The 72,089-nt window shown below is 35.2% G+C and overlaps 4 protein-coding genes across 4 annotated transcripts; 2 read left to right on the plus strand and 2 right to left on the minus strand.

Moving 5' to 3' along the window:
• Positions 1-6,536: 6,536 nt before the first annotated feature.
• On the plus strand, positions 6,537-8,961 carry LOC132602463 (3-ketoacyl-CoA synthase 6-like). The gene is made up of 3 exons (XM_060315304.1): positions 6,537-6,656; positions 7,255-7,460; positions 8,311-8,961. The coding sequence occupies exons 2-3, from the start codon at positions 7,376-7,378 to the stop codon at positions 8,592-8,594; spliced, it is 369 nt and encodes a 122-aa protein (XP_060171287.1). The 5' UTR covers positions 6,537-6,656; positions 7,255-7,375; the 3' UTR covers positions 8,595-8,961.
• Positions 8,962-21,828: 12,867 nt separating this feature from the next.
• On the plus strand, positions 21,829-26,414 carry LOC132601794 (LRR receptor-like serine/threonine-protein kinase RGI5). The gene is made up of 2 exons (XM_060314858.1): positions 21,829-24,673; positions 25,335-26,414. Exons 1-2 carry the CDS (start codon positions 21,829-21,831, stop codon positions 25,712-25,714), a joined length of 3,225 nt encoding a protein of 1,074 aa, XP_060170841.1. The 3' UTR covers positions 25,715-26,414.
• Positions 26,415-26,698: 284 nt separating this feature from the next.
• LOC132603907 (DEAD-box ATP-dependent RNA helicase 39) lies at positions 26,699-33,202 on the minus strand. The gene is made up of 9 exons (XM_060317206.1): positions 32,579-33,202; positions 31,797-31,892; positions 31,525-31,713; positions 31,298-31,438; positions 29,269-29,409; positions 28,656-28,798; positions 28,010-28,139; positions 27,873-27,921; positions 26,699-27,308 (listed from the first exon to the last, which is right to left on the minus strand). Exons 1-9 carry the CDS (start codon positions 33,104-33,106, stop codon positions 26,851-26,853), a joined length of 1,875 nt encoding a protein of 624 aa, XP_060173189.1. The 5' UTR covers positions 33,107-33,202; the 3' UTR covers positions 26,699-26,850.
• A 9,076-nt stretch (positions 33,203-42,278) lies between these two features.
• LOC132602464 (probable WRKY transcription factor 51) lies at positions 42,279-44,872 on the minus strand. The gene is made up of 3 exons (XM_060315306.1): positions 44,583-44,872; positions 44,082-44,234; positions 42,279-42,529 (listed from the first exon to the last, which is right to left on the minus strand). The coding sequence occupies exons 1-3, from the start codon at positions 44,870-44,872 to the stop codon at positions 42,355-42,357; spliced, it is 618 nt and encodes a 205-aa protein (XP_060171289.1). The 3' UTR covers positions 42,279-42,354.
• Positions 44,873-72,089: the final 27,217 nt, after the last annotated feature.

A 72,089-nucleotide genomic window follows, 5' to 3' on the forward strand; every position in this document is an offset into this window, starting at 1 on the left:
TATGACTAATTGCTAAGACTTAAGTTACTATAATTTAAAGCTAAGTTTCATTTAAGGTTTCACTTTAGATATTAATAGAGGATTTCCTCTTTCATAGAATACGGCATTTAGACATATGGAATTGGATAAGTGATTAGTTTACCACATCGTACTGATTTTAAAATTGGCCTTCCCAAATTCGTACTGGCCTGGCAGTTTAACATAAGTGTCCTATTAAAAACTATCCCCTACTTTAAACTATAACTTAACATTTTATAAAACTTTTTAAGTTTTATGGTAATTCTATTTAAATGCCATAAACTACCATTTCTAATAGTGATGAATTCTTTTCCCTAGTTATCAATTTAATATTAATCTTCCATAACTATACGCATTAATTTTCATACTACTGTATTACATATATTTTAAAAGTTCATACTACTGTATTACATATATTTTAAAATGCTAGTTCAACACCACATTTCAATTTTCATACTATTGTATTACATATATTTTAAAAGGCTAGTACAGCACCACATTTCACAACGCCAATTGGATTTATACATAGAGTTAATCATTGTTTTTTCCACTTTTAAATACTAATCCCCCCTCCTCATCTACAACTAATCAATTATTTTATACATCACCACTCATATTCCTACAAGTTCTATTTTAAATAGCATTCTTACATATTTATCTATAACTTTAGCCATACTTACAAATCTACTTTCTTTTTCTATAATACTATATTTACACCTAGCCTAATTAAATTTTAGTCCGGTCGGTTAACCATTGTTAATGGGTCTTAAAGGATGCCTAATACCTTCCCTTTAGACTAATTGAACCCTTACCTGGAATCTTAAGTTTCGCAGACCTTAAATAAAGTTAACTTTAAACATAACTTTAATAAACTTTAGGTGTCCTAATTCACCATAAATAATTAGGTGGTGACTCCTTAACAACAAACAAAACAGGAATCTCCAATACGTCATACTTCTAATTTTAACCTCCGGGTAAAAATGGGGTGTGACAGGGATCATTATATTGCTTCTTCTTAACTTCAACGACTAAGGAGGAAATAGCTTTATTCTGAACAATCACACCGCCATCCTCGGAGTCCAAAAGCGAACTCCAAGACTGGCTAAACGGTGAATTTCCTTGGTCATAACTCTCTTATCTGTATCAATGTGAGCTAAACTTCCCATGGAACGCCTACTAAGAGCATCGACCACTACATTCCCCTTCCATGGATGATAGAGAATATCCACATCATAGTCTTTAACAATTCAAGCCATCTTCTCTGTCTAAGATTCAACTCTCTTTACTTGAAAATATACTGCAAGCTTTTATAATCGGTGAGAATATCCACATGCACTCCATACAAGTAGTGACACCATATCTTAAGTGCAAAAACCACAACTGCCAATTCTAGATCATGATTCGGATAATTCTTTTCATGGGCCTTAAGTTGTCTAGATGCATGAGCCACAACTTTACCATGGTGCATTAAAATGCATCTGAGACTAATTCCCGAAGCATCACAATATAGTATGAACCCTTCGGTTCCTTCTGGTAGCATCAATACGGGAGCAGCAGTCAATCTCTTCTTCAACTCTTCGAAACTTTGTTCACATGCATCTGACCATTGAATTTGACCTTCTTCTGAGTCAACCTAGTCACCGGAGCTGAGATGGAGGAAAATCCCACAACAAAACGCATGTAATAGCCTGCCAAACCCAAAAAACTTTTGATATCTGATGCTGAGGTAGGTCTGGGCCAGTTCTTAATAGCGTTAATTTTCTGAAAATCTACTTTAACGCCTTCGCCTGAAATCACATGACCTAAGAATGCCACTGACTTTAGTCAAAACTCGCACTTTGAGAATTTTGCATAAAGCTTGCGATCCTTATGTGTCTGTAATACTATTCTGAGATGTTCTACATGGTCAGTCTCACTACGGGAATATACCAGAATATCATCAATAAATAAAATGATGAACAAATCGAGATACGGCTTGAAGACCCTGTTCATAAGATCCATGAAAGCTATTGGTGCGTTCGTTAATCCGAAGGGCATAAAAAGAAATTCAAAATGGCCATAACCGGTTCTGAAAGCGGTCTTCGAAATATCAACTTTCTTAACCTTTAACTGATGGTAGCCTGATTTGAGGTCAATCTTGGAATAACACTGAGCACCCTGAAGTTGATCGAATAATTCATCTATTCTGGGAAGTGGATACTTGTTCTTAATGGTGACCTTGTTCAACTGGCGAAAATCTATACACATGCACAAGGATCCGTCCTTCTTTCAGACAAACAAGACCGGTGCGCCCCAAGGTGAGACACTTGGCCTTATAAATCCCTTGTCAAAGAGATCTTTTAACTAAACTTTCAACTTTTTTAGCTCTGTTGGGGCCATTCTGTACGAGGAATAGATATCGGCTTAGTGCCGGGAAGTAGGTCAATCCCAAAGTCAATTTCCCTATCGGGAGGAACTCCGGATAGATCATCTGAAAAAGACTTCTGAAAACTCACTGACAACTGGTACTGACTGGAGAGTCGAAGGCTGGGCATCTGTATTCCTGACTCGAACTAATTGGTAAATATACCCCTTGGAAATCATCTTTCTGGTTCTAAGATAGGAAATAAATCTACCCCCAGGTACTGCTGAATTACCCTTCCATTCTATAAGTTCATCAGGAAAATCAAAGGTTACCATTTTGGTTCTACAACCCCCTGAGTCATCACAAGACTCTAATTAATCCATACTCATGATTACATCAAATTCAGCCATCTCTAATTCTACTAAGTCTGCTATGGTACTGCGGTGGTAGATTAACAGTGGACAACCCCTATAGATACCTCTAGCTATAACTGATTCCCCAACGGGTGTGGCTACTTCAAAAGGTTCATGCAACTGTTCGAGTTCTATCCTAAATTTCTTGGAAATATAAGGGGTTACATAAGATAGAGTGGATCCTAGGTCCATAAAAGCAAAAACATCAAAGATGAAGATTGTTAGCATACCTGTGATAACATCGCCACGAGTGTTTGTATCCTGACGCCCTGACAGTGCCTATAGACGGTTCTGACCACCAACAGTATTTCCAGACTTTGCTGCCTCATGCCCCTGCTGGGCTTGAGAATTTCGAGGAGCTACTGAATTGGCGGACTGAGCTACATTACCTCCGGTATTCTGTCTTGCTGACGGACAATCCCACATAAAGTGACCAGGCTGACCACAACCAAAATAACCATCCATGCCCGAACAACATACTCCTGAGTGCTTCTTACCATAAGTGTTACAAGTAGGGTGTTGGAAACCACGGTCGGTCACACTAGCTTGTGACGGTGAGCCTGCTGTTATGAAGTTTCGGCCTTTCTGATTAAACTTGAACCTCTGAGATGGAGCACTGGCTGTATAGGGAGCAGGTCTTGATGACCTATTCTTAAAGAATTGACAGTTTCCACCTCCTTGAGATCCTCTCTGATTGAAATTACCAGCAGACTTAGCTCTTTTGTTGAATTCTCTATCTTTCTGCTTCTGCAAGGCTTTTTCTTCCTTCAACCTAGTCTCATTACCTTGCACAAATGCCAGTATCTTAGAAATAGTCATCTTGTCGTTATGAGTGGTTGTATTGGCATCTATGTGCAATTTGGGTTTAAGCCCAAGTACAAACCTTCTAACAGCGGCCCTCATATCAGGAACCATGTGAGGAGCATGTCTGGATAATTACATGAACCTGAGATAGTAGTCTTGAACAGTCATGTCATTCCGCCTTAGATTCTTAAACTCAGTAGCCTTTGCTTCCCTGACTTCGATTGGCTTGAACTGCTCAATGAAAGCGTATGCAAATTCATCCCAAGTAGCAGGAAGTGCATCCTCCCCTGGGGACTGTTCCCATGTCTCATACCAAATATGGGCCACATTTTGCAGCTGGAAAGCACCAAATTCCGCTGCCTCTGTATCATTAGCATGCATCACACGAAATACTTTTTGAAGTCCATCAATAAAATTCGGCGGGTCTTCATCCGTAGAAACTCCATAGTCCTAGAACTGTTCGACCTACTACTAACACCAGGGTGAGGGGGCATTTCTTGTCACTGGGGCTGGTTAGCCAAAATCTGAGCGAGCAGCTGAATAGCTCCCTTAACATCTGCGTCCGAAGCATTGAGAGGTGTAGCTGTAGCATTAGCTAGGGCGGTCTTCTGAGCCTGAGTGTTCTCTTCTGTAGTTTCATCAGCGGTAGCCCTCTGGCTAGTAGTTGTATTCCTTTTGTTGTACTTTCTTTTCAGAGCCATTTCCGAAATACGTAATTCGCACGAGTTAGAAGAATTCCTAAAAGTACTGCACGAACTAGAGTATGAAAGAAGTGAAACAATTCCTAAATTTCTTGGTGTTCAACTGTTTATATGTGTGGGGCCCTCACACATATAAAGGGAATCCCACTAGACACGGCTTCATAGACTCTCTCAGACACTAGAACCTAGTGCTCTGATACCAATCTTTGTCACGCCCCGAACCATGGCCTAGGCGTAATACAGAACTCAGTGCCTAACTGCATGTGACCGAGCGAACCCATAGGCTAGCTGGATCATCATGTGATACCAAAACATACTAAAATAAGGAAATAAGACTAACACATGTTGATCTACTGAAAGTCTGGCTGAAATATATTAAATATGGAAATACTATTTAAGTCTAAAACATCAATGCCAACAAGGCTAACACATCAAGGTTTGCTAATATATGACTGACTAGACCATGTCTATGAAGCCTCTAAAGAATGCTAAAAAGATAACTGTCTAAAAATTGAAAAGACGGAAAGCAGGATAACACTCTGGAGGAACTGGGGCTCACCAGGTAGCTGATACGAGCGAGTCCTAACCAGCTGGATCGTCAACCTATAAGTCGTTGCCTGCATCTCGAGCAATAAAAAGGGACATCGGCACATTTGAATTGTACTGGTATGTAAAGCAAACTGAAAGAAGGAACTGTAAGTACTAAAACTGAAACTGAACTAAACAGAAAGGCAAGGATCTGAAGTACTTTCTGTTCTGAATGAAGAATCACCTGTATAACTGTAAATATAAACTGTGTCCTAGGGCTCAAATAAATGTGCGCAAAACTGTGGCCTCAGGCCCAAGAAATATGTATGCATAAACTGTGGCCTAGGGCCCAAAAATACAGATACAAGTGTTCAACATTAAACAATTTACAAGATTGAGACTAGGCTATAGCTTATAGCATGATAATTATTTCTGATTATGGAACTTAAGCCAATATCTTATTATACACTGACTGAGACTCATGCGATATCAATACATAAGTCTATAATGATTGCGTACTGAATTCATGATATTAAAAATGATCACCATGAACGAATTATGAAACTATAACCCTAGAAGATAGCATTTCTACAACTATTCAAGAAACTAGGGTTAAACTGTATTCTGAATCAAATTACTGATAAGCATATATAATGAGGCATAGGGAGAATGATGAGCATTCCCTAACATAGATAGTTAGCCTCACATACCTGTATATGCTCCAAAATTTGCAAGAAGGGTCTGAACTTTGAGAAGAATCCCAAAAGCCTAAGTCTTGAACCCTTATATGGGTTTTCCTGAAAACCCTTAGTTAAGAACAATGAATTCTTGCTTAATGTTCATAGATATATGTTAGAATCCATTTGGAATAGGTTAGGATTGCTTACCTTAGTGTTTTTGGTGATGGAGAATGAGAGCGGGTCGTTCTAGGGTTCAGGAACTTGAAAATAAGAAAATAAAGCCGAGTCTGCGTATTTGTACTGTTCACTGCAGCGGACGAGGAACGGGCGCCAAGTACGTCGCGTACTTTGAAGTGCAGGCCGCACCTTGTGGCCCATACCTGGAGTGTCAAATTTCAGTGAGTAGCTAATTTCCCTGGTGAAGTACGGGCACCATGTACGTCCCGTCCTTCCAAGTGCGTCCCGCACTTGGATCCCGTACTTTGAAGTATGGCCCGCACTTGACTTGCAAATTCCAATTTCTAGCTCCAACACTTTTGTCTAATTTTCTAAGTATAGAATCATCGTCAAATCTTAAGTTAAAGGTCTGAGGTGTTACAACAACGTGATCAAAATAGTCCACAAACTCAACATGCTCTCTAATCCGTATTTGAACTTCCTTTTTAACTTTACTTCCTTTAATTAAGTTAATTACAACGATCAAACAACCTCAAGAACATGTAATAGAGATGAAACCTTACCTTAATCACACAAGAAAAAGCTTCGAATCAAATTACTTCAATAGGATAAAACCTCCAACTTCAACACCAAAGAGATATTTGAACTCTACTAACTCTAGTGAGTTTTCTAGCACTTGAATCTCTTGATTCTTACTTCTTAATCCTTGATTTTACTTGGGGTTCATCACATGTGTTGGAGAAGTTTCTAGAGGTGTTTGGAGCCTGAGGAAATAAGGGAAAATGAGATAAAAATGAGGGGGTACGAAATATAACATAAAAAAAATCTGGCACCGACTTAAATTTACAGTCCACTTTTACAAACCGTAAAAGTTAGCAATGATCCTAAACTTTTGGAAGGTGCAAAAATGGAACTTGTTCATTCACTTAGAACTCACCATGGTGCCGATGATAGCGCGTATAAGCTGCATTTCAGGAGGAAGATGATAAAGGTATTTATGTTGTAGATACACATTTAATGTTTTAGTTAAGTACGTTAAATGCGTTACCTAAGAAATGAATCTATATATATGACGTGCAAGATAAATATTTTATCTATTTCTAGGGCCATGCATTGTTGGATAGGTTCAATAAGTTACTCCTATTATTATGGAATGAGGTTCAAACCATATTTACAAAATCAGGTCGCTTTTAGAGTAATGTAATTATATATTGGTCTTTATGATAAGCCTAACTGATCAATTAACATGTGCGACAATAAAATTTTTGAAACTTTTGTTCTTAGATATGTTACTATATTATTTAGGTGGTTATAAAACTTCTCATTATATAATAGGAGGTGTAAGTTAATTATTTCAAAATATATAAGTATAAATCATTATTCTTAGAACATGCTAAAAAGGAATATATATTTAACACAAAAACTAGAACGAAGGAACTATGTGATAAGTCTTATCTAAAATAATTTTGCAATTACCTTTTGACACTTATAATTCCCCAATATATACATTTTCCATTTGACATAATGAATTAACATAGTCTTATTGTTTTACTAAATTACTAGTACCATAAAATATCTTCCTCTTACAGGTATTACTGGTGTGTCACTTACCAAGGATCTGATAAGAGTGGCAGGGCTGAACCCATCAAAATACTCGCACCACGTGTCCTTGCAATAACCCAACTCACAAATTACGCGTACTCAATAGTCATGTCTACAATATTATCCCAAGGCAAATTCAAGCCAGTGGTTCCTGATTATACAACAGCATTCGAACACTTATGTATACACACAGGTAAGGGTGTCAAAGTGGGTGGATAGTGTTGAATTTGTTTAAATTTAATTTGTCTACAAATTTTGGGTTGAAATAGATTTTGCTGAAACGGTCATAATCTTGGGTTGAAATAGTTTTAGTTTCATTGTTTGCTTTTTTATAGTTTGTTTAAGTATCTAATAATACTTTTTATTTATTTATTATGACTATACATTGCATATCAAACAAAAGAAAATTTTAATAATAACTAAATAAGATTTTTCATTGGTCAATTTGTGTAAAATTTATCAGCCCAATTTTTAGATGGATTGGATTGGCCTAGTTAAAATGAGTTAAACTAATAAATGAAGGGATATTTTTCATATTAGCACTATTTATGCCCTGAATAACAAACTACGCCATTGAGTTTTCAAAATATAGCTATGGTTTTTAAACATATCATACAAACACACACACAAACTAACGGTCCTACATACATAAAGTCATACATGCATGCATGCATGCATACATACGTACATAAAAAAATATACGTATATACATATGTATTATAAAATAATTTTTTGTAATAATTTAAAACTATTGCTAAAATGGGTAATTAGTGGGTTTAAATCGTTATATGACGTAATTTTTTTAAAGGGGTATATGGGGAAAAAAATTGAATGAGTTGAGCGTGTTTTATATTGAGAAACCATAAAATAAAATAAGAGCCGTCAAATGCATATTTAATACATATATAAAATGTACCTTTTTGATACATAATAATATATATTTTTGTATATTTAATTAGCAAATATAATTATTTTTATTCGACCGATCAAATGTGTAACTTGCTCTTATATTTTTATGGGCCAATTTTACTACTCTTGCACAGGTGGCAAGGCAGTAATAGAGCAAGTTGGTCGAGTTTTAAAATTGAACGATGAAGTGACAAAGCCAGCAAGAATGACTTTGAACAGATTTGGTAACACGTCTAGTAACTTAGTGTTTTATGAGTTGGCTTATTTTGAAGCAAAAAAAAGAGTGAAAAAAGGAGACAGGATGTGGATGATTGCGTTTGGGAGTTTGGTGTGGAAGTGGATTCAAGATTCAACTGATCAAGATTCTGATAACCCTTGGAATGACTGCATAGATAATTATCCATTGAAGGCTTGGTGAATTTAATACTTTGGCCAATTAAGAAAATTGTGGTGCAGAAAAAGAGAACTTCCCATATATGCATTATTATTAATTAGTAGCTTATAGCAAAGGAATAGCAAAAGAATTTTCTTGGGGCACCATATATATGTGCATGCATGTATATTGATCATTTGAAGATACTGAAGAGCTCATTTGTTTCCCAAAGAAAAAGGGAAATAAAATAATATAATAAATTCTCATTACTGTTTCTTTAATTTTCTCAATATTTATATATCTATATTTACTGATTGGTGTTAGTAGGACATGTTTAATTTTTATTACACCAATATAATGTAAATCTTCCAGTACTATTAGTTGATCATTTGAAAACTAAGGTGTAACTGGCGCACGGTAGCGTGTGGTGTCATTTGAAGAAGTGAGTAATTGAATGAATTACTATAATGACTAGTGTTGTTTTTTACTACTTGTTTTAAATATTTATACCCAATATTTTCATTTTTCTTATTATCTTTGTGTACATGTGTGTGTGACGTGTGTGTAGGTGTGTGTGTATCTTTGTGTGGGTGTGTATAAAAGAATTGACTAAGCAGTATATCCCGTGATGCCACTTGGAGAATACAATGATATACACGCCCCTAGTAACATGTAATTGTATATTAATAACATAAAAAGGAATAGTATTATACTATCAGCGCAATTTTGTATGACAATTTGTAACTTTATTTTTCAGGTTATCGTATCATTTTTGCTTCGAAGAGTTAAATGGTACTCTGGATCAACTTAATGAGTGTACAACAACAACAACATACCCAGTGAAATTTCACAATATGAGGTTTGGGGAGGGTAAAGTGTACGCAGACCATATCCCTATCTCGGAAGACAGGGAGGCTGTTTCCGAAAGACCCTCGGCTCAAGAGAAATCACAACGAGAAAGGTTAGATAAGCACAAGCAGGTCAAAGCAGAATGCAAATGAAACTAAAGAAAGCGAATAAGTCAGAATAAAGCAGTCTGAAAAAAAAGGGAATGGTAGCTACCACAGATAAATAAGATAATAGAAGTACAAGAAACCACATATAGTAGCAAGAAACAAAGGGCAATAGACTATAGATCGAAACAACGACTACCTACTAGCCCTTCTACCCTAATCTGAGTCCTCCAAAACCTCCTATCTAGGGTCATGTCCTCGGTAAGCTGAACCTGCACCATGTCCTGTCTCAGCACCTCTCCCCAATACTTTTTCGGTCTACCCCGACCTCTTCTGAAACCATCCATAGCTAACCTCTCACACCTCCGCATTGGAGCGTCTCTGCCTCTCCTCCTTACATGCCCAAACCATCTCAGCCTCGCTTCCCTCATCTTGTCCTCCACTGATGCTACTCCAACCTTATCCCAGATATATTCATTCCTAATCCTATCTCGCCTGGTGTGCCCACACATCCATCGCAGCATTCTCATTTCCGCAACTTTCATCTTTTGGACATGAGAGCTCTTGACTGCCCAACACTCTGCCCTGTACAACAAGGTCGGTCTCACAACCACTTTGTAGAACCTGCCTTTAAGTTTTAGTGGCACCTTCTTATCACACAGCACTCCTGAAGCAAGCCTCTATTTCATCCACCCTGCGCCAATACGATGTGAGACATCATCATCAATATCCCCATTTTCTTGTATAATAGACCCGAGATATTTGAAACTTCTTTTCTTTGGGATGACCTGGGTACCAAGCCTCACTTCCACGCCAGACTCATGTGTCACGTCACTGAACTTGCATTCCATGTACTCTGTCTTGGTCCTACTCAACTTGAACCCTTTAGACTCCAGAGTTTGTCTCCAGACCTCCAGCTTAGCGTTCACTCCGATGCGTGTCTCGTCGATCAAGACTATGTCATCCGCAAATAACATACACCATGGCACCTCACCTTGAATTCGCCGCGTCAGAAAATCCATCACTAGAGCAAATAAAAATGGGCTAAGAGCTGATCCTTGGTGCAACCCCATCTCCACTGGGAAGTACTCCGAGTCTCCTCCCACTGTCTTTACGCTGGTCTTGGCTCCCTCATACATGTCCTTGATCGCCCTAGTGTACGCTACATGTACACCTTTGGCCTCCAACCATCTCCATAAAACCTCTCTTAGCACTTTGTCGTAAGCCTTTTCTAGGTCGATGAAAACCATGTGCAGGTCCTTCTTCCTCTCCCTATACTGCTCCACCAGTCTCCTCACAAGATGGATGGCTTCTGTAGTCGAGTGCCCCGGCATGAATCCGAACTGGTTCTCTGAAATGGGCACGCCTCTTCTCACCCTCATCTCCACCACCCCTTCCCACACCTTCATAGTGTGGCTTTTCAGTTTGATCCCTCTATAGTTGTTACAACTTTGAATATCACCTTTGTTTTTATACAAAGGGACCATCATACTCCACCTCCATTCCTCAGGCATCTTCGCCGTCTTAAAAATAACATTAAACAATCCAGTCAACCACTCCAAACCTGCCCTGCCCGCACTCTTTCAAAACTCCCCAGGGATCTCGTCAGGACCGGTAACTCTTCCCCTGCGCATCCTGCGAACAGCACCCTTAACCTCCTCCACCTTTATACTCCTACAATACCTAAAGTCGCGGCGCCTCTCAGAGTACTCCAAATCTCCCAACATAATGTCTCTCTCACCTTCCTCGTTCAAGAGTTTATGAAAGTATGACTGCCATCTCCGTCTAATGAGAGCTTTCTCTACCAATACTTTGCCATCCTCGTCCTTGACGCACTTTACTTGATCCAAGTCCCGTTCCTTTCTCTCCCTCACCTTGGCTAGCCTGAACAACTTCTTATCCCCACCTTTGTCCTCTAGTTCTGCATATAGACGTTCGAAAGCTGTCGTTTTTGCCGCCGAAACTGCCAACTTTGCTTCCTTTCTCGAAATCTTATATGTTTCCCTATTCGTTCGCTTCTCCTCCTCATCTTTGTTGTCTACCAACCTCACGTACGCCACTTTCTTTGCTTCCACCTTTCCCTGGACTTCTCCATTCCACCACCAGTCCCCACGTCGCCTACCACGGCGACCTCTCGAGACTCCCAGGACATCTCTAGCTGTTTCCCTAATGCAGCTCGCCGTCTTATCCCACATACTGATCGCGTCCCCCCTACTCTCCCAAGCCCCCATAGCCATCAACTTCTCCCCCATCTCCTGGGCACTCGACAAAGTCAAACTCCCCCACCTGATCCTTGGCAGGTCATCCGCGACCCTCTTCCTCTTCTTCCTCGTAATCCCCAAATCCATCACCAAAAGCTTATGTTGGGTCGTAAGGTTCCCACCCGGAATGACCTTACAGTCTTTACAAAGACCTTTATCCTCTTTTCTAAGGAGCAAAAAGTCTATCTGCGTCGCAGCCGTCGAACTACGAAAGGTTACCAAGTGCTGCTCCCTCTTCGGGAAACGCGAGTTGGCTACTACCAATCCAAAGGCTTTAGCGAAATTCAGAAGTGAGACTCCTCCTCCATTCCTGACTCCGAGGCCGAAACCTCCACGCTCATCATTATAACCCCCCGAGGTTGAGTCGATGTGTCCATTGAAATATCCCCCTATGAATAACTTCTCGGTGGGCGGTATACCTCCCACCACTTCATCCAAATCCTCCCAGAAGCGCCTCTTCTCCTCCTCGTCCAAGCCCGTTTGTGGCGCGCAAGCACTAATAATGTTCAAGTTAAACCCTTTCACAACTAACTTAACCGCCATCATCCGGTCATTTACCCTCCTAACCTTTATGGCCTGGTCCCTTAGCTCACTATCTACTAAAATACCTACCCCATTCCTATACATTGACTTACCCGAGAACCATAACTTATACCCGTCCACATCCTTAGCTTTAGATCCTACCCATTTGGTCTCCTGGATGCAAGCTATATTAATTTTCCTCTCCTTAAGAATCTTAACTAGCTCTATAGACTTCCCCGTCAAAGTCCCAATGTTCCAGGACCCTACTCTCAACCTAGTCGCTCCCTGATCCCACTTACCCCCTCTAACCCTAGCCCCCGTCCCCGACCGAGAACATAACCCTAGTCTACCATCACTCACTATAGCCACTAAGGGGAATAAAAGCAAATCAAAGATCTATCTAAAACAAACAAGAATCAATATTAAAGCACAGTTATCAAGAGACTATATGCAAGTCAGGTTACTATGACAAGAAAGATAGCACTATAAGCTAAAGGAATAAAGGCAAGAATTTAAAGTCAAGAGTCAAGAATGTGTAGCAGGCAAGATTTAACAAGGTTAAAAGACACATGAATTAATATGAGCCACCAGAGGTACCAACACCAGGTGAAAACAATTTCAAAACAAAAAACAAAAAAACCCGTTCCACGCCGGAGCACTGTTCACCGCCGGAAACCCACTGGCGGAACGAGAAGACAAGAGGCAAAAAAAACAAAGAAAAGAAAGGAAAAGAGAAGAGAAGAGAAGAGAGAAGGAGAGAGAGAAAAAAAGAAAGGGTACTGTTCACGCCGGAAAAATATACCCGCCGGCGATGGTTCGCTGCCAGGAAGGAGGGGGTGGGGTGGGGTGGGGTGTTGTTACCGTTGAGAGATGGAAGAGAGAGAGATGGATATTGGACACTTCAATCAACTTAATGAGTGTATAAATATTATATACACAAAAACTTAACTCATAGATAATAACTATAAGTTAATGACCATTTAAGTTAATAATTTGCTACAATCAGCCACTATAAAAAAAAATGTTTTCTTACATCTCGTCAGACCTCAAGTATATTAATTAATTCCTTGAAAAAATACCATTTGTTTAATTTTATGTGACATTTTTTTTATTAATATGTTCTAAAAAAATTATATCTGGCTATTAGTACCATTACTTAATTGAGAATTAGTCATAATGATAGAAAATAAACCAAAACAAATCTCAGCCCTTAAAATTCTCAATAACAAATATCAGTAATCTAAGCCTCCATTGACATCTATTGGAGCAAGTCTTAATGGAGCAGAGCCCCTCCCTCGTGAATGAATGAGATTTTCTTTTTGAAAATGGATTTTTCATCATTTATTAGTCAAATCAAATGCTAGTACATCGGTAATGAGAGACGATAAAGAGGAAAATGGTAACTCTTTAAGAAGAGTTTTACAATCAAAGACTAAAGCAACAAAATAAGAGTAATTCACTAAAATTCCTTCCAGAGCTTGCTTCAAGAGTAGAGCAGATATTCTTCATTTATCATCCATATGATGAAGTAGGATAATTTCAACTAAGTGTAGATATTCTTCATTTATCATCAGTATGATAAAGTAGGATAATTTCACTTCATTTATCATCAGTATGATAAAGTAGGATAATTTCAACTAAGTGTAGATATTCTTCATTTATCATCAGTTACATAAATATATTACGTTCTGTTCTCGAATGCTAGAGTAGTTGTCACTCTGTTTTTGCAAAAATAATTGTATGTTCTATTTTCTTATCAGTTTGATTTAAAAGAAATGTATTTTTGTTTTATTTGAAAAAAAAAATCAATTTTAAATTTCTCATTTAGCTGTTAATGGCATGCTTTTTTAGTAACAAAAATGTCATGGCCGATCAGGTTTTTGAAAAAATTGTTCTTTCTTAAATTTCGTCTTGAATCAAATATAATCATTTCAATCGAAACGGACGTTTATAGCACTTAATGTGGTCGAGAATTCAATCTTGGAACTATGACATTTCCACACTTTGGAGGCATTTACACTTTTGTCCCTGTTTTGTGTTGGTCCTTAATTTTTACCCTTCAATGCAAACGATTTTTGTATTGGACATAAGTTTATATTTTCGGATCATAATATTTCAAAAATTATGTCTCTCGTCCTTAAAAACTTATGTGTAATTACGCATCAGTTCGATTTTTAACGGTAGAAATTAAAGGAGAAATTTACACGGTTAGTCCTATTTGAATGGCACAATTAAAGACCAGCCCATTTGAAGAGCAAACCGTGCAATCACAACCACTGTGTGGGCATTTCGATCCACTTGGTATGGATAAGAGATCTCCAAAGATCATTTCAGAAGCCCAATAGTTGAACTGAACCATGAGGTCCAAAACCAAAAGAAGAAGAGTTAAACTTACATAGCTGTTCATCTAACCTCTTAAATTAAAAATAGCCGGAGAATTATGTAAAGTATGTATAGTTCATGTATAATATGTGTAATATAAGTATATAATCTATGTATATCGGCTAAGAAAATTAAATAGCAAGTTCTGCCGCCTATTGCCGTAAAAATTCCAACAAAAAGAATTAATTAGGGAGAAAATCACTTTTATGGATGCTATTTAAAATAGGGAAAATAATCCTCTATGACTATTTAGGAAAAATAATTACCTGAAATAGCTCGTGTTTGTAAAACTAATCGAAATGACCCAATTTGTACCCTCATTTCAAAAGCCTATTGTATATTTGTACCCTCACTACAATTGAAAAAATGTAGTATATTGTTGTATACAATTGGATTTTTTTGGATATAAACACCTATTATACATTATTATACACTCTATACATTATTATACACTTTTTTTATACAAGGTTGATTCATTGTCTACTCCAGATGTATAAAGTTGTATTTTGTTGTATATTCTGAAAAAGTGGCTACGCAGGGTGTAATTTAAAAATATGGCTATGTAAATGTAATTTTATATGCTAGATTGTACATTATTGAAATTTCCTCTTTAAAATAATGTAAAGTAATTAAAATATAGATCCGATTTTCCTCCTTCTCCTCCCTCTTCTCTCTAGTTCTTTGGTGCTTCTTCTCCTCTGTCCTTAAATTCAAACTCAGTATTTTAAACTGTGTCCTGAAGTTCAATTTTTAGTATCTTGAAGTTGGTTTTTTCAATTTTAAATTCAAAAGACAATCCTGAAGTTCTGTTTTAATATCATTAAAAAGTGCTAGAGTTCTCTAATTGTGTCTTTGTGTGTGTAGAGTTAAATCCATAAGAGTTTAAAAATACATAAAGACTTAATTAAGAATATCACTTTAGTTTCACTCCATGCCAACATGACAACAAATAGCTCAATAGCTATATCTTGCAAAAGATCATCATATTTTCTTGGCTCGATGCACATTCCCAGGAAAAGATGCCTCCAACCTTTTGTGAGTTACCATTTATCGTGTCCTAATTGATTTTTTAATTATGAAGAAAGAAATTGAAGATAAAAAAAATATAAAGAATAAAATAATATATAATCTAGGGAAAATTTCAGAAATATACAAGTTGGTCATTTACATTGCAAAAAAATAGCCCAAAACTTACATTACGTAAAATAGCTTCAAAATATACAAACATATACAGATATTTATATCAACTTATACCAACATATACAAATATATATATATATATATATATATATATATATATATATATATATATATATATATATATATATACAAAGGCAGAGAGAGAGCGCGAGAGAGAGTGAGAGAGAGAAAAGTTTAGGTTATTTTTTGTAAGAATTAAAAAATGGGTCAATTTTGATAGTATTGTTGCCCAATGAACATACAGTGTAATTTTCTCCATAATCTATGGTTATTTGATGTCTCAAGTGCGCTAACCAAAAAGAGTATTTTTTATAATTATCAGAAAAATATTTTATTGCGGTTTATGGCTATATTATTTTTGTCTTCGCGTACTGTTATATCAAGTATCATTTTAGTCAATTCAATTCGATCCACAATAAGTGCTTGCTTTACGATATCAAGAAGATATATTTTTTAATTTTTTTATCATTCCTCCGATATAGGATTTATATAATTTTCTAGTAAGTTTGAGGAAAGTTAAATGATCATCTAGATATAACCGGTAATTTAGTTACACAATCCCGTGACTAATTCTATTAGACGATTTTCTTAACGAAACCTTAAGTAACGACACTTATATTAGAACAGAACTCAAAAGTACCCCTCGATTCCTTTGACTTGTCATGTTTCTCTTTTACACGGTCCTTAAGGGAATATTCTATATTAATTAAAAAAGATAAATTGCCCTTATCTATTTATTTTATCTTAATTTGTTACTACTCTTGCTTTCACTAGGGCTGCATATCGGTCGGTTCGGTTCGGGTTTCAAAGTTATCGGTTCAACCTATCGGTTATCGGTTTGTAGACATGTTAAACCATTAAAGAACCGTTAAGATATCGGTTAATGGGTTATCGGTTAATCGGTTGTTGTTTGTTATCGGTTCGGTTATCGGGTTAACCGTTAAGATTTCAAGAACAAGGAACCCATCTTCAAAACTGAGCAAAAAATATTTCAACAACGAAGAACTTTTTTTGCTAGGAAGTGATTTCCCTAATTTCTCAACCCCAACAAACACCCCAAAATAGAGAAATACAAAAACACATAAACAAGAGTGAGAATTAAAAGCAATGTAGAAGAAGTAAAAAATAGTTTAGTAAGTTTACATTTTCAAGTCTTCATGGAGAGTTCTATAATGGGCTTTAGATGGACAAGTACGTTTGATTCAAATAACTCAAGACACAATCAGTCCAAATTGAAGCGTAATACAGTGGTTTCCCGATTTATCACTTCAACATCAAGCTCAAATTAGGGAAATAAGTTGCAAAAGACTTTTACCTGAAAGAAACAGATCTGAATCCAGTAAGGAATTGGCTTGTTTTGCCTTTGCTTCTTCGCTAATTTCTTCTTTATCATAAATGTCTTATGAGAAGGCATTTTCACAATTGGAGATCTCCTTTAGGCGATGAGCTCAGTTGTTGATTGAAACCCTAAGAATTAAGGCTAGGTTGAATTTTGTCGGGACTGGTTTTTTTTTTGGGGCTGTTCCTTTTGCTTTATGCTGTTTGCTTTTGCAGACCATTCATGTTTTCTATTGTCTTGTTTATTCTGTACTAGTGTATTACTATTAATAAAATATCCTCCACTAAGGTTTACTTAGTGGTTTCCAAAAACAAAAAAAACAAAAAAAAAAGGTTATCGGGTTATCGGTTCACCCGTTAACAAAAATGGCCAAACCGTGACCCGACCCAATAAGCCAATAACCACAGGGCACCACCCGATACCCGAATCAGTAATTCATTAACCCGAACCATTAACCCAATAACCCAATAATTAGTTCAGGTTATTGGTTTAACCGTTAATATGCACAGCCCTAGCTTTCACCACATTAATCTCTCTCAACATTCATTAGAATAAGCCTAAAAAGTGAAAAAATAATTTATTATATCTTGGTTGTTGTCTTGTTCGGGCGTAGTGGTCCCCCTTCGTCATAAGGGCATACTTTCTCACCACCTAATGATGATCAAATCACGATTATGGGGTTGCCCCGTTCTAATTCCATATGCAAGATAGAATGTTTTGGGCATTCTAATTTCTTCAAAGTAACTGCGATAGAGCCGTGGAGGCACGACCCGACCAATTAAGACCAGGACCTACAGCTGGCAGAAGGGACGAGACGACCGGTATGGCAGGCATTAAAGTTTGGGGAAATTTCATTAATGTACAATCTAACATACAAAATTACATTTGCGTAGCCATATTTTTAAATTACACCCGCATAGCCACTTTTTCACGGTATACAACATTATAAAACAATATACAACTTTATACACCTGCAGTAGACAATGTATCAACCTTATATAAAAGTGTATAATAATGTATAAGAGGTGTTTGTACACACTTTTACAATGGTATACAAGATTATACAAATTTATACAAGAGATGTAAAACACTTTTACACTGTATAGAAACTTATACAAGAGGTGCTTATACATATGAGGGGTTTATACATAATGTATAGAGGTGTTTTTACACACTTTTACATTGTTATACAGAATTGTATAAAAATTGATTTTGATCCCCTACGAATACACCCAAGACCATCTCGAAAAATAGCTAAGAAACATGTCATGGATACACCACAGTCATCTTGCTCCGTTAAAAAAAATCATAAAAATAGAGCATCTCCAGAACCCTGCTGATTCTTCCACCAAGCTAGACCAAAAAAACACCACAGAAGGCTCTCACCTCCGCAACAGCATAGAACATGATTTTAGCTAATTATGCACAACCTACAAATGACGGGAATGGGTTGCTTTTGAATGAACCAGAAATGGATATGTCCAGCTTTGACTTTCCCGCAATGGACAATGAGATGGGCATCTGAATACAAGGCGATCGTCGCCGACGATGATAATGACTAAGTCGGGTGAAAAATTAAAAATGGGCTAAAACGAGTAATTAACTTCCCAAGTTATCATAGGGTGTAAAGATTCCTTAGGGGTCGTTTGGTAGGAGGGATAGGATGGAATTGGATTATTAGTCCCATGGGATTGAAATTATCTCATGTTTGGTTGGTGGGATAGCTTCTTTGTTATCCCATCCAATCCCATTTATATGGGATAAAAGGTGAGATTAGTAATCCCTTTTAAAGTTTATCCCTATTCTTCTAAAGGTAATGTTCCTGAAAAATAGTGTTTAAATAAAGTTAGGTAAATTTCGAATCAACAATTGAATCTGTAAAATTCCAAGTGTGGTTGAACATGAGTGTGATACAGATAAACCCTAATCGTTACTTGTGCCCTAATTTATTCTAAGCAATTACTCCCCTTGCTCTCTCATGTGACAACATTTTCCTTTATTCCTTCTCCCAAAATAGTCCCACTACTTCTTCCTCGATAACCAAATCACACTTGATTTATGTTTACCGCAGCTCAGTGACTATAGTCAATAGCATAGGCAGTAGAAACAAAAGAAAGTTACCATCATATTTTTAACTTTACCCAATAAGACAAGAAGTAAAAATGAGGGATATTTTCTCTTAATAAAAAAATATAAGAAGCTAGCTGCTTTAGAGCCTGTTTGGATGGGCTTATGCCTATAAGCTGTTTGCAGCTTATAAGCTAAAAAAAATAAGTTGGGGTAGTCTAACTTATTTTTTTTTAGCTTATAAGCTGTTTTCAGCTTATAAGCTGCTTTAGATAAGCTAAGTCAAATGGACCCAATTATTTTTGTGAGCTTATTTTAAGCACAAAATGACTTTAAGCTGGCCAGCCAAACACTCAAAAAAGCTGAAAACAGCTTATAAGCAACTTATAAGCCAATCCAAACGGGCTCTTAATTAGGTTTCCCCTAAAAGTACGCCCTTCCTTAAACATACTCTCTCCGTTCACTTTTACTTGTCCATTATTTTCTTTATGAATTTTTATTTTTACTTATCAATTTTCACATATCAAGGTAAGATAAAAATAAAAAAAAACTGTTTTACCTTTAGCATTTATTACTCATTTCAAATTATTTTCCCAACTCCAATACGATTATACACCATTTAATAGAGGTATTGTCATAAAATAGCTTAATCATTGTTTTTTAAACAATGTGAAAAGTCAAAACGTGACAAGTAAAAGTGAACGGAGGGAGTACTGCGGTAATTTAAATGAATATTGACGTAGAGGATCAAATAAATCCGTAAAAAGAAAAATGTATTCAATGAGGCTTTAAGGGAAAATTATATCATAATTGGTTGCTTAAATACAATGCTCTCTCTTTTTATCTTTCACAATCTCCTAAGCTGCCTCCTTGTTGTGTCACTCCACTCTTTCTCCCTTTCCCTAGGGATTCTATTTCTGGAATAAATAAAATAAATATTAATTTAGAATCCATTTCGTGAAAACAATACATATATTAACCTTTTAAATATATACAGAACTTCTTGAAAATAAAGCAAAATAAATACTACAGTACTAACTTTGGGATAAGAAGCTGTAAACAAGCTATAGGACCTCAACAAATCCAAATTCGGTCCGTTATACAAGTCGAATTATGATAATAAGCTAAAAACTCAAATTTACCTAATAGGCTTAACCAAAAATTTTAGGTCGATGTGATTCAAATCTAAAAAACAACAATAACATACCCAGTTTAATTTCACAAGTGAGTTCTGGGCCAAATCAAATCTAATAAAGGATTTACATAATTATAGCAATACGTTTGATGATTAACATTTTGTACATGAAATGTAATATGTACAAATATATATCTTGACGATAAGGGTGTAATTAACTGACATGTTTGAAAACATTCTGAACAACTGTTTGTTCTCTTCCAGCAAGGAAAAGATCAAATCATTTTATTTTGCATGCATAAGTTAAGTATAATGTCTTAACACCACGTAAACATTGGCAGTTTCTTGCTAGGATGTAAGAGAACTAAACATTTCCATTTAAAGGGAGTTCTCAGAAAATTCTGCACAACTGTCAGTTCTCAAAGGAGAGAGACTATAATATTCATATGGTAAATTATTTAATCCCTGTATGAGGGTAATTTTGGGGGCAACGTTATACTAACTATTCTCTTCGTTTCATTTTATAAGACTATATTTAATTAGGTACCAAGTTTAAAAAGCAAATAGAACTTATATAATATACTTAGAGGATTGAGCTATATACATCGTCGGTGTGAGTAATTTTTATACAACCAGGTGAGTTTTACCTAGTATATCAGGTAACTTATCGCGTAACTTATCTTATTTATACGATTATAAATCTATTGCGTTTGACTAAGTATGATGTTTAAAAAGCGAATAGGCCTCCAAAGAATATTTACATGTAAACCTCTTTAAAATGTGGGATTCATAATCTTGAGAATAGAATATGTTACCTTATACAATTGATATAAATGACTTTGATTGTGTAAAAATTGCTATAGATGGCATAAGTAATTTAAACTCTTTACAGATAGCTGTGGCGCCCTAATCACCCTGTTCAATGAAAACTACATAAAGAAAACTGATATTTAAATGCAGCTACATTTCCTATTTAGTTTCTCAAAATGAGCTTCAATATTAAAGTAAAGAAGATAGCTCAAAAATCAAAATGATAGGCTATTTTGTTTAATTTTGTGCCACCATGTTCAGCACCAACACTAGTTCTAGTAGTGCCGCCCTATAGGGAGGAGGTATTCACTATTTCCGGCAAGAAAGTTTACGTAACTACTTTCTGTTGCAATATCAAGTCAGTGTTCCATAAAGATTACACAATAACTTTTTACTTCACATGCATGATATATATTTTCAAACTAGAGGTAGTGTGAATTTTAAGCATTCCTATAACTAAACTAGCACCTTTTTACATGCATGTTGTCTCCTATAGAGTAGACTAATTTCACTTCCACAATTTTGACTTTAACATTTTTGTGTGTGCCACTACCTCTGCAAAGTCCCATTTCTTGATTTTCACTGTTAGTTCATTTCAAAGGCTCAAAAAATGGAGAAGATGACAACAAGCCAGCATTTTGTCACCTATTTTTTCATTATTTTCTTCTTCTTTGTAGTATTAGTGAACTCTTTGTCCTCTGATGGACAAGCTTTGCTCTCTCTTCTCAAAGCAGCTGATAACCCTTATGCAAAATCATCATCATTTGTACTTTCTTCTTGGAATGCTTCAAGTTCAACTCCATGTTCTTGGCAAGGCATTTCTTGTTCTCCTCTACAAAGGGTTATTTCAGTTTCTCTTCCAAATACATTCCTCAATCTCTCTTATTTACCCTTTGAACTTTCTTCACTTTCATCCCTTCAGCTTCTCAATCTTTCTTCTACAAATACATCTGGTTCAATCCCTTCATCTTTTGGTTCATTTACACATCTTAGGCTTCTTGATCTTTCTTCCAACTCTCTTACAGGACCTATTCCTTCAGAACTTGGTAAACTCACCTCACTTCAGTTCCTTTTCTTGAATTCAAACAGATTGACTGGTAAAATCCCACAAGAATTAGCCAATCTTTCTTCACTAGAAATCCTCTGTCTCCAAGATAATCTCCTTAATGGGTCGATTCCTAAACAGTTATCCTCCTTGGTGTCACTTCAACAATTCAGGATCGGTGGAAATCCACAGTTATCTGGTGAAATACCTGCAGAATTAGGCCTACTTACAAATTTAACCATGTTTGGTGTCGCGGCCACTGGACTTTCCGGGGTTATTCCACACACATTTGGTAATCTAGTTAATCTTCAAACTCTGGCAGTTTATGATACTGAAGTTTTTGGTTCAATACCGCGAGAACTTGGGATGTGTTCAGAGCTGAGGAACTTGTATTTACACATGAATAAGCTTACTGGTCCAATCCCTCCACAGTTGGGAAAGTTACAAAAGCTTACTACTTTGCTTTTATGGGGAAATTCCCTTACTGGCCCTGTCCCGGCTGAGCTTTCGAATTGCTCATCCCTTGTGGTTCTTGATGTCTCTGCAAACGACTTGTCTGGTGAAATTCCGGGTGAGATAGGAAACCTAGAGGTACTTGAACAGCTTCACTTATCTGATAATGCACTTACTGGTGCTATTCCAATGCAGTTGAGTAATTGTAGCAGCTTAACAGCTCTTCAGTTGGATAAGAACCAATTATCAGGCACTATTCCCGAGGAAGTCGGTAAGTTGAAGTACTTACAGAGTTTTTTACTCTGGGGAAATTCGGTTTCAGGTACCATCCCAGCTGCTTTTGGAAACTGTACTGAACTGTATTCACTTGACCTCTCAAGGAACAATCTTACTGGTTCAATACCTGAAGAGATATTCAGTTTGAATAAGCTGAGTAGGTTGTTGCTTCTTGGAAATTCGTTAACAGGAAAATTGTCTCCGAGTGTGGGGAAATGTCAGTCTCTGGTAAGGTTGAGGCTTGGCGAAAACCAGTTTTCTGGACCAATACCGAAGGAGATAGGACAGCTGCAGAATCTTGTGTTTCTTGATTTATACATGAACAATTTCTCTGGTGAATTGCCTTCTGAAATTGATGACATTACGGTTCTTGAGCTGTTGGATGTGCATAACAATTACCTTACCGGGGAAATACCATCATCATTGGGAGAGCTCCTGAATTTAGAGCAGCTTGATCTCAGCGAAAACAGCTTCACCGGTGAGATTCCATGGAGTTTTGGTAATCTTAGTTACTTGAACAAACTTATTGTCAGCAATAATCTGCTTACTGGTCCAATACCAAAGTCATTTAGCAGCTTGCAGAAGTTAACTCTACTTGATTTGAGCTCTAACAGTTTATCTGGTGGAATTTCACCTGAGATTGGTTACATGACAGGCTTAACAATCAGTTTAGATTTGAGCTCAAACTGTTTCACAGGTGAACTCCCTGAGACGTTATCTGGATTGACACAGCTGCAATCTCTTGATATTTCTCATAATATGCTGAGCGGAAGGATCACAATTCTAAGCTTCTTGACCAGTCTCACTACTCTAAATGTATCGTATAATAATTTCTCGGGGCCTATTCCCGTAACACCCTCTTTTAGAACTCTAACATCAAACTCTTTTCTTGACAATTTACTCCTGTGTGAATCAATTGATGGTTCAACTTGTTCTTCACATATAACTAGACGGACCGGATTGAAGTCTGTAAAAGCCATAGTTTTGGTTGCAGTAATTGTGACTTTTGTAGCCATAGCAGTCGTGGCAACGTGGTGTATTTTGACAAGGAAGCATAGATATGAATTTGAGAAATCCCCAGGCATGTCAGCGTCTGCAATAGGGGCGGAAGATTTTTCTTATCCATGGACTTTCATCCCCTTCCAGAAACTCAGTTGCACCGTTGACAACATCTTGGAATGCCTGAAAGACGAAAACATTATTGGCAAAGGCTGTTCGGGAGTTGTTTATAGAGCAGAAATGCCAAATGGCGAGTTGATTGCAGTGAAGAAGCTCTGGAAAACAAAGAAAGAAGACGAACCAGTAGATTCTTTTGCTGCTGAGATTCAAATTCTCGGTCACATAAGGCATCGGAACATAGTGAAGCTCATTGGATATTGTTCAAACAAGAGTGTTAAGCTTCTTCTGTACAACTACATTTCAAACGGTAATCTTAACCAGCTCTTGCAAAGTAATAGGAACTTGGATTGGGAAATCAGGTACAAGATTGCTGTTGGATCAGCACAAGGACTTGCTTATCTTCACCATGACTGTGTGCCAGCAATTCTTCATAGAGATGTCAACTGCAACAACATACTCCTCGACTCCAAATTCGAGGCTTATTTAGCAGATTTTGGACTTGCAAAGCTAATGAATTCTCCAAATTATCACCAAGCTATGTCCAGAGTAGCAGGCTCTTATGGCTATATAGCTCCAGGCAAGTATCTTTCAACTTTTATTTCATCTTAACTTAAATGTTCTGCTGCCTTTAAAGGTCAATCTTTTTCATTTCTTTAATACATATGATGCTTTCTGTTGAATTGTGTGATCACCTCATCTAAAAGCTTAAGTTGTTAGAGAGGATACACTTCTCTTTACTTAATTATATCTTCAAAAAATGTGGCTCTGATTCTTGCCTAGCACGTGGAAACTCTTTATGATCATGGGTGGTGTTGAGACCATGTCGAATTGTGTGACCATCTCAATTAAAAGTTTAAGCTGTTAGAGATGGGAAACATGTATTTACTAAATTATATCAACAGTTTTGATATATAGGTCAAAACGAGAGTCACGATGTCATTTTGACCAAGCACATAGAAATTCATATGGGCAAACACTAAGACTTGAAACACCGACATCTGTCTATTTTTGATACCATGTTGAATTGTGTGACCATCTCATTCAAAAGTTAAAATTGTTATAGAGGTGTACTTTTATTTATTTAATTATATCTTTAGCAGTTTTCAGATATAGGTCAAAATGAGAGTCACAATGTCATAGCTCATAGTCAAATTTTGAAGTATAAGCTAAACAAGTCATCCCTTCATATATTTTGACACAAATTTTTATCTCATTGGTTGCAGAATATGGATACACAGTGAACATAACAGAAAAGAGCGATGTCTATAGTTATGGAGTGGTGCTGCTGGAAATATTGAGTGGACGTAGCGCGATTGAACCTCAGATTGGTGATGGACTACACATTGTCGAGTGGGTAAAGAAGAAGATGGGAAGCTTTGAACCAGCTGTTACAATTCTTGATTCCAAGCTACGGGGTTTACCGGATCAAATGGTGCAAGAAATGCTACAAACACTTGGAATAGCTATGTTCTGTGTGAATTCATCACCTACTGAAAGGCCAACTATGAAGGAAGTGGTGGCACTTTTAATGGAAGTGAAGAGCCCACCTGAAGAATCTGGAAAAACTTCTCAGCCTTTAATAAATCAGTCAACTCATAGTTGATTCTATTTTTGCTTATCTTTTTTTTTTTTTTTTTCTCCTCTTTTATTTTAGAGTTGTAGGCATTTATCTTCTTTGTTTCTAGGTAGAAAAAGGGTAAGCTAGTTTCCTGGGATAGGACATTGTTGGGATTCTTGTACAGTTTCAGAGATTGGATGTAGCTTAGTTGCCTCTTCATTTCTTCACTAATTTCTTATGCTGCAACATTTGCTTATGAATGATTACACTTGTTATTAAATAGTCTACGATTGGCAAGTGGAAATGAAAAGTTAGAACTTTATCCTAGAAAAAAACAGAGAAACTCAGGAACTAACTACCACACCATGCTCATGGAAATGGACTAATCAGTTAGGATGTCAGCAAAGCTGGCGCAATTCTTAGTTACATAAGATTTTCAATTAATGTCCCTTTCTTTCAAATGCTATAATTATTGAGTTGTAATTGTATAGAAAAGAAGTGGAGGATGAAAGATACAGCCTTACGGGTAGATTTTTACTGTGTGGAGGCAGCAATGTGACATAGAAGCTTCATTATTGCGCGAAGTGGCCTTCTCTTGGTGGAAAAGGAGCTCCAACAGATCGAGGTCAAAGTCCCGCCATATGTTGAAACTTATGATTCGAAGATCAAGTCAGAGACCACTACACATCTCGCAGAGTGGCTTGTCGGAGAAAAACTTATGATTCAAAGATCAAGTCAGAGACATCTTTCTATCTTTTTTTTTTTTTTTTTTTTTTTTTGGGGGGGGGGGGGGGGGGGGGGAGGGGTTTGGGGCTGTGGGGGGCGGTGTGGAGGAAGGGAATTACATGAAAAATAAGGCTTTATTAAGCTGTTCTTCTTTTCCACGAGGTCTTAGGTTGCAACAAGAAATTGTGCAGAAAGTGGCAAGAGCCACCTTGGCTCACCCATCCTTTTGGCAGAGATTTCTGGGTCTGATAACAGAGGGCGACTCCAATTTTAGACACGCTCTAAACAGTAACATGATTGGCATGGTGACAGAAAGAGATCAACAATGACATGTCATGAAGAATGGCTCTTGGCATTGCACAATTTGATGACAGAAAAATAAAAATAACTTACCGAAAATTTTACAAGAAAGAAAGGAAACAAAATTTAGTATACATGATCGAGCCCTAAGCGTGTTAAGCAGCCTTAACCCTTCCATTTTTACTCGATACTGAACTCCTGCCCCTGAATCCGACAACATTTAGTTTCGACGTGGATCTACTAGAGCTTCGGCTATCTACTTGTCTCTTCCCAGTGGAACTGCCGGTCTTCTTGGACACCTTAATAGCTATCTTAGGTTTTGATTTAGCTGGTCCTTTGCCAAACTTGGCTCCTGGAGATTTTTTTGGATCGATAGTCTTTCTGGTAACACTCGAGGATTTGCCTGTGGCAGCTTTAGTAGCTTTGCCTTTTGAATTTGAAACTTTCACTAACTTTTCGCGCTTGTCCTTCTGTTCAGTTATGCGAGACCTGGCATTGTCTCTTTTGATACCGTCTACTGAGAGAGACTCCAAGCTCTCATTCTTCTTTATGGCTTCCTCGATGCAATTGGCCAAAAGCAAGTCCCTTTTGGCAACCAAACTTGTTACTTTCCCTACCACATGCAAAAAGGTTGAGTTTAGCAGGCTTTAGATAGCGTGAACTGAAATAAATGCAAACCGAAAAAAATGGATAATCAGAATTTCAAACGTTCATATGTGAAATGGGAAGCGCATGCATCTTTCGAAAACCAAGCAAGCAAAGAAACATTATCAAAATCACCGAGGGGGAGCTGTATAATTTCCTCAAGATGAAAATAATATGGACAAATCAGGACTCATTTCTGGATTTTCTTAACTTTTGAAGCATCCGGAAAATTTCTGTTAGCATAATACGATTGAGTCCATTTTGTGGAAAGCCATGTTTTTGTGCAGGTTATTCACTTTTTTATACAACTCGCATACCAGGATTTTCCCAAATTATATTCGATGAATAATTACCTCGTCAAAAAGATATTCTCAGCTAAATGAAAACAGCTATGTAAGATTATTAAAGCTGCAAATCTAGTTTATGAAACAAGACAACGTGCTCTGCATTCATAGCACCAGAAAAAAATTGTCTAGTGAAGGACTAAATTCAACTAGGAAAACTCTTTTTATCATGATTCATGCAAACCAACCTTTGGCACCCATACGAGCAGTCCTTCCAGTGCGATGAAGATAATCAACCTAAAATAGTCAAAGGAAAAGGATAAGGATTTATACATAAAAAGAACTGGTGTTAGCTTGTATTGGCAATGCCGAAGCTGGTGCTTACAGAATTCTTGGGGAAATCAAACATGATAACATGATCAACATCCAAGTCCAGTCCTCTAGCAGCCAAGTCTGTGCAGACTAAAGTGGGACAATCTCCTTCGTCGCTCTTAAACTTTGCAAGGTTTTCAACTCTGCAGAAGAAAAGTGTTACCAATGAAGGGCAAAAGCGTAGCATCTAAAACTTATTACAGAGTTATGGACATTTCTATCTATCTTGACTTTCTAACATCTTGGAACTTTTCACCTAAGAAATAAATAGTTCATGATCTTTGACTCCAGCAAGTTTTCCCCTTAGTAGAAAAGTTTTGAGTAGCAAATTGAGCTTAGTTTTGGTTATTTCCCTCTTTTTTTGGAGGAAAAAGCCACAAACAGTGGCAAAAGAGAGCACAACGGAATAGTGTAAAAATAAAGAATTAACAAAAAAAAAATCATTTTGATCAAAAAAATAAATAATAATAAAGAGTTTACAAACAAGATATGTTATTCTTATGTTGATCAAGAGGAGGAATGTCTGATAACCAATCAAGCTAAATTCAGAAATTCATATCTTCCCCCTATAAATGAAGAGTAGGGAAAGAGAGTCAATGTAATAGAACAGGCAATGTGTTGCCTGTTGCAGGAATGTTATTAAACTTCTATCTTCTTACCTTTGCTCTGCTGGAACTTCCCCATGGTAGTTAACAGTAGAAATTTGGGTTTCATTAAGAAAGTGATCCACAGCACGACTGGAATTCAACGTGTTACAGAATACCATCACTCTATTTCCCTTTGCTAAACTTGGCTCAAGAACCTGGAAATTACATAACGTATCTGATTTATATATTGTGAACTACAATAAGCACAATAATATGCAAAATTTAGTTTGTTCTTTTGTGAACAACTTGTATAGTGCCACCCCATGGCAAGAATTCACACTGGCATATGCAACTATGACTGCTGAGTGTTGAGTGCTATACGTATGCCACTAAAGCCAATAGACGACAACAAGAGCAGTGCAATTAGTTCTTAAAATCTTAATTATTTATACTTCCGCAGATTGACCAAAATTTTTAAATTAACCCCGTAGAACTTTAACAATCACAGCAGAGTTTCTTCATTAAATGTGTGACACAGTCTGTCAACTAGATTTATACTTGGGTTTCATTTAGATTTATATTTTTCTGTTGCTTCTCCCAAAAATACAGACATCACATCAAACTGTACATACACACTCGTAAACATGCCTGCATGACAGAAACAAGTACAAAAACAGTGTGACACCTGAAGCAACGCCTCCATCTTGTTCTCAGAACCTGACAGCTTGATGAAGTCATGACGAGCATTAGCAATTTTCTTATGTAATGAAGACGTACGTAAATGCTCAATCCCTTGAAATTCCTCGTCAACCAGCTTTTGAACTGCCTGCAAGGCATAAAAATATCAACTGAACCCCCTCCAAGTAGACAATGTGCAAATTGAATATTTGAAAATGCGTAAGATTGAGATAAATCACATGCAAATAACGCTACATCACCAGAATAATTTTGATGACAAGCCACTCACCTAGAAACCTTAGTACTCCCTCCGGTTCACAATAAGCGTCCACTTAGCTTTTTTATTTGGGTTCAAAATAAGTGTCCACTTACATAATCAAGAAGCAATTAATCATTTCTTTCCAAATTTACCCCTATTATATTACAACAACATACCCAGTGTAATCCCACAAGTGGGGTCTGGGGAGGGTAGAGTGTACGCAGACCTTACCCAAAGATTGTTTCCAATAAGAAACTCTATTAAGTAGGTAGATTTTAATTAAAGGGTAATTTAGTCAAAATACCTTTTTTCCCTAGGAATTAGTATTTTCTTAAGAGGTGTCCTAGAGGTTAAGTGGACACTTATTTTGAACCGGAAGGAGTAGTTAATACAGGATCTTAATCAATTAGAGTGACATAATACAATGACAGCACTGCTTTTAGCTATACGAGCTGAAATTCTCCTTGTCTTGCTCTTGCACATGAAATAATAATTCAAACAAAACTTTTCATCCTAGTCATAACTGTTTTATTGCTCTTGCAGAGCATATAAATATCCTTCACAAATCCAGATTATCCAGTGATAGAAGGATAATTATATATCAATTTTGAACATGCATTCGTAGTTGAAATTTATGGGACAAAGCTCTATCCATTGTTTTGACAAAGCTCTATCCATTGTTTTCCCCATCTATCCTTCCCTTTGTTATCTTTAACTTCTTGAAATTTTTTAACAGAGTTCATTAATACACTCAGAAGGTGCACGTACATTAATCTCTTGGCAAATCTAAAAGGTCTAAAGATGCCACCACGTTCCACTTTTGTCAATCAGATTAAACAAATATCACCATTGGTCTTGTCAAAAAAAAAAAAAAAAAGACTCATTAGCAATTATTAGGCCCATTAGTTTATGTAGCAAACACTTCTAATTTTTTCTCTTTTTCTTTTAGGGGTTTGCTGGATGGCCCTTTGCTACCACAGCTGCATCATGTATGGTGGAAACCCAACCTCCCATGGAGCATATACTGCAGCAATCGACAACTACAAAAACAAGTTCTCTTTTCTCGCTCTTTTTTTTTTTTTTTTTTGAACAGTTAACATTTCTATTATGAACAAAGAAATACACCAATAGTGTACTTCAGTAGTAATTACAAGTAGTAGTCACAAAAGCAAAACCTACCACCTATTCCTTCATAAGCTACCTAAAATCTTAGCTATGTCCTCTGCCTCCTGAGGGAGTTCATGAATACACAAAAAATAGAAAAACACTAGACAGTTCATTAGTAACTTCTGGAAAGTGATACTTTTATTTTCAAAACATCTCTGATACTTTTATTTTCAAAACATCTCTGATTCCTCTCCTTCCACATTGTCCACCAGATGCAGGCCGGGAAAAGTTTTTATTTTATAAATAAGACAAAATTAAAGACTCCCCTTTTCTTTTTTCCCTTTGATAGTTCATGAGTAATAAAAACTACCTCTTCGCACCCAAGGGTGTGGCTTAGTGGTCAATGATGAGGGTTGAGAACCATGAGATCTCAGGTTAAAATCTCAGCAGAGGCAAAAACACTAGGTGATTTTCTCCCTCTGTCCAAGCCTTAGTAGACAGAGTTCTCCAGGTGGGATGTAGCAGAGGTTGTTTCCGATCAAGGGCTAAACTTCAACCAAAGCTATCAAGATACATTTTTGAAGACAAAAGCATGGGAGACATTTCGGCGAAAGCAACCATCAGTTTAAAGTAAAAAATTATTTAGTCTTTCACAACCCACTTGACATACCTTTGTCATTGTTGCCGTCACCAACACAGTTTGAAATCCTTCATCACCAGTCTTCGAAGCACGGTTTTTCAATGGTGCAAGAAATTTTCGTATATCGGGACCAAAACCACGATCAAACATGGTATCAGCCTCATCCAAGACCTATCCAGAGATTGTCACAGTTAGATACATGGGAAAAGAAAGAAAGAAAAAAAAAAGTACCCTATAGGGAAAACAAAAACAATTACCAAGTATCTGATGTCACCATAAACCATGTTTCCCTCTTCAATATGTTGTAGAAGCCTCCCTGGAGTCCCCACAATCATGTCAATTGGGCTTGCCAAAGAATCTTCTTGAGGTCTCAAACGGCCGCCACCACTAACCATGGTAGATCTGAATCGAGCATGATGACTGATAGATTTTGCCACACGAAAAACCTGCAGTGTCGATTGCATTCTGTTAGCCAGATGAGTCCTCTCAGTTTTAAGTAAACTCTTCGTTTCATTAATAGAAAACAAACCTGCTCACAGAGCTCCCTAGTAGGGCACAACACAACAGCTCGGGGGCGCCTAGGCTTCATGAGCATACCATCCAATTCCTCGTCTCGTCTCAACAACTGAAATATCAAACATCATATGTCAAATCAAGCTAAAAAGAAATGCAAAACTATGAATAAGAGTTAACCTACTAATCAGCTCTAATATGACGTTACACGAAGACATGAGCGTTTATATAATGGTTCACTAGTACCTCAACCAATGAAGTTTATGCTACTTAAAACCGTTAAATTCTTCAAACCTACAAAGGCACGATATTTCATAGCTACAAAAAAATTGTCAGGTTGAATACTTCATTTTTATGCAACGCCAAGAGAAGTAGGATTAGAAGTTGGATTGAATTCCTAAGGTGAGCATTATTTTGTGACAAATCTTTTTAAGCTAAAGCGACAGTTAAAATGGGACAAAGGGAGTAGTACTCAATAACTAACAACACATACAAGCCATTATCCATGATCAAACAACCAATGTGAGTGCAAACAAGTAGTAAACCCAATTCCTCAAAACTCTTGGTTTTCCCTTAAAGTTGTAATCTTTTACTAAATGGGGTTGCTAATTACCTAGGATTATTCTTGGTTTTCCCTTAAAGTTGTAATCTTTTTACCCTTTTAAGCTAACGCGACAGTTAAAATGGAACGGAGGGAGTATTACTCAATAACTAACAACAAATACAAGCCATAATCCATGATCAAACAACCAATGTAAGCTCAAACAGTAATTAAAACTGACAAAACCAAAACTTCACCTGAACAATAGGCAACATGTAAGCAAGAGTCTTCCCGGAACCCGTATGTGAACCCAAAACCACACTTTTCCCTTCAATGACAGCAGGTATACCAATACTCTGAATCTCAGTTGGTTCAGTAATACCCATTTCACCTAATGCCCCCATAACCTCTTCACTCAAACCCAACTCCTCAAAACTCGACGCCACCACCTTTTTCTTACCCTTTTTAGTAACCCCATCATCATCAACCACAACCTTAAATGCTTGTTTCTTGGGTTCTAAAGTGGGGTTTGGGGATTCTTTAAGATGTCTAACTCTAAGTCTTTCTAAAAGAATTGAATGTTTAAGGGGTTGAAGTGCTTCTTCAGTTGTTGTAGAACAAAGGGGTCTAAACCCTAGATAAACCCTACTATGGGGTTTAGGAAGGAGTGGATAAAGAGGTTTTTTGGTTAAGAGGAAATGCGAAGAGAAGAGAGAGAAACGAAGTGAAGAACAAGTGGATGAAGTGAGAGAGAGGTTTAGCAGAGCTCTTCCTGTTCCTCCCATTTTGGGATTCTTGTTTGATGATTGAAATGGAGTGCAATGGGGAAAGCCTCAGTTCTGATAATGGAACCTAAAAGAAATCTAAAAATAGAAAGCAACAGGAAAATGTTTTTTCCTTGTAATACAAGGCTAAATATCTCTTTTTTTTAATTTTTTTTTATTGTTATGTAGATAGGGAAGGGGAAACGCGAGAGGGGAAGGAACCAACCAACTGAGCTATTAAATCTCTTCCGAGGCTAAATATCTCTGTTTTTGGTTAAAGGAAAAAATATTGTTGAGAAAATGAAAAATATGGTCCATGTGGGTTCAAAATAATCCCTTAAGTATCAATTGAACAGTTTAGGTCCCTTATTTTTGTCAAAAATGGTGTCCAATAAATATTTATCAAATATTGATTGTTAAATTTAATTGAAATTGGGAGAAATAAGCAAACCTAAAGCAGCAAAAAATTTCGTCAAAATTCAAGAAACTGCAACATAAAACTACACAAATACAAAAAACAATAGACGAATAATAGTAGAAATCGCATATCAAAAAATTACACCAGACTCTTGAAATCGACAAAAATGTTATCCGTATATATATTGTACATTGTTCAATGATGTAATCATTGCTATAGGCTGATTCTACTGATTACGGATGACTTTCCCAACATCAAAACAAAGAGAGGGCCGTACATAGCCGAAAAGGTAACACTCTTTCACTATATTTTCTGGTAACTGTGAAGTCTAACACGAAAGCAATTGAAAATAAGTCAACCTTCTTTTAATAATGATCACGCAAATGTGTATTACTACCAGGGTGTGGTGGGATGGATGAAATCTTTGGTAGAGAGAGCGCGAGCTCTAGGCTTTACGCAGTACGAATCTGAATTAGTTGAGCCACTAAGTTCCGAATATCATATGTTTATATCAATAAAGAAAACATTAATGTGTATTACCTTTCAACCCGCTTTTAATAATGACCACGCGAATGTGATTCGACTTGTTTTTATTATTCATTTTACTCTTAACTCTGTGAAGCTTTTCTATTTGCAATGGGCTTTTCCTACTCTTCTACCGGTGATGATTGTGTCTTTTGGGTGAAGTTGTCGTCAATCTTTGCGATAACTGCTCAAACCATGTCTATGCCGGTCGTTGTAGGAAATATCACGCTTTCTGGTATATGACGTTTCGTACATGATAAATAGTTCTATGAATCATTGGTGGATCTAAGCAGATTTTCCATCAGATGATTACTACGACTACATCGTCGTTGTTACACACATTTGACCAACTCGTATGGTTCAACAGCTCCGCCAAAACTCTATTATTGAAGCAAAGCATAGTGCGCTGTAGACGCTGAACGAGAAACGTCTAGTCTTTCCTTCGAACTGGATATAGGCTGGAAGAGTGCCGTTCATTCTTAACAAGTTCTGCAGGCCATTAAGAGGAAAAATAAAGACCCCATCACCACTTTTAGGCTTCCTCCCTAGGGGATGTACTTCTTCTGGTTTGAAATAGAGGTCACCCTTTTTGGATTGAACGTAGCCATTTGGCCATAGTTAGTTTAAACCTTGCACCCTTCGCCAGAAAGAACGGATCAAGAAATGGCGGTTCAATCACTGTGGCTCCTACAGCAAATAAACCAGCAATGAAGAACAATGGCAGTTAGAATTACAACTCATATAACACAAGGAGAAACAAAACCTTTTTTGCGTTCATATAAACTCTAACCACCCATGGGGGAATAATCGCAAAATCACATTCTTTATCTGAGCAACCTGCCATTGCGAGTACTGAATTTGGCTGAGATTCACACCTCCAATAGCTGAATACAAAAAGATGAGAGCTTCTTCTAAAACAACATTGAAGAAATGTGGAGAACATATTCGATCTTAATGCAGTGGGTACACAAGAATGCCTATGACCTAACACTGATGATACGGTTACACAAATATTAGGGAACAATATGGATTATGACACACTTTATCCAGTCGCTTTATCCAACTTAGCATGCACGACCACCTCTCTGCTCTGTCTCTGAAACTGCCGCTGGAATGCCGTGGAAGTATCTGAAAACAACAGCAAAAAAGAGTGTGTTTTTAGTCTTCTAGCACCCAAGATGCACTATGTTAATGCAGAGAGAAGGGTAGGATAGGAATTAAATAACCGTAACTAGAAGAGAGAGGTGTTAATGACAGGAAGGCAAACTAGGTTAATTTCATTGGCAGAACAAGACTCAAGTGGTTGAGGTAATCGAAATAACTCCATCCACCTTGATTTGGCAGTCCTCTTGGTCCTCTTTAGCATCATGGTTGAACACCCAAACACTCACTTCCTTAGAATCATCTCGAGCTTCTTCCACACATTAGTTTGTAAAAGACAACATGAATAGAATAGCAGGAAAATACAACCATCATTTCCCGTCCTGTTTCTTTTTACAGGAATTTCTTGCTGCAATTTTCTCCATATTTATTGAAGCTTTCTTATAATACCAATATTCCATATTGTTAACCATCGAACCTAGTTAATTGAAATTAAGGTCCAAAACTCAGCCTTAGAAACTATATATTCTATCGCTTTGTCGTCCAAGATCCAAGCATGACAGCAAGCTGTCAAAGTTTACTCAGCTGCATTATACCAGGGTAGATACTAGATATATTGATATCAGCTTGTAATGGGTATTTGTAGCACACCGAATGTTGTTTCAGATGTAGGATCACTTGGTCTAATATCAAGTCGTGTAGCTTATTTTTATATTCGCCATTTTGATCCGCGCTTAGGGCATCTTAAATGGTACCAAACTTGTCTAAGATGCATGTTAAGGGATCTTTTACTGGGTTGGGAAGTTGTAGGATTTGAAAAAGAAATAGATATAGGATGCAAATATACTCGCGAAGCAATTAAAACCAAGAAATGAGACCTGAAATAGCGTAAGATCATTACACGTGCCAATGCAGTGGAAGTAAAACTAAGGGAAGGAGGGATAAAAGGATCTAAAACCTAAATTAGATCCTTGCATTAATCCCAGCAAGATAGATTCAAGTTTGGTGCACAGATAGCAACAAATAACAATCATGAGTTCATTTGGTTTCGTAACGTCACCTCCTTAACAAAGCTCTTTAACCTCCTATACTATTTATGGGTTACATCTATTTAAATTCCATAAACATCTAGAATTTTTCATCAACTGTGCCATAAAATTTGCCAAACCATTAGCCAGTAAGTTCAAAGAAGTGGAAATTCCTATACACGGCACACAGAAGAAGACCCACTTGTGCATCAAACAACTCAGTGTTGTACACTGAATGTCTTAATAGGATCTACCTTCAGATACATTGGATCACTAGAAAGCACCTTGTAATATAGCCAAAAATATTCCAAGCACATCAGAATCTTACCTGTTTTTACATGCTAACAGCATGTTTATGCAGAAAATATTGACTAGATCCAGCACTGCGCTTATTCTGAAGGTCTAAAGCCCAAATTATCACCAACTCTGAATAAATAGAAATGTCATATCCATCTTATATTCAGGGGGATCCTAGAAGCAATGCGCTTCCATTTCTACGCTCGTTCCATCATAATTCAGCAACATTTGTGCGGAAATATACTAAATCAGCCAGAGAGAGCAGGAAAATGAGCAACAGCGACAATGGTTCATATATACTAGAGTCACTAGGCAATATTTTTAGGAAAGGCTAAGGAAGTTGTGGTACAGTTTATTCAGCTGTCTGACATGAATAAAATTCCAATCAGCATAAGCGCCAGTTCAACCTCCTGTGCTTCAGCCTGACAAAGAGTAGAACCAGATTAGTCTTCACTGACACAAGACTAATCCACACAGGTTCTTTTTTATAACCGACAAAACCCCGAAGGCTTCCGCACGGTTTGAAACTCAATGGATAATAGGTCTATCCATTTACCCTTCTCCACTTAAATACCAGGTTTTTAGCTACGGCAAGGTTCGAACCCGTGATGTGCGCCTAACCCACAAATCACAAGTTCTGATCTTACCAATAGACCCAAGCCCTGGGGGCGGGCTAATCCACACAAGTTTCAAAACAATATAACCTTGAGTTGAAATACTAAGATGATGTGTTATGTCATGCCCATGTATTATCCCTGAGACCATGCTTATGCTCTCTCTTATTTATGTCCTTCCATGATTTTACGTTATAACTACACAACAACCGTGATTTAGCAGAAAAGACACTGTGCAGACATTTACACTGCAAACCTTCCTCATTGCAATATACAGGTAATTCTCTATTTTGTATCTATCCTCCAATATAAGAGCCAAAGGAAATGCTGAACAATAATAAACCAATTAGAAGGACATCAACATCCAATGTCATTAAGAAAAGAAGTAGCATGAATAAGACAATGAAAAGAAGCTTCAGGCTGCAGAATGGTCAATATATTAAGAGAAATAGAAGTCATCATTAAACTTGACAGCAATACCTCCTTATCCATAGTTTAAGAGGCATTTTTCGCCTATTGTAAAAAAGACAGTTCCATCGCATTAAATTGAGATCTTCTTACTGCTCATATCTAAGAATCATTATGTTTAACATCTTTGGCTACTCATTCCCAGAATTGGCTCATCTTATAGCCTTTGATTACCAAAGAAGTCTTAAAGTACCCAACAACTACCAGATAAAAGTTCTAACTACATATGAATTATATCGCACAGAAGCGAATGACAACATCATGCTTTGTCTATAATCATGCAAAGTGACAATATAAACTCACATATCCTGCTCGTGCTCATTGGCCAAAGCAGTTTTTGCAATAGACAAAAAGGCAGCATCAACATTTATATCCTATATATACTCCAAAATTACATTTTCCGTCGTACCAAACACACCCTATATATACTCCAAAATTACAAATGAAATAATGGGAAAACAAAAGAAATTTACTCAAATTTTCCCTAATATTAGAAATACAGTAATAAACAGAAAAAAGCAAAGTTCTGATTGCCCTTTTTTTTTTTTTTGGGTTATTTGCTTTCGTTTTTTTTTTTTTTGTAATTTCAAATGTTGGAACGAAGAGGAAGGGGTTGGCTAAAGAGGCGCCAATCTAGATAGCTTTTATAGTTACCGTGATTTGTTGGATTACGAAACAAGAATCTATATATAATATAAAGCTAGGAATAAACAATCCTACGTGGTACTTCTCTATGACCAAGGATTCTATTTATCTTTTTTCTCCTTTTTTTGACTTTTTATATCATTTTTAATTATTTTATCTGAATTTAAAAAGTCATCTTCAAAATTCACACCCCTTCACCTTCATAACTCCTACTCTTAATTAGTATTAATAATTAATTTCATAATTCCTAATTTAATATACAAGTTGTGACACCTAATTAAAATCACACCAACATGGTATTCTCATTTTTTGACAATTTTTTATTCATTTCTCTACAAAATTTATATATATATATATATATATATCTATATCTAAATCTATATCTATATTCTATATATAATATAAAGCTAAGCCAAAGAAGAGTGATGTGGCACCTCTCTTTGGCCAAGGATCCTATTTATCTTTTTTCTCCTTTTTTTTAGCCTTTTTCATTTTTTTATTTATGAGTTATGTTTAAAAAAAAAAATTACTCCTTTAATTCTCTTAATCATATCTTAATTCTGTTAAATGTGCTACATTTAACTCTCTTAATAACATTTATCATGCAGACGGTTAGATGCTGCTAAATGACTTCAGTATTGTATTTTAATTTTATTTTTCTTACCTTTCTCATTTTCTTGACTTTTTAATTGATTTGTTTTCTCTTCCTTTAAAATTGATTGCTTATTTATTGTTGTTTGAAACGGTTGAGGTGGCAATGAGGAGTTGTAACTCTTGAGGGCAACTAATTGTAGCATTCAACGAGGAAACAAATGGTTATTTTTAGCCAAAATAAAATTTCTCTTAACCCACTCTATAAATTGGAATTCACATACACACACACACAAAAAAAGACCAGTTCATATCATTGAAACGACAAATTAGAAAAGAATAATCGACACCAATGTTTGGTGATAGCGGAGACTGCAAAATTTTCCTTCTTCCTCAACGTTGGTACTTTTATTTTTACGTTTAATTATGGATAGGTTGTGGTACTACTATATCGGATTTTTCATTTACCAATTGCAAGCTATGTTCCTACCCTATAGATTATTTTTCTTGCTCTAAAAAATAAGTTAAGTTTATCATTTTCTCGAATTACTTTGTTGTATTGTATTATTTGTTATTTTTTAAATTTTGGGTCTATTGATTTATTGCAGAGTTGAATGACAACAAAATATAACTTTTGTGGCAAGTTTATAAGGATTGCTGGTTATTCTTTAGTGTGTGTCTTGCCTGACGTTATTTTTTCAGAACATGCACTATTTCGGAGGTTCAAGTTTGGACGTTATTTGTGACGAACATGAAAGACATGCTCTACCACAATGTTCATAGAGAACAAATTGGATGATTTCACTAGGTCAGAAGGATGCATATTATGGTAGGATGAATCGTTCGGAGAGACATGTGAATATATATTGTTTATGAATTCGCCAACATATCACTTGGTCCTATCACTAACCGATCAAAGGAACTTATGTATACATGTGATTCGTTCTCTTTAGAGAAGAATTTAGAATATATTGCTTTTGGAATATATGAGAAAATAACTTGCAATGTTTTAGTTCCTGTATCATGAATATCTATACATTAATTAATTTATATAGTATTATTTTTGTGCTAATATTCGTTAAATGTTTCATTTTCCTTTTACTAAATGTGATCTTCCTATTCTTTTTTCTTAGTGATACAAAAAAAAGATGTTAGATATACACACAGTGAGGCTGAAAATAATAAGTTAATGAGGTAATTTTTTACTTTTAGATAATTTGAAGAATCTTGACATCCAGAAGGAAGAAAAAAAAAAGAGAGAAAAAGAAATAGAGTCCAAAAGTAATAATGATTTTCATCACCCAATAAACTCATTTTTTCTCCACTAAAAGAAAATAATGAATTTGATTAAAAATTTTAGTTTCAATTATCATTAAACTTATGTACACAAATATGCATTTAAAAATAGGAGTTTGGATTGTTGCTTCACTCTCTCAAAGTATTCTATTTCCTGCTTTATCATTCTTTCTCCAACCTATTAAAAAAATTCTTTATTTCCTTTTACACTTTAGTATTGAAACACGATTTGTTTTGATCTAGATAAGGATCAATTATTTCTCTAAACATTCGCTTCTATGTCACATTACAAGGACTAAAATTATTTACAAACATGTTATGTCTATTTTTTCTTTCTTATTAGTATTTTAATTTGTTTATTTCAAATACAAAGTATGTATCCTTAAAGAACAAGACTTCACCGTGCAAGTTTAAAAATTTTGTGTTGCAAGGGCAAGAGATGGTGTTCCTAATGATGTTCTTTTGCCAATCCAAAAGTTTGTATTTCATTTATGTAAATTTTCTTCTTCTCAATAGACAAATAAATTATAATTTGAATGTCTTTATTCGAATAAATTTTAAAATGAAATTTATGTAAATAAATTAAATTGTTGTTTAATGTTAAATTTTTAAAATCTTTGATAATCTCTCTTACCGAAATAACACTTAAATAAGCCTCATTAGAAATATACAATTCATTATATTCACATGAAAGTATATGTTCTAATTAAATTAAATTTCTGAATTAACCCAAATGCACTTTATTTATACTCCTAAGTCTTTTTCTCTCATAAAAAGATATATATATATATATATATTACATCAATTCGTTTTAAGACTGCTAATGGTTTTTCACAAATTTGTTTTTGCATTTAACGACCGCGCGAAGCGCGGATAAGTATACTAGTATAATTAATGTAATCCCTCCGTCATCATTTCATGCTCATTAAAAAAATAAATATATAATGTATAATTTATTAAATATCCCTATTTATTAAATGTTTTTCGATAATTTAGCACTATTAAGAAAAAACAATTCTTTAATATAAGGGTATAGTTGGAAACACATAGTACTATTTTTTGTCTTGAATTTCTAAAGCGATACTAATTTTGGGATAATTTTTGTAAAAAATTATCTTATCCTTTTTCCCCTCTTTTTAGCAAGAAAACAAATAATTAAAGTGACAATAATTGTAGAATTTGTTTATCTAATTTAATTTTAGGTCTATCCTGTTCATTCCTTTCATTTGATTTTGGTCTATCTCATTACTCATATATTTCAGTCACAATGATGTCACATCTAAAAATCGGTGTATCCTAAGATTACGCAGGATATCAAGTGATAGTCTCTCATTTTATTTTTTTGCATGTTATTTAAACTTTTGTCAAATATCTTTAATTTGTCTATTTATGTATGACCACACATCTACAAAACCGACACACTTATACGACAATCATCTTATGAATATGGAATCTCTTAGGGACCCAGTATTTAGTGTCATATAACATTGACATACATACTCGAGAGTAAATCGTACGCCCACAAAAATTTCTGTTTTGGACCTTCAAGACTCGAAGCCTATCAAAACATTGTTATTGTTATATAGAACAATATATAATTCTTTATAATTATCATAAATAAATTGTTTTTAATTATTATTTTCCCCAGATATCGTTGAGGTTCTTCAAATGATTGAGCCAATTATGTTTTTATCTCTCGTTAATGATACGTCCATTTACCTACCTTGTTGGTTATTTGTTGGTTATTTTTTTTTCTGCTTTGATTACTTTCCTTTTCTTGTTTATGACGATGTATTTTTCAATTTTAACTTGATTTAAAAAAAAATAAAAAATTAACAGCTTCTATATGACCATCAAAAGAATTATTTGAAGGAATTAATTTTTTAAAAAGAGTATTAATGTACAATTTCGTAATATTCTAATTTTGTTACCCGGTGAAAATTTTTTTTACCGAATAATTAATTTACCGTATAAATGATATTGGCTGAAGATTTTTCACATAATACAACGATGACGTTGACATCGCCATATAAGCGAGAAATTTTTTTACGAGATAAATATGAAATTTGGCTCCTCTCTATTTTTCCTTATCTTCATTTTCTCAAGTTGTTATATAGATAGCTATGTAATTAAACACATATTGAGTACTGATGATTAAAGTTTAATTTAATTAAAAGGCTCATAACCATGAAACAGAAGTAACACAATCTCCAATATATATTTGTACACGAAAATCACAAAGGGATCCCAATATTGCTTCTTATGGAGAAGTTATGAAATCTGAGGCTACGTTGTTTTCAGAGTCAAACTGAGTGGCATTTCATGATTGTAAATAATAGAGGAGTTCCTTCCATGGTTGTGTCTGCCTTCATATGTAGTTATCAAATAGCTAGAATCATGTCCATCTCTTTCTACCCTCTTCTTTACGTTGCATTCTTGAATTGAGCACCTGTAATAATTCCTATTTGATTTTGCAAAACACGTAAACATATCATTAGTTGAATCTACTGCTATATGAGCTAGTTCTCTATATGCATGCATCATGACATTCATTCATATCCATTTCAATTCAATACTGAATAATTTATCTTTTGGGCAAATTAAAGGTTCTCTACACTCATCTCTCTAGTTTTACATATGAGTCTCTTAATTGCTGGATTAAAAATAATTGGACCTCATGTAAGCGCAACAAGAACCAAGTCTTAAACTCAATTAATTGATATCGTCTATAGATTCTCTGGGTCTATTAAGTTGTGTTTAATTTCTTAGGTACATTAACATTAATTCAGAGAGACTGTTTTCCTCAAATCTTTTCGGGTAACTCCCTTGATTACATCTGATTGAGGTCTATCACGTTCCTCTTTAGTACGTACTTCCTTCATCCATATTTAATTGTTCATGTTTGACTTGGTACACCATTTAAAAAGCAATAAATAATATAGTAATTATACTTTATCATCCCTAATTATTATAAGGCATCTAACTCATTGCGAAATGAATTGAAAATAATTAATACTTAATAATAAGAGTTAAATACGTATAAAATGATAAATCTCTTGATTTTCCAAACTGGACAAGTAAAAGAGGGCATCTACTTATAATATGGTTGACAAGTAGAAATGGATTGAGGGAGTACATTCAACCATCATAACTTCACACTTATAGTTCTATGCATATGGAGATCTACGTACGTTGGACATACGATCAAATTATCTCAAGCTGCCACTCTCCAAGGCACTTCTAAACATCAATCAATAGATGTCCAGGTATATTTTTCTAACCTTCATATAATTTCCCAAACCAAGTACTATACTTATTATAGTTTTCTGTTAAGCTTATCTTCTAAAATGGTTGAAATATTATTTTGAGCAGTGGAATGAAATTCATCTTGGATCACCACATCCAAAAGTTTATTCATAAGGTCATGCAAGATATGTCATTGTGTGAATCTAAATTACTCCATCCAGCACAGTAACGACAACTATAAGAAAACAAATTGTAATGACCTTTGATCTATATATGCTTCGAGTCAAACATTTTTCATTTAGTGTAGCAAATGAATTCCGTAGGGACAGGACTAGGGACATGTGACTAGCTAGACATAAGGAGAAGCAAGTATAATTAATAGATAGTATCTTAGTTTGACTAGACATGAAATTTAAAAAAAAGAAGGAAAATTTTCAAATCTTATGGTCCCAAACTAAAGATGTTTGTATTGTATCAAAATGCCTTTATATCTTGTGGATTTAAATATGTCATGTACTATATATGTTGAAACTAAAGCTTCACTAAATACATATATAGAAAGAAGTATTTTTTGAAACATTTAAAAAGAATAGTAAGACACTTAAATTGAAACGGAAGGAGTACCAATTAAATGGCCACATTAGAAAGCAAGAATTGTGATAATTATAATGCTCTTAGGTACCAATAAGATTGAGTACAGCAAATGCTTGAAGTGGTCCTAATAGCAAATAAGATTGGCATGCATGAACTCATAATTTATAATTTACCTTAGATTTGTGTTACTTTTCACCTTCTTCTTGCCATACTTCCTCCATTTATATCCATCATCCAAGATCTCAAGTTGAGTTTTCGTTCTAAAAGCAACAACATGTCTTTCATTCATCTTGATATCATTCTTAATTATCCTCAGTTTGGATTCTCTGTAAAACATAATAAAAAACTACATGATTAAATATATATACCAACAATTATAAGAATATTTAAAATAAACTAAGATAGGACAAATTGTGATGATATGGCTACACCCAATCTCAGACTAGTTAATGCAAGAACTATAAATAAATTGGTTAATGCAAGAACTATAAATAAAGAACCAAAATCCTAATCGATCATTCAAATATACATAACATATTCCAAATGAACCCACGTAAAATCTTTACAGAACTATGACCGACCAGCATATTAGCAAATAAACGTATTTTTATGATGCTCGAAAAAGAATTATGACTACTAATTCTTGCCAAAGTCTTCTTAGATTGATGACTTACTCTTTCAAGTGATTAATATTTGGTGGTGCGGCATAAAAGGAACTGCCAGAACTTCCACTATTAATGGTACTACTTATTTCCTGCATGATGGGATTTTCTAAAAGAGAAGTATTGAAGTTGTTATTGGCAGGAGAATAATCAACAAGAAGTTGATCAAGAAATGAAGAAGATTCAAAATCTTGAAAATTATAACTACAATCTTCAGTCATGAAATGTGAGTAAAGAAGGGGAAAAGTAAAATTAGGGTTTCCTGTCAGAGGAATGTTTGTTTCTAAGAAAGTGGAGTTCATAGTGTGTTTGGAGAAAAACAATTAGCAAATAAAAAATAAGAAAGACTTTGTAAGAGAAGGGTGACTTTGATGGAATGGTTGTTGACACCCAATTTTGTCCCTCCTTTATTCCAATTTATTTTCTCGGGCTTCTAAATTTATTGACGAGCTAAACACTTTGTTTTCACTACTATTTTTTATTTTCTACTACTATTAACTCCGTTACTTTCATTTTCACTATTCTACTATCAACATTACTAGTATTACTTTATCACAAATTTTTAATGGCTCGTCATCATCTTATTTTCGGATTTTGTGCTCGTTAAATTAATTATACTTTATCAAGTCCTTTACTTTCTACATATTAATTACTAATCATCTTTACGTAATATATATTGTACTAGTTACTAGTTATTAAATTAGAAGCCCCGGAATAATTAAAACGAAGGACAAAAAGATCCATTATTTGCAACCCAATTCGTCAAATTGAGCCCAAATCATGGACCAAATGAAGCATTTCGTCCAGCCAAATTATGGCCCAAAACCCAGTCCATCAACCATTTCTACCCGACCAGACCAGCCCAGTCGTGACCGGCCCATTATCCTAATAACCTACCCGGCCCAGCCCCCCTTATTCATCATCCTCCTAATCCCTAACACAACAAAAGAACCTAGCAGCCGCACAAGCCTCTCTTCTCTTCCTCTCTCTACTCTCTCCCACGCCTTTCTCCATTTTTAGCTAAAATCAGCTCCCCTTTCAACCATGGCAATTTTGCCTCCCCATTTCCACATAAAAACGTCCCTCTAATCTGCTTTGCTCTGTCGTTGACAGAGAAGGGTCCTCCCATTCTCGCTTCAAAACATAAATGATTCATAAAGACCAAAAATTCAGTCCACTTCGGGAAAAGGGTTGAAGCAATCACGTGAAGTATTAGCAGAAGCTTTGACTCGATTAAAAATTTCAAAAAAAATCTCGACCCGTGACCTCTTTTGGGATTCTTTTTCCTTTGAATTTGAATTTTAAATGTCCGAAACCCTAGTATTCATTTGATATAAATACATCCCTCACAAAAACGTTTTTGGGGACAACTAACTTTACCACATCCAACATTTCGATATTTTCGACTGCTGCTCTAATCTTAGGTTGATCCAAATTCGGTTCTGTTTCGGGATTTTTTTTTTTGACTGGTGTGTTGAGATTATTTGAAAATCAAACAAAACTTATTAGAAAAAAGATTATTCTGTTCTATCGAAATTTTCGATTCGAAGGATTTTTTTTTTTTGGAGTTCGAGTTCGTCGTGTCGAGTAGAGATCCGAACCGACGTCCCCACTTCACTGCACCACGAACAGGTGAATCTGATTCTATTTTATTCATTCACCTCATCCATGTACACTGTTTTGCTTATTTAGAAAATCCCTGTTCATGATTTTATTTTCGTGTGTTCTGACAATGAATATTTAAAGCATGAATATGTTAATGCCTTGGTTCACATTTCTATATGCTTGTCTCGATTTATAGTTTTTTTATACGGAAGAAGTATGTTCTTAATTCTCTGTTAAACGAATCTCACGCGCAGTCTTGTGTATATGTTAGCTTTCATCCTGCTCTTATTTCTTTTCCGTCTAGATGTCGCATTATGTTGTAAAGAAATCATGTCTTTAGGTGTCGATATATTCACTGCATGTGAGTTTTGATTTTAGAAGTGTGTTTCGGCTCACTGTGTTTCTTTCAAAATCCGACTAGGGAATCGCATATTATGGTATGAGAATACCTCTTATGGATTTGTAGTATATGTTATTTGGTGTACTAGCAGTTCTGATCATGAGCTATACGAATCACTTGGATATTCTGTCGAAATCTTCTTCCAATCCACGTTTCATATATAAGCGTTAAGTATATGTGCAGTTAAGTTGAAACCTTAATGTGTCAGATATATTTGTTGAGCCGTTCTCTGATTATTGACATATAGGTAATATGATTTCCATTTCGTTTCATGTGCATCTGTAAAGACATCTTCATCTGTAACCATAGCTTTAGGACCTATTCTCTAAGACATCTTTTGCCTGAAGAACTTTAAAAAATATTTAATCCATGGGAATGTGTATTGTTATTTAAAACCTTGATTTATCTTGTGTCTTTTCATTCCTTAGATATCATGCTCATAGGGAATTCTTATTTTCAACTCACTGCCAAATGTCGAGATATTTTTAATGATAATGATGTTCATAAATAAAGGAAAACGAGTGGTCATATGATCGGATTAGAATGCCTGTCGCTATTTATTGTTTCGAGTTTGCCATTGCTGCTTGCACCATTCACTGTTTCAAATTTACTAAGAACTGTCCAGGTCCCGATCGACATCACCGCAGTTTGCACGATCAAACAGTGGCTGATGCTGATGCAGGGTTTGTTTAGTGGTGTCCTCTTGAAAGGAGAAATTGGAACTATGTACTTATTTTGATTAGGAGTCTGCTAGGGACTAAAGCTGTATTAAAGGCTGGAACCTTTTGAGGTCTGTCCTAGTAATGTGTTTTCTTATTTTAGAGCTGCGCAGTGTCCTGTTCTCTCGGCTGTCAGTAGTCTGGTCATTTAAACATGGAGGATTTAATTCTACAAATGATGTTGCTGCTTAATAGAATTCGGACTATTAAACGTTGGCTTGTTGAATCAGTTAATTACCTTTGTTTACTGTTACCATTATCAAAATTTACTAAGAAATAAAAAATAAGCTTCTAGAACGTCTTTGGGTAATAAGATGGGGACTTCTCTGTATGTCTGAGTGCATGTAGCAAGCTTTCTTTATGAGAATCAAATTCCTCTCTAACTCATGTTTACTTTCTTCTCTTTTTGTTTGCATGCACATCGGAGCCGAAGAGTCTCACTTTGAGACTCAACGACGCCACTACCACACGGAGCCGTGCATCCTCGATCATTTCAAGTCTTACATCGCTCAAAGAGAAATTATGAAATAATCCTATCTTTTCTGTCGGGAGTTTATTTTGGCTAACGTATTTGTTGATGATGTTTGTTTATATGTTTGGCGTGCCTAACCTTTTGTTTGTATTTGTATGACTAACTAGTGATAAACGCCGCGCTTCGCGCGGTTATAAACATTAGCAAATTTATACTAATAAATACTGTTGCATATTATTAGAAAGAAAATGGATTAATTTTTTTCTTATATGCAGATGATAACTAATGTTATATATTTGATTAAATGATTAAATTACAAATCTCTACTTGTGTTAGATAACAGGACTTTTGTTTCTCTTTAATTTTCTTCTACTTAATAGTTAAATAACATGAAGACGAAATAAAAATTAAAGAAGTTAATGTTCAAACAAAATAGTAAAGAAGCTTATAGCCGATAAAATACAAATTAAAAGAACGAATTACATTATTGTTTAAGACTTTCAGTCTTTCAACTCTCGTGCGTCAAGAATAATCGATAAATCTAGAAGATATCTAATATACCATCAGTAAGCAGTATTATCAGCTTAGAATGAGCCTCTTTTTGTCAATATTTTACTCTTAAACTTTTTGTTTCGTAAATAGTTATGTCATCGATCGGATCTATATTATGTATATGCATAAGCGTGCACACACAAAAGAATGTTCAAAGGAATAAAAGTTGACTTAGTATAAACATTAACTATAATACTGTAACTTTTTTTCTTTTACTAATAATTACAAGAAAGCAAATAGAGTTTATCAATGTTAGTTAAAGAGGGTCAACAGAACTTTATGTCTGCGATCTATTCCTACCATAATGGTAATCACAAAATGTTAGATTTTTCTTGCAGAAGTTAGTAGGATCTTTCATTGCCAACTTATTCATTAGTTTAATAATTTTGATATAATAATAACTAATATTGCTTCTATTTAATATCAATGTTATCTCAGAAAGAAAGAGGTTATAAAAAACAAACACTTCTATTCTTCTACTCTCCGCTGCTGGTTATTGCTGCCCTTGCAAGAAGGATCCCTCAGCCCATTCGAGAAGTTCAGAAAAGTTAGATAACGAAAAAATAAATTCAAAAATGTGCAGTATAGTTGAAGAAAACAACACGGAAAAGATAAATCACCAAAAAAAAATCATACTGTATTTGTTACTGTTAGAAGCTGAAGCCAAATCCAATAACTGGAGACGAAAACAATTTACCGATATCATGAGAAAAATACAAATAATGAGACAAGCGGATATTGAGACTCTAGAAGGAGAAAAAACACAGAATTAAATTTTCAAAGACCAGCTAGCAACTATCTAGTTCTATTCCATCATCTTGCATGGTTACAAAGTTGGATCTATATGTTTTATTTACCACGTTCACAAAACCAAGGAGACAAACTATATAAGAATTCCAAAAAAATGAAACGTTCTGTGTCAAACAAAAGGTTGTCAAAACGTAAGGTTCGGTGTAAGCATTATCCTTTCCGTTACTAACTGTTAAGTTACTACCCCTTATTTCTTTCTTCCAAATTCTTATGCCTTCATTGGTGTATATTGATGTAGTGTTTTTAATACCATAATTCAATGGACAATTAAATACGGACAGTAGAGGGGAAAATGCTATTCACTTCTTTGGCATAGTTGGAACAAAAAGCAAAGAAAATGAAAAAAAATGTCAAAAAAAGGAGAAAAAAGATAAATAGTAATGGTGGCCATAGAGAGGTGCCACATCACCTTGTCTATGCCTAGCTTTATATTATATATAGATTGCTAAGACTTAAGTTACTATAATTTAAAGCTAAGTTTCATTTAAGGTTTCGCTTTAGATATTGATAGAGTGCTTCCTCTTACATAGAACGCGACATTTAGACATATGGAATTGGATAAGTGATCAATTTATCACATTGTAAATTTGGCCTTCCCAAATTCGTACTTGCCCGGCCGTAGCTTAACATGAGTGTCCTACTAAAGACTATCCACTTACTTTAAATTATAACTTACCATTATTTTATAAAACTTTTTTTTAGTTTTATGATAATTCTATTTAAAGGCAATAAATGACTATTTTTAATAGTGATGAATCATTTTCCAAGCGTAATTCATACCATTATTTTCCCCTTAAGTCTTATTTTAGATAGCATCCTTATACATCTATCTATAACTTTAGTAATATTACAAAATATTTTCTTAAATATTATAAAATATTACATCTACATTCTTAGCCTAATTAAATTTAAGTCCGGTCGGTTAACCATTATTAATGAAATTTAAAGGATGCCTAATACCTTCTCTTTAAATTAGTTGAACCCGCACCTAGAATCATTTGGTTTCACAGACTTTAAAATGGAGTTAACTTTAGATAATTACTTTAATGAACTTTAGGTGTCCTAATTCACCCTAAATAATTAGGTGGCGACTCCTAACTTTAATTAACCCCGGAATTACCGGGATATTGTAAACTATTTTGACTCCGGTTAAAATAGAGTATAACAATGGTGGTGTGCTTCTATATAGCATTGTATATTTTTTTGTGTATCTTTGTTTTGAGAGAGCTTCCTCACCACCTTCCTAGGAGGTTCTATGCTGTTTCCAATTTCTTTATTTTTCCCCTCTACTCATCCGGTATTTAAAATATACTGACTCGATTAATTCAGATTTTGATGCATAAAGCCTCTCCCTATCAGGATCTTTTCTATTCCGAAAGCTCGAACTTGAAACCTCTGGTTAAGGTTGATGGCAGTGGTCGGAGTTGCATAAACTGAATCGTGATTTATTCTAAACGCTTTTCATTGGAAAATTATATTGTACATATAGGTCAACAATCAATTTTATACAAATAGTATATTAAATTTGCTTCGCTAATGGCCAGTCGAAAGATCTAATTCATCCCACCACACTTTCTGTTACTAGTTTCCAATTTTATAATCAAGTGTCGTTCTTTCATACGTGTAATGAGAGGCGATATAATTAAGAAAAGTCAGAAATAATCCCCTTTTTTTCTTTTATGGAACAAAAATGTACTAACTAGAAAAAGGGATAACTATTTGATATTTTTATATGAAAAGGGCAATTTGATGCCTTTACGGAAACATAGGTTAGTCCAGTGACGGAGATGTTTTATTTCTTTTCATAAATTAAATATCGTTTGTTTCTGCATTTTTTACAAATAGTAAATTATTACACGAGTGAATCCCACTTTACTCCTCTAACATTTAAGGGTTGGGAAAAGATACCCCTTCACATATTGCATGGAAACAATAACCCTCCCATCCAATATTTTCCGGTGAAAATCTTTGTTTTTAATAAAGATCTTTTTTTCTTTTTCTTTCTAGAATTAAATACAATATATAACTCTTGTTATTGTCCCATTCACCTATTCTTTTGAAAATAATGTATAGCAACTACTTGAAAAATTCTATTAATAAATTTCAAGCTATATTATTATTATTATTATTATTATTATTATTATTATTATTATTATTATTATTATTATTATTATTATTATTATTATTATTATTATTATTATTATTATTATTATTATTATTTGGTTTGGGGGACTAGAGGGCCAAGATCTTAATTATTCAACAATCTAAATACAGCCTAGTATTAGTACCCGCGCGAGCGGATGATATTAAAAGACGCTAATCTATGTTACATTGTGATGTCGCTTGTTTGAGTGCATTGTATCGTAACAAAATGTCAAGTATCATCTAATTTTCAATATAATATACTCAAATTAACGATATTTCTGTGAAATTAAAGAAAACAAATTAAATGTTTTTAAATATTATTTGATTTAATCTTTAGATTTAATTCATAATGAATATGTGTTAATTGGGGCAAAAATGCTATCAAAATTGACCCATTTTTTAATTATATGTATAATTTTTTCAATTTTAATTAAAATGTGAAAGGTAATTCCTAACAATTATTAGGAACCTTTCACATTTTAATTAAAATTGAAAAAAATATGTTGTATGTTAATTGGAGCAACAATGCTATCAAAATTGACCCATTTTTTAATTCTTACAAAAAATGACCCAAACTTCTCTCTCTCCTACTTTCTTATATGTTGATATAAGTGTCTGTATATGTTTGTATATTTTGAGTTATTTTTTTGCAATGTAAGTGACCAACTTGTATATTTTTGAAATTTTTGATGAACCCCTGGAGGAGTAAAAATAGACTTGTACATAGAGATAGGAAAGCATGTCGAGCTTTTGACCAAATACATCCCTATTCTTTCACCCAAACTTTCACTAAATCATTGTAATATCTCATTTAACTGAAACATCCTTCAAGTTTCTCAAAAACTTAACCAAAAAATTCCCTCTGTTAAGCTTTTCATCTATTCTAATGGAATGCATATTTCTCACGTGATACTCCTTTGTAACACCCAGAAACAAAGAACTTCCGGCAATGAACAGAAACTTTCTTCCTTCTACAGAAAACTCTCCTGCTTAACCAATATGGCTCCTTTCGCAAATGCACTTGATGATGGCACAATCTTGACATGTATGTTATTATATATATAGGAACTAAGATTTGTATATAAATGATTGTGGTGGGAGCCCTTTAAAACTTTGAATACTTCTTTTATTCAAATTCTTTTTTCTTAATTGTGTGGATTACTTTAACTAACTTACCTGTTAGTTTGAAAATATTCTCTGCATTTCAACATTTTTCGGTATGAGAACAGTTTAATAAATTGTTGAAATTTCATTTTTCAATCTCTAAAGGTGAAAAGCAATTACCAGTAGTTACTAGTATAATCTTGGATTTGATTGACATAACGATTGAAACTAAGTATCCACTTCCTCTGCACAATCTTCAATAGCTGGAAGTTTAGTCATTGAAAGATGTAATCTTTGCATTCAATTATAACATACTACATACTACATTATATATATGTATATATATATATATATATATGTGTGTGTCTGTATCTATGTATATGTATGTATATATCTATATATATGTGTGTGTGTGTGTGTGTGTTTATAAAATAGGCATCAAGATCTGGGTTTTTAATATATTTGTCGTGCCATTCTCAAGGAGGTAAGCTTGAGCTAGAGAAGTTGACTATAAGGCTTGTATAACTACAGTTCAAAATTTTACTAGGCATTTGAATGGAATATTTAGTTGAAGTTTGAAAAGAAAATATTTGAAAATAAAGTTTTTTTTTTTTTTTTAAAAAAAGAATATTTGAACATCTGGACTCGGGATATTCATTCATTTGTATTTACAGTTAAAAAGTAGTATAACTTAATAGGGAAAATGCTAAAGGAACTAGCACTTATTACCAAATTCAAGAATCTACTAATAAATCTTGTGGGTGAAACAGGAAAAAGAAATGAAAGAGCAGAACAGTAGCAGCAAGAGAAAAATATAGATTCTGTTAGTAGTGGATGGAAAACTTACAGAGGGATGTTTTTGGTTAAGTTTGAGAAACTTGTAGGATGTTTACAGTTAAATGAGATATTACAAGCATGTATTGGAAGTTTGGGTGAAAGAATAGGGATGTACTTGGTCAAAAGCTTAAGCATGTCACTGACTAGTACATTCATGGATTTATCTAGCTGAGAACTAATGAATAAACATGGCAACCGGTTTAACCGGAACCGGACTGATAACCGGTTAGGGAACCGGCCGGTTTCCGGTTAAAAAACCAAAACCGTTTAACCGGTTCCGGTTTACCGGTTTGAAACCTCAAACCGGAACCGGTCCGGTTCAAAGTGTCCAAAACATGTTTTTTTTTTTTTTTGGTATTATATATATATTATAGTATTTATTAGTATATTGTAGGTATATTTACATATGTTATACAAGTTTATAAGTAAAGTTTAAATATTTACTGACTAACAGGCTAACAGCAAGTCAACAATACAAAATATACGTATACATACATATATATATATATCAATATATGTATCAATATACTTAGGTTATATAACTTAATATATATAAATATGTTTAAGTTATATATAGCTTATATATATGTATAACTTAATATATATATATATATATATATATATATATATATATATATATATATATATATATATATGTGTAAGTTATATATAACATTATATATGTATAACTAACATATATATATATATATATATAACTAAATATGTTTAAGTTATATAACCTAAGTCTATTGATACATATATTGATATATATATAAGTATATTCTTACTATATATATATATATATGTTTAAGTTATATATAACATTATATATGTATAACTTACATATATATATAACCGGTTCTACCGGTTCCACCGGTTCCGGTTTCGATTTTACCGGTCCGGTTACCGATTTTAACCGGTTTAACCGAACCGGTTGACGGGTTTACTAATGAGTAGGTTGAGTGAAGATTACACAGGTCAAAATAAGTTAAGTAAATTACATGTCATATATAATTCAATTCACTTAGAATTTAGTAAGGTAAATAGAGGTTGGGTTATACACACACATATACACATATACATATACACATATATATATATATACATATAAACACACACACATATATATATACTACCTTAATGTAGTACTAGTATGTTAGCAACCTCCCCACTTTTCAATTCTCAGAATTACCCCTGGAGCTAAACTGACCACATATTAGTATAATGGGTATTTTTGTCTTTTCACTTAAAGTCCCCAATTCTTCCTCTACATTTTGCTGCCATATTGAACTCCAGCAGAAATCCAACCCTCCATCTTCATTCTCCTCCTCCGGCCAACTCCATCACATGTTTCATTTTTTTTTTTCTCAAATCTTTTTCTTCGTCCAACACACCAATAAAATAGACTCAATCTCTCGACTACCCATCTCTAGGACAATAACATCAAACATAAGTTTCAACATTTACCAGCATTAACTTTTTTCATGAGTGAAACTTTTTTTAATCAGTAGTAGACCCGTGTCCTCTTATTTTCAACAAAGCATAAAGTATCAAAAGTTGGAAAGAAGCTATTTTAAAGTAAATGGAGGTTGTAGATGATACACTCAAGATCCAGTAATTATTGGAGGGAATCCAGTACTTAATGAAAGGAATTGTTAGGAGAGAATTATTTAAACTTGATATTTGTTAGCCATAAATTTGGAACACCAAATCAAGAGACAAAGAGAATGAATAAATATACACGCTGCCTTTCATTAACTTCTCAATAGCATTTGACCAATTTTCTTGTTAGATTCAGTATGAAGAGTGCTCATTGTATTCATAAAAAAAAAAAAACCAATTTTTTTCTCCTGTATCATCAGAAATTGGAGGACTTTTATACCACCATTAATGTCTGGGTTCAACAGTTGAAGAGAAAGCATCACAAATGCTTTTCTGCTTGACGTGTTACTAAAACTATGTAGAAGAACATAGAGAGAAAGAAATTTCTGCAACAATAGATAGATTTAGGTTGATGAGGGAGATAAAATTTTTTTTTTTTGCTATGGCATCACCATTGAAGAGAGAGACAGAAGAAAAGAGAGGAAGGGGAAATGAATTGGGATTTTTGGTTAAATGACAAAAAGGTATTCACTTTTAAGGTGCTGAAATAAAAAGTAAGGACATATATGGAAATTAAAAAATGAGGAGGTTGCTAACATACTAAGCCCGTCAACCGGTTTAATCGGAATCGGACCGGTAACCGGTTATGAAACCGGACCGGTAACCGGTTACGGAACCGGCCGGTTTCCGGTTAAAAAACCGGAACCGGCCATCGGTTCCGGTTTAACCGATTCCGGTTTATCGGTTTGAGACCCCAAACCGGAACCGGTCCGATTCAAAGTGTCCAAAACCTTTTTTTTTGTTTTTCGTATAGTATATATATATATTATAGTATTTATTAGTATATTGTAGGTATATTTACATATGTTATATAAGTTTATAAGTAAAGTTTAAATATTTACTGACTAACAGCAAGTCAGCAATACAGCATATACGTGTATATACTTGAAAAATAACTAAAATATATTAAGAATATACTTATAATACATAGTATATGTTTAAGTATACATATTACATATACTATACTTAAACAAATAGTATATATATAGTATACATACATACATATATATATATATATATATATGTATATGTTTAAGTTATACTTATATGCTATATATTATAAGTATATTCCAAATATATTTTATGTATACTATATATTCTTAATATATATTATATGTATACTTAATATATATTATATGTATACTATACTTATATGTATACTATAAGTATAACTTAAACATATATATCTGTATATATTAAGTATACATATAATATATATTAAGTATACATATATATATGTATATATTAAGTATACATATAATAATATATATTAAGAATATATATATATGTTTAAGTTATACTTATATAGTTATATGTATACTATATGTATACTATATATTATAAGTATATTCCAAATATATTTTATGTATACTACATATCCTTAATATATATTATATGTATACTATAATATATATTCTTAATATATTTTAGTCATTTTTCAAGTATATAACTTTCTAGTTTTTAATTTACGTAGATGTATATTATAAGTATATTCTTAGTATATTTTAGGTATATTTCTAACTTAATAAAAGTAAAAATATGAACACAAGTAAATAGAAGAAAGCTCAATGAGCCATATATTTTATTCATTCTTGGATAACATTTATTTGCAAGTTGTAGTTTTTTTTAACTTGCAAATAATACATGAGTTGTAAAGAAATAGTAGAATAATAAAATCACCAATTCTGAATCATTTCGTTAATTTCCCCCATATCGTATTCGACCATGGAAATATCTTCAAAGTCTTCCATTTGGTCCGGTCCACTTGCTATCAAATCTTCAATTTCTTCCTCTTCGCCTTCCTCCGCTTCTAAGTTTTGGTTGCGTCGCCCCGATCTAATCCAATCGCGAATGCACACTAGTACTTGCAAGCTAAAGTCGGATAATGAATGTCTATGGTCTCCAATTTGCTATCTTCCTTGGCTAAATGCGCTCTCCGAAGCCACGGTTGATACTTGAACCGTAAGGATATCTCGAGCCATTCTTGAGAGTATCGGATGACTTGCCTTGTACTTCTTCCACCATGCTAAGACGTCCAATTCATCCAGTTCCTTGATATCCACATTTGGCTGCATCAAATAAAAGTTATATTCATCAAAATTTGCATTACAAGAAGAAATTGACTGTGAATGTAAAACTTTTAAATGCGACAAACCCGACAAGCGCTTTTTGCTACTTTGAGAAGTAGTAGGGCGTGGAGCAACGAGTGTAGCACGTTATTCCAAATTAGAATAATGAGTAAAAACTTTTCTAAACCCGTTTGCTCTCCCCAAACATCCATATGTTTGCTTCTCATATGACCATTTAGTGTACCAGTTCCATCATCCTTACTAGTTCCTTGCTTAAAACTAAATACTTGTCCACATAGGGTACATGTAGCTGATTGGTTTTCTCTATTCTTAGTCATAAATTTCCAAATTCTAGCGGTTGGCTTACGAGTTCTAGGCGGTTTGTCTTGTGTATGTGATTGTGCAGGACATGTATCTCCTATGAGATTTTTGGGGGGTTGTGTTTCATCATCATCATTATCAATTTCATTAAAAGTGTCGGTAAAATGTTGTTGCATTGCCTCATGACCTAAAAGTGGATTATTTCCACCAACATCAATACCTAAATTAGGTGTTTCTTCCACAAACGTTTCCTCATTAAGCCCACTCCTAACAATACCACTACTACTACCGGCACCACGTCTAAATCTCTTTGCCATTATTAAATAGAATTAATTTAAATCACAATCAAATAAATCCCAAGAAAATAAATTGCAACAAATTAAATTGCTAGAATTAAATTGCGTAAATTAAATTGCGAAAAATAAAGATAGAGTTGGAACGAAGGTACCAAATTGCCAGATTAATTTCCAACAAAGTGAAGGCGGCTAGAATTGCAAATCCACCAAAGCTACTTCGGATTGTTGCAAAATCACCAACTCCACCAACAATATTATAATTGTAAAATTAATAATTAAAACTAGAATAAGACTATAATATTTATTTGAGAGAAATTTAAAGTGACTAATTATTGCAATGTAACTATAATTGAGAGATTGAGATTTGAGAGAAAGAGAAGAGTGAATTGGTGTGGATTAAAATGAAAATGAAGAAGGGTTTATATAGGGTTGGGGAATGGGGGGTTGGGGGGTTGGGGGGGGGGGGGGGGAATTAATTTATGGTCGTTTGGCAACGGCCATTTTTGCAAATGGACCGTTGCCAACGTCCATAAGCCCAGCAGCAACGGCTATATATATATATTTTTTTTTTTTTTAATTTACCGGTTTAACCGGTCCGGTTCCGTTTCAAAAAAATCGGAACCGGACCGGTAAGAAATAAACAGTTAACCGGAACCGGTTAACCGGTTCTACCGGTCCGGTTACTGGTTTGAACCGGTTAAACCGGACCGGTTGACAAGTTTATAACATACTACCTTCATGTATTATGTTAGCAAGACCCATATATATATATATAACGAATACTGATATAAACTTGAATAGAACAAGATTTCTAGCAACTGCAATTCTTTGATTCGATATAACCAGTAGAAAACTTACAAACAATTGCTGGAATTGAAAAGATAAACAAAGAAAAACCTAGAAAGGAAAAAGCTACAGAACTTCTCTTCACTAAATATAAAAAGAATTGGCATATAACGTAGCCTTCTTTGTAGAACTTCTACTACTCTATATACTATCAGTTGCTGAGATATTCCTTCGGTAATGGTGGCACTTGACCCTGTATAACAGAATTGGCAGGTACTATTCCTTATCCTTTGTCTTTTGGGACCACAAAGTCCTTCAAATGGTTTGGAGGGTCAATGGCCCTAGATTAGAGCTATATCTGGACACATCCAGCCCATGGGCCGAATCAGAGAAGTATCCTCCCATGTTGCATCAGAGATAGGCAAGCCCTGCCATTTGATAAGACATTGAGATAGCTGGTGTTGATCTTTGGCAATAGTGCGATGTTGCAGGACCTTTTCAGGAACAAGATCAATAGAAGAAGATGGACTAATCAAATCAATGGGGGTGACATGCTTGCTCAGTCTTTTCAATGCACTTGCGAAGAATAGAGACGTGAAAAATAGGGTGTACCTTTGAAGATAATGGAAGATCGAGTTTGTAAGTAATCTAGACAATTTTCTGAATAATTTGAAAGGGTCCAAAGAACCGTCTACTGAGTTTGCTGTGTCGCTGCAAACGGAGTGAAAGTTGGCGATATGGGCGTAAACAAACATAGACCCAATCACCTACATCAAAATGAAACTTCCCGCCTTCCTTTGTCAGCTAATACTTTCATACGAATCTGAGCTTGATGGAGATTGGCCTTAAGAATTCCCAAACTTTCATCCTTTGATGAAACGACTCTGCAACAACTTGATTAGATGTGTCGTCCATCACAAAGCGAGAGATTGTTAGAGGTGGTCTGTCATATACAACTTCAAATGGAGTCATCTTAGCACTGGTCTGGAAGGAAGTGTTATACTAAAACTCTGCCCAAGGCAGTAGTTTAAACCATGTATTGGGCGTATCCACAGTAAAGCAACACAATTTTTGTTCTAAGCATTTGTTAAGGCCTCTATTTGCCTATCGGATTGTGGATAGTATGCTGAACTATTAGCTAACTTAGGACCCTGCAATTTGTTCACTTCTTCCCAAAATTCAGATAAGAACAATGGATCGTGGTCAGAAACAATCTTTGTAGGGAAGCCATGAAGTCAAATAAATTCTTGAACAAAGACTTCAGCTATTTTTTGGCTGTTGAAGTGTGGATACAGTGCTATGAAATGCCCATATTTGAAAAGGCGATCCACAATCACCTAGATAGCAGTTCGGCCATGAGACGGGGTCAGGCCTGTGATGAAATTCATGGAGATTTCTTCGAAAATAGCAACAGGAATGGGTAAGGACATCATAAGACCGGCTAGCTGGAAAGAAGAGTCCTTCATTTGTTGACAAACCTGGCACTCTGAAACAAATATTTTGATATCGAAACACATGCCTGGCCAGAAAAAATTGGAGGATAAGCGATGAAAAGTCCGAGAGATTCCTGCATGTCCCTCTATTTGGGAAGAGTGAAATTCCTGTAGGAGCATTCTGCGAAGAGCAAAATCTTTGAGAATGACCAACCTGTTGCGATAAAATAGAGAGCCCTTCCTGAAATGAGTAACGAAGAAGAGTGCCAGGGTCTGCACGCTATTGTTGCTGAAGAGCCAAAAATTTGAAATCTGATTGGTTCAATTGTTTAAGCTTATCAATTAAAGCAATCTCAGTTATTGCTAGTATGAGAGAATGAAGGGCAGGGACACGTGAGAGAGCATCAGCAGCAGAGTTAAGTCGTCCTAGTCGATATATGATGCCGAAGCCATAACCAATCAACTTGGATAGCCATCGTTGCTGCTCAGGAGTTTGAATGACCTGGTCCGAGAGGGCTTTGAGAGATTATTCATTAGCAATGATCAAGAATTTGTGCCCCAACAAATACTGGGGCCATTTTTGCACAGCCTAGGTGATGGCAAACATCTCACGATGGTAAGTTAAAGCAGCCTGCATACGTGAGGATAGTTTTTTACTAAAGAAAACAAGGGGATGGCCCTCATGAGATAAAACTGCTCCAATACCAGTCCCGGAAGCATCCGTCTTGACTGAGAAAACTTTAGTGAAATTTAGGAGGGCGAGGACAGGAACCGAACTCAAGGCCTGTTTTAAAGTAACAAAGGTCCTGGTCTCACCTTCAGACCAGTGAAAGGCATCCTTTTTTAGCAATTCAGTTAAAGGGGAGGCAAGTTGGGCGTACCCTGTTACAAAGCGGCAATAATAACCTGTAAGGATAAAAAAACCTCGAACGTCCTAGATAGAGCAAGGAGTTGGCCAAGCAGTAATTGCTTCAATTTTAGCCGGATCCACTTGCAAGCCCGACACTGAGATAATATGCCCCAAATAATCTATGGAATGCTGACCAAATTGGCAGTTTGAACATTTCACCACTAAGGAATTCTGCCGGATAACATAGCCTTCATTGTAGAACCTTTACTACTCTATATACTATCAGTTGCTGAGATATTCCTGAGTCCGGAACCAAAATGGCCCAAAAAAAAAACATTTTGAACTAAAATACCCCAACCAAAAAAACAGTTACAAAAATGCCTTTAGCACAGTAAATTACTGTGCTAAAGCACTTAACGGGAACGGCTCCGTTAAGTGCTATAGCGCAGTAATTTACTGCACTATAGTGCCTCCTCTTTTTTTTTTTTCTGGCCCTTTTGGTTAACCCTTCTTCCATTACACTTTTTAACGTATTTTGACCATAGATTAATTATGCTTCGGGACCCCGAAACTTCAATATTTTATATAGAACCCTACTTATTTTTGTGCGATTAATAAGGTAGGATCAACACATCAAGGATAAGAAAACCTTCGGATGGCCGTTTTAGTGGTTGAAAAGTACTCGAATGCCATTTTCGTCTGAAGGCTTGGTGTCATCAGCTTTAAGTTCTTTATGAATATTTAAACTTGTTCATTAATAATTAATTTTTTTTAGTCAAAATGGCAGCATTCATAAAAAAATAAATAAATTAAATTGCATCATTCATTCATAACCTTGAGTGGATGAAAATACTTAACATACTAATTAATGAGAAAGCCAAACTTTATAAAATACAATTTAACTAGGTAAGAAAAACTAAAATCACAACATTCTTAATCATCATCAGAGTACAAGTCCTCAATGTCGTCCTTAGAAAAATATTGGCGGTTTCTTAAGACACATCTTTTTTCAGTAGCAGATAGTTCTCTACCGGTTGATGATGCTTGTTCTTCGGCCAACTGTAGCATGTAAAATCTACATCGTCTTGCCAGCATTCTGTTGTTTTCTTTTCTAATCCTTTGCACGGCAAGCTCGCAACTTTCTGGACCTACTTGAGGCATGGTCAAGGAGTACCTTGTTGGGATTGGAGCGTTGAGATTTTCCAAGTCACGAATAAGACGTTCTGATTTGGCAAGCCGATGTGACCATTCTCGGCGTAAACCGCAATAATATTCCCGCGGATCTGAATATTTCACACTGCAGAAATCATCATTACGCTCTATAAGAAGGTGGGGATTTAGCTCATCTAGTTTGAAATCATTGGTATCGCTCGAAAAACTGCTATGATTTGAACTCTCATCATCACTGCTATGTGGTTCTTTTGGAAGGAGTAAAGACCAAGGTGAGTTTCTACTACTTGACATTGAATATGATGTAGTCTAATAACAAAAGAAAGGGCTACTTATATAGTAGCAAACCCCCAAGTACCATGGGGGGGGGGGGGGGGGGGGGGGGGGGGGGGAGGGTCTTTATGACCCTACCTACTTACCTCATTGTAAGAAAAATATTAATCTTCATCGGACATTTCACAGTCCGAATCCCACTTGGATCTAAATCTTGTGCTACCATGTATACCATATTCTACCCTACAGTAACGTATTTGCATCCGATTGTTCTCTTCACGAAAATGATTAAGAGCCAAATTAAACTCTTGTGGAGTTCTGCGAGACATTGACATAACAAGTTTTTTTGGGCGTTTAAGCCCTACTGACGCTAACTTGTGCTCCAGTGCTTCAGCTTCCCTAACACGCCAATCCCACTCCTCTCTCATTTTATTATTGTATTCTCGATTGAATCTGTCGTTAGGGTTATTTGAGTAATGAAAATCATCATCACCTAGTTCCCAGGTCCTACCCATTGCTTCAAAGATGTTTGCTGGAGTGAACGATATAACACGATTAATATCTCTAAATTGGTCAAAAAATGACATCGTAACTCAATTTTGTGTGGAATTGTTGTGTTGGTAAGTTATTCGTCAAATTATGTTATATAAAGTTTGATTCGAATCATGACGTTTTTTTTGTTTGACAGTTGAGGTGTGATGGGAAGTGCAGCATAGCGCAGTAAAATGATATGTTATACAGGTATAACGCATTTAATCACTGCGTTATTCTGATATAACGCATTATTTTACTGCGTTGTGAGCCTTCAGTTACAGAATAACGCATTAATTTACTGCGTATTCTGCCATAACGCACTTATTTCATGCGTTATGCAACACTTTATACACTTATTTGATTTGACGTAACACTGCAAGACACTGTAATTGCATGCATGCGTTGGTTCTATATTCAAACTTCGAATCCTATTAATACCGAGTTCGTAAAGCATAAAATTCTAAATTCCTCCTCAATTATTCAAAATATGGCAGATGTTCCAAGAATTAAAGTTTCTTTATTCTGGGATGGACAAATTATATTCGAGGAAAATAATTTGCGATACGATTCTCCCCCAAAATACCATGTTAAGTTTCCACTTGACTTAAAATTCTCAAAACTACTCCAAGCCTTGTATAATAGACTACAAGTTAGTAGAAGTGATTTTGATCTCAATATAATTGGAAAATATCCAGTGTCATTTACGCCGCAAGGTGTAACTAGTTATGGACAGTGGTACATTCAGGACGATGATTCTTTGACTGATTATTTGAAGGCGCCTTATGATTATAGGAAATGCATAACTTTAAACGTCCTTGAAATGTATATAGAGAAGGTGCCCATTAATCGACTTGAATTCATGGCTAGGGCTCATCAGGAAGCCCAAAATAGACCTTGTCGGGAAGCCCCGTCTATAATTCAGGCCGAAGTCACTCAAGCGGAACCTACTTATCACAATTACCCTGACATGAGTATTTATGAAGGCATTTTGACGAGCCAAATGCCTCTGGATAGTTTAAGTCAGCAATTTGACGGGCAGTGGTAAATATTCAGTTTTTACAATATTATTATTATTATTATTATTATTATTATTATTATTATTATTATTATTATTATTATTATGTGTAATGGCACTTGAATGCTACTAATGATGTTGATTATATTATTTAGGGGTTATACACCTGATATGGATCATATCGGACGGTCTCCTCAATCGGGATGGAGGAATCAGGTTGGAACATCCTCAGCCTATCCAACAACTCAAAGCGATGGTCCTTCCACAAGTTTTGGTGCAGTTGATTACTATCGGTATGTCTATTTTTTTAACATCAATAGTGTTATTTGATGTGTAGTAATTAAAACACCCTAATTTCTTATGTAAGGATAATGTGGTGGTTGCACCAAATTATAGGCAAAGGTCTGCTATGGATGGTCCTGATTATCCGAATTATATAGCGACATCATCTAGCGATAGTGAGGAAATACCTAATGCGGATGACAGTGACGATGAGCAAAGTGACGATGAGATTGAGGTTGGAACTAATCCTCAACATCAAGTAGAACTGTTGCAAGACATGATGGACAGTCCGACACACGCGGAGGAACTGAATTCACAGCAACCATTTCAACAACAAGAGTCGCCTCCGGTTCAGCCGCAAAGCCAATTTCAACAGCAAGAGTCGACGCCGATTCAGTGGCATTCCGATGAGATCCCCTATCTTGATCATCTTCAAGGTCGCCCAGATGCCTTTGTCTTTACTAGGGATGATGATCATATTCGGGTAAGTTTGTGGAAAGAGCCAGTGGATCTTTTAAAACAAAAAGCTCATATTGAAAAAGGGATGATTTTTAGCTCGAAAAAATCATTGCAAAGGGCTGTTAAGATTTATTGCATCCAGGGGATGAGGGAGTTTAAAGTTGACGATTCCACACGAAAACTTTGGCGATTGGTCTACAAGCGAAAATATCAAGGCTGCGAATGGATGCTCCATGGTAAGGAAACTGCTGAAAAGATGTGAACTATTTCAATGTTCTACACAAAGCACACTTGTGATATGGGTGACCTCCCAGATGATCATTGCAATCTAGATACCAATATGATTGCTCGTGTGTTAGTTGCCGACATTGCAAAAAACCCAAGGTATCCCCTTCGCCTATGTTCATTTTATTTTTGGTGTTAATATAATGTTCCTCGTGGCTATATGCTGATATTTCAACTTTTTCAGGTACCCTATTAAAGATTGTATTACAGCCGTCCTGAAAGTATATAGCAAAACTGTTACTAGGAAGAAGGCGTATCTTGGGCGTAGACATGCACATGAGATAGTCTACGGCAATTGGGAGGGCTCTTTCAAGAAGTTGCCGAGATACATGGCGGCTCTACAACACTTCAATCATGGTACTGTTGTTGAATGGAAGCTCAAATCGAAACTTGGTGTGCCCGGTCATATTTTTGGTTTTGTGTTTTGGGCATTCAAACCATGCATTGATGGTTTTTCTCATTGTCGGCCTGTAATATCAATTGATGGAACACATGTGTACGGGAAGTATGACATAAAGCTGCTAATAGCAGTTGGAATGGATGCAAATGGAGCTATATTCCCTCTAGCTTTTGCAATTGCAGCTAATGAGAGCATTAGTACGTGGAGTATGTTTTTGGACTACTTAAGGCAACACGTTATTAAGGATCACATGGGAATCTGTGTGATATCAGACAAAAATGCTGGCATATTGCACAATATGTTCAACTTGCAGGGGTGGCAGCCACCGTTTGCCTACCATCGTTATTGTTTAAGGAATTTGAAGGCAAACTTCCAAAAAGCATATCGAATCCCAACACTTTGCAATTGGATGTGGGCGGCTGCAACAGAGCATCAGGAGAACAAGTTTAACCTGCAGATGGACATTATTAGGCGAGCGAATGAGGAAGCCTTCCACTGGTTGAATGCAATTGATAAAGACAAATGGACATTACACCAGGATGAAGGTAGGCGATGGGGTATGCTGACAACAAATAGCTCTGAGTCATTCAATGGCTTATTGAAATCTGCACGCGGACTACCGGTCACCGCAATGGCGAGAATGACATTTAAGCAGGTTGTGGAGCGGTTCGTCACTAGATCAAAAGAGGCCAAAGCATAAGCAGCAGAAGGTCTAAGGTGGATGCCAAAACCGTCACAACTGTTCGAGTACCACAAATATAAGGCTCAGAAACATGACCGGATGGAGTACAACCCTGCAGAGCGCATATTTGAACTCACAACAAGTGTGCACCAAGGTAAAGGAGGCAACGTCCACACAATTTGTGAGATTCCAAGAACATGCACATGCGGCAAGTGGCAATCATATCACATGCCATGTTCTCATGCCTTCAAGTGTTTTATCACAATGGGAAAGAACGCCTCCTCGTACATGGCTGAGGAATATACAGTTGAAAATTATGCAAGAATGTATGCTGGAAGGTTCTACCCACTTGGCAGTGAGAATTATTGGCCACCGGATCGATTTTCAATGGTTGCAAATAAAGCATTTATCCGTAAATTCAGAAAAAATGCATACTCGCTTTTTCATAATGAAATGGATGTTTCACCGGGGAGATACACTCAAAAATACTCATTTTGCAATTATGTTGGTCCTGATAAGCGCAAGTGTCCCTTACGGCATGGTGGTCAAACTACATCCCGCGGTGGAAGTACCTCTCGTGGTGGAGGAAACTTTCGTGGTGGAAGTACCTCTAGTGGTGGTGGCACATCTAGCGGTGGTGGCGGAAGATCAACTCAAGGGCATTAATTGATGAATGTTTTTTAAGTTTTTTTCTTACCTAGTTAAATTTGTATTTTAAAAAGTTTGGCTTTCTCATTAATTAGTATGTTAAGTATTTTCATCCACTCAAAGTTATGAATGAATGATGCAATTTAATTAATTTTTTTTAATGAATGCTGCCATTTTGACTAAAAAAAATTAATTATTAATGAACAAGTTTAAATATTCATAAAGAACTTAAAGCTGATGACACCAAGCCTTTAGACGAAAATGGCGTTCGAGCACTTTTCAACCACTAAAACGGCCATCCGAAGGTTTTCTTATCCTTGATGTGTTGATCCTACCTTATTAATCGCACAAAAATAAGTAGGGTTCTATATAAAATATTGAAGTTTCGGGGTCCCGAAGCATGATTAATCTATGGTCAAAATACGTTAAAAAGTGTAATGCAAGAAGGGTTAACCAAAAGGGCCGAAAAAAAGAGAGGAGGCACTATAGTGCAGTAAATTACTGCGCTATAGCACTTAACGGAGCCGTTCCCGTTAAGTGCTTTAGCGCAGTAAATTACTGCGCTAAAGGCATTTTTGTAACTGTTTTTTTTTTTGTTAGGGTATTTTGGTTCAAATGTTTTTTTTGGGCCATTTTGGTTCCGGACTCGATATTCCTTAGGTAATGGTGGCATTCGACCCTGTATAACAGAATTGGCAGGTACTATTCCTTATCCTTAGTCATTTGGGACCACAAAGTCTTTCAAATGGTTTGGAGGGTGAATGGGCCTAGAGCTACGTCTGGACACATCCAGCCCATGGGCAACGTTCACAACAAATACTATGTGATAACCAGTATTTTAAAAGGCGGGAGTGTAAGGCAGGGTGTTTTACATTTTCCTCGGGGAGGTGTAAGTCCCGAGGCACGGGGGCGTAAATCTCATGGGTATTTAAGTTTTAGAAGTTCATAAAATATTATAATTACAATATAAATCGGTAAAATTACATAAAATATAAATAAAAGAAATTATATATATATATATATATATATATATATATATATATATATATATATATAGTTTAGAGGCCTAAAGCTAAATTTAAGTATGAAGCCTTGAGTATAGACACATGTACAAAAAATCAGTGTTGCCTTTTTTATTTTTCAAACTTGTTGTCTTTTACTTCATATAGTAACATTAGTATTTATATTCGTAAGAATCATTTCAAGTCAATAAGATATTAGCCATGTGCTTTAAAGACATTACCTAGAATGTTATTTAAAAATTTTATTTAATAATTTGAAGATTTGAGTAGTTTAGTTCAAGTTTTAAAGTATTGCTCTTAAATCATAGATAGTGTTTTTTTTTTGTTATATTTATATTTTGTACTTCTTTTTACAATCTTCAATATTATCTAAGAGAAACCTAAACCATAAAATTCATCAGTAAAAATTTTTGGGGCCTCAAAAGTTTGGGGGCCTAAAGCAAAAGCTTTACTAGCCTCACCCTCTAGCCACTCTTGCTTACAACTTGTAATTATATATAACATAATTTTACAAGTATATACAATAAAATGAAATAAAAGTTATTATGGAATACAAATCAACTCTAATATCTTAACTTTCAAATAATGAAAAAATCACAATTTCTTAAAATAATATTACTATCATACTATTCATTTTATATCAATAAACTTTATCAATATCATAATGAAAACGTAACTCCTTCATGAATAAAATTAAAATTACTTTCAAATAGCGAAACAATAAAATATGATAAATTTGATACATAGAACAAAAGGCCAATGACAAGTGAAAATGGACAAATCGGCTATGTAGTTTTAAAAGAAATATTAAGTGATATTCACCCTCACGATGTTCTCAAATAGTAAATATGCAATATTACGGCTTGTTATTTAAGTTACACCCAATCTTCTTATTTATATAGATGAAAAACTATTAAGTATCATTCATTTGTTAAAGAATTATGAGGGTCGATGATTTTAATTAAAGAATTTTATATATAATATGTGTAAGAACTATTAGGCGACCCCGAGAATTGGGTGTTGTTGAAACCTAATTTTCACCTCATAAGACGCGTATTTCAATTTTTAAAATTCCCGAGTCAAAGACGGAGCAAGGATGCACCCTCAAAAATTAAAATTTCAAAATCCCGAGAAAATTGCAAAAATTGACATTTAATTATTATTCTCTAAAAATTGACAATTGCAAGAAAATTAAGAGTTATTTACTTTCATAAATATAATTCAAAAACGAAATACATATCCCGCTCCATTTAACTTGAGAAAATTGGTAATCAAGACGACATATGAATTACAGCCCATTTTGACCGCATTTTTCATATTTTTAAATATTCTCCGAAGAATATCAATATTGGGCTCATTTTGAAGCTATCGTATCACAATTTTTATTTCGTCAAAATATTATTTTACGAGGGCGTTTTAAGCTAATTAACTTAAACTATGTGCTATATTTTTAAAATATGTGTTATATTTTATAAATGGGAGGGAGTAAATAATATACTTACCCCCCCCCCCCCCCCCCCCACATATTTACTTCTCCTCTTTTTTACGCGCCATTTTTGTTTGCCCTAAACGATTCCTTTCTCTTTCTTTGAGTGAACCCAACGGCGGCGCTAGGGTTTCCACCACTGGCCACGACCCCTCCACCGTGTTTCCACCCTTTTTAGCCTAAATTTGGTATTTCCCACCTTTTTTTGTGGTGTGGGATGCTATGGGCGAGCCATTAAAGCTTTATCCATCTTGTGCTACCACACCACCCCAAAAGGGGGGGGGGGGGGAGGGGGTGTGGCGAATTGGTCGAAGGCTATGAACCCTCTCTTCGTATTGTGTTGGCTACATGTACGCCTTGGATGAGATTTTAACGGTCCTATTTATTTGTTGTTGGTATGATTTTGTATTTTTATAGGCGCTGGCGTACGATTCGCCATCTGGTATGTACGATTTGATTTCGTTTTGTTATTCCTTATACAATTTGCAAAAAATTAGGGATTTTTGTACGATTTAGTATGATGTGTTGTATTTATTTTGTCATTACTTGTTTGAAATTGATTTTTGTGACGAGGTTGGGAATTTAGGGGGGAAATTCAGTTAGGGAAACCTAGAATCTTCCATTTTTATCCCTAAATTGATTTTGCATGTTATAAATAGAAAGGGTGTGTGATATTTGGAGGGGGGTTCTTTTTTGGAAAAAACTCATACTACTCGTCTGCTAAGGTTATGAGTTCTTCATCAGAATCTGCCTAAAACTCTACTACTTATATACCTATACTACTAATTTTATAGATGTACTACGATATACTACTATAATATATAAGAAATTACTCGAAAATACTATATGATATATTCTGAAAATCAAGAAGAAAGAGGCTTTGCAAAAGGTTTTTGAGTGATTGTTATTGAAGAACATTGATTCAATCTCTCCATTTGATCTTTGTGTTGCTTTTGTAAGAGTTAATATCCCTATACTACTGTTTTATTCAACTTCAGTTTTCATATGAGTTTAAATAACTGCATTGTTGTTTAAATATGTGCTTTGAGACTTTATTTCACTTATTTGAATACACTTCTGCCTTAGTTTAGTTGATAATATAGTGTTGATGGTGTTTAAAATGCTATAATGTGACTGAGTTTGTTTTTTAATCATGTTTGAGGTTTTATTTGTTTGTTTTCCTTCTGGAATTTTGGAACTTAAAGATGGGATATAAAGGATTGTGTTTGGAGTTCAGTCCTGTTGTATTAAGTTGTTTAAGGTTCCAGCTTTTGTTATGTGGTACCGTTTCATTAGAAATTTAGGTATTTAGTCTTGTTCTCGTTGATTTCTATTCATTATGTTGTGAAGATGATCCTGTCTGTTAATCATGGATTGATTTTGTCTATTAGTTTGCTTGTTTGACTTGGTTTTATGTCTAAAATATGAATTTCCAAAATCTAATAGGATCTTTAAAAATGATTCACTGGTTTCTGGTTGTGTTCCCTCCATTTTATAACTGTTTGAACTTAAAAATTTGAAGGATGAATAGGTGTTACTGATTTCTATGTGGTTTATCTGAATTTGGACTAATTAGTTCTAAAAACTTGTACTGTTGGCTCCTTCTAGTGTCAAAAGGACTTTTAAGAAAAACAATAATTTCTCAGCCTTCTCCTCATCAAAATTGACTTACTGGAAGATATTTAGATGACTTGAAAAGTTGTTTTGGATCCTCAAATGAACAACTTGCCTAGTGTTTACATGAATGCTTTAAAAACTTGTACCTTTGATTCCTTGTGTGGTTATGAGGCTATTAAAACATAAAGATGAAAACCTTGAATGATTTATGGAATTGTTTCTACCTTGTTTGGATATTGTCTTGTCTTTCTTTGGTCCTTTTAAGTGTCTTTTAATGGGTTGAGTGGATTTTGGACTTGATTTGTTAGATTTTGAAAATTGTTTGAAATTCTAGAAACCATTAGTGAGATATGCGGTCTTTAAAATGAGAACCTGAATGTAAAAGATTGTTTTGGATGTTTTATGTCACTTGTTGCTAGTCTTATTGATTTCTGAGAAATATAAGTGTCATTTTGAACACTGTGTGTGTTGTCAATGCCTATTTTGTTAACCTATTTAGAAGAGGTAGAAGTTTAGGGAGGTTTGAGGCTTAAATTTTTGTTTTAAAACTAAGTATAAGAGGTCTAAACTAGTTTTTTTTTAGACTGTTGTGTGACTTGTCTTCCCTTCTTACCTGTTATTTACCTGGAATATCCTGCAGTCTGTTCTTTCTTATAACTTGTGCTCCTTTAAGTTGGTTCTTGGTCATAGTTTCTTGGAACTTTTGTACATAGTATATCACATAGAAGTTAGGCATAGGAGGGTTAAAATAAGCCTAAAACTGCTTGAAAAGACTAAGCTCAGTGTTTGTGTTGTTTGTCTTTTCCTTTTCCATTTGCCTGATCAATTCTGTAGCTCATATGTTTGTAGCATGTCTTTTTTTATTTTTTGAGTAGCACCATGACTTAATATACCACTTGGGATCTAGGGTGTGTACCATAAACACTATACCTCCCTAACTGGATCACATAGCTTAGCTTTAAGTGTGCCTTCTTTAAACTCCTTTTGATTAAGACTATAACTGACCTGAACTTGCACCTAGGAATAGTGTCATGCTCCTCTTTAGTCTCACTTTGGATTCCCTGAACTGCTAGTGCATCTATTTGAAATTTTCTTTTGGTTGTGACTAGTTCTGATTACTATATGTACCTACTTGATCTCTACTTGTGCCTTTGGCTAATTTGTGTGCTAAGGGGAGTAAAACTGAGTTAAATTATCATTTGAGAACTTTACCAATGTCCCTATCAGACCTGATGTTGTTAGAGACACCTTGTGATTTGCAGTTGAACCTTTGCTTGAGAAAATTCTGAACTTGAACTTGTTTTGACATTAACTAATGAAACTGGGGAATCTGGAATTACCTGAACCTACTGTTTGAACCATTTAGGCATTTAATCATGTGATAGGCTAAAAAAGTAGACTGAGATTGATTCCTACACTTATGATTGCTCCGTGCTATCTTGTTTTGGAAATCAAAGATCAAAACTGAACTTGACACTCGTTTAATCTAGGAATAGCTTCAAAAAGTACACTCCTGTTAACTTGATCCTCTTACCCTGCCTTATTTGTTTTGATTTCTTGAAACTGAAAAATAGTTTGGTGTTCA

The sequence above is a fragment of the Lycium barbarum genome, chromosome 7 (assembly GCF_019175385.1).
Source record: "Lycium barbarum isolate Lr01 chromosome 7, ASM1917538v2, whole genome shotgun sequence".
Lineage (NCBI taxonomy): Eukaryota > Viridiplantae > Streptophyta > Magnoliopsida > Solanales > Solanaceae > Lycium > Lycium barbarum.

Coding starts and splice junctions, on each gene's coding strand:
- LOC132601794 (XM_060314858.1), top strand. CDS start 21,829: ATGGAGAAGATGACAACAAGCCAGCATTTTGTCACCTATTTTTTCATT. Junction 24,674..25,334: donor CAGAGTAGCAGGCTCTTATG/GCTATATAGCTC, acceptor CATTGGTTGCAG/AATATGGATACACAGTGAAC.
- LOC132603907 (XM_060317206.1), bottom strand. CDS start 33,106: ATGGGAGGAACAGGAAGAGCTCTGCTAAACCTCTCTCTCACTTCATCC. Junction 31,714..31,796: donor CTAGGGAGCTCTGTGAGCAG/GTTTGTTTTCTA, acceptor TCGACACTGCAG/GTTTTTCGTGTGGCAAAATC. Junction 31,439..31,524: donor ATGGTGACATCAGATACTTG/GTAATTGTTTTT, acceptor ATCTCTGGATAG/GTCTTGGATGAGGCTGATAC.
- LOC132602463 (XM_060315304.1), top strand. CDS start 7,376: ATGTCTACAATATTATCCCAAGGCAAATTCAAGCCAGTGGTTCCTGAT. Junction 7,461..8,310: donor ACACTTATGTATACACACAG/GTAAGGGTGTCA, acceptor ACTCTTGCACAG/GTGGCAAGGCAGTAATAGAG.
- LOC132602464 (XM_060315306.1), bottom strand. CDS start 44,872: ATGAACTCCACTTTCTTAGAAACAAACATTCCTCTGACAGGAAACCCT. Junction 44,235..44,582: donor AATATTAATCACTTGAAAGA/GTAAGTCATCAA, acceptor TATGTTTTACAG/AGAATCCAAACTGAGGATAA. Junction 42,530..44,081: donor AAAAGTAACACAAATCTAAG/GTAAATTATAAA, acceptor AAAATCAAATAG/GAATTATTACAGGTGCTCAA.